The sequence below is a fragment of the Equus quagga genome, chromosome 6, assembly GCF_021613505.1.
Source record: "Equus quagga isolate Etosha38 chromosome 6, UCLA_HA_Equagga_1.0, whole genome shotgun sequence".
Classification (NCBI taxonomy): Eukaryota; Metazoa; Chordata; class Mammalia; order Perissodactyla; family Equidae; genus Equus; species Equus quagga.
Genome location: NC_060272.1, coordinates 122,014,276 through 122,086,364, shown reverse-complemented (window position 1 = coordinate 122,086,364; position 72,089 = coordinate 122,014,276). Strand labels below are relative to the sequence as shown.

The 72,089-nt window shown below is 38.8% G+C and overlaps 2 long non-coding RNA genes across 2 annotated transcripts; both read right to left on the bottom strand.

Annotated features, from left to right (window-relative positions):
- Positions 1-39,416: 39,416 nt before the first annotated feature.
- LOC124241162 (uncharacterized) lies at positions 39,417-40,654 on the bottom strand. Its single transcript, XR_006889131.1, has 3 exons — positions 40,559-40,654; positions 40,403-40,445; positions 39,417-39,511 (listed from the first exon to the last, which is right to left on the bottom strand). It is a non-coding gene; the product is annotated as an uncharacterized LOC124241162 (long non-coding RNA).
- Positions 40,655-41,029: 375 nt separating this feature from the next.
- LOC124241161 (uncharacterized) lies at positions 41,030-54,624 on the bottom strand. Its single transcript, XR_006889130.1, has 3 exons — positions 54,423-54,624; positions 53,092-53,132; positions 41,030-41,157 (listed from the first exon to the last, which is right to left on the bottom strand). It is a non-coding gene; the product is annotated as an uncharacterized LOC124241161 (long non-coding RNA).
- Between the last annotated feature and the right edge of the window lie 17,465 nt (positions 54,625-72,089).

The following is a 72,089-nucleotide window of genomic DNA, read 5'->3' as shown; positions in this document are numbered from 1 at the left end:
CTCCAGCCATTCTCCACCACAGAGCATGGATCCACTGACTCTGATCGAAATGAGCTCTATAGTTAGTAAAGAGAGCTCCCAGTGGTTGCAGTATAGAACCTAGAAGTTCTGACAAAAGTTGTTCACGTTTTTCCTGGGTTCTTACCAGCAGATCTTTCTTTCTATGGCTTACAGGGGATCGAGAGAAAATCATGTCTTCCAAATGGCCCCACAGAAGATTTTCAAAGAAAAACTAAAAGAGATCTTGAGACTCCTTCATTATTAATATTGAAAGTAAATTTTCAAAGTCCAAAGAGTTTATGACCCAAGAATTATGACACAGTTTAGAGAAAGCCCTTAGCCAACCTAAGTAATGGCATTCTTTCCTGAATGTTTGGCTGGGCACATGTTACTTACCCTGTTGTGCTAGGGTAATAGCTATTGGATGAGTTAGTGACTCCGTAGCCAAATAAGCGAGCCTGATAGCTAAAGATGAAAGGAGCTATTTCGGGAACATGGCTATTCTAGAAAGGTTAACCACACACATACTATATGAAGAAGCATTACACTCTATTTTCTAATCTTTTTGAAAGCTATTGTAGCTTTAGAGTTTTTTTTAAAAGGCTCTGCTTTGCAACCATTAAGCACCACCTTCCGTAAAATTGCTACAAACGTACAACGTTGGGAAACACAAGACAAACTTTATGCCTACCTCCTCATTTGTGTATCCTTGAATAAACATAGGGATCATCAAAATCAGTTTGGAAAAAAACTATATTGTTAACCCAACCTGCTTTGTGACACAGATTCGATGACATTTGCTCATTCTCATTTGTGAGATCAAATCAGATCCTACCTCTATTGCCTTTTCCATTTATTTCAGCTTTATCAATATGCTGCAGTCTTTCTGTTCCCCAGATTCTTCCAAGTTTCCTCATTTCTCAAAAAAATAATTTCCTTCTTGTTGATCTCATGTATTCTTCTAGCTTCAGCTAGCACTTAGAGCTTGATCACTACACATTTAGATATTTCACTTCTAACAGTTCTTTGTGTGTGTGTGTGTGTGTGTGTGTGTGTGTGTGAGGAAGACTGCTGCTGAGCTAACATCTGTGCCAATCTTGCTTTATTTTTTATGTGGGATGCCACTAAAGCATCACTTGACAAGCAATGGTAGGTCTGCGCCCTTGATCCAAACCTGCGAACCCCAGGTCCCCAAAACAGAGCACACAAACTTACCACTACACCACCTGGCCAGCTAACAGTTCTTTTGAGTTCTTTATTTATGCAACCACCTGCCTATTAAACTTCTTAGCCTAATAATGCAGATGTATCTCAAATGAAGCATGTCTTAAACTGATTATCTTCTCTCTTTTTTCCCAAAAGTGATTCTCTTTCTGTGTTTTATATTTTCTCCCACTTTTCAAGCTGGAAACTTTAAGGCAATCCTGATTTTTTCTTCTCTCTTACTTATACATCAATGGAGGAACCAGTTTCTTCTAACTTTATATCTGAAATTTCATTGGAATCCATCTTTTTTTCTAGTCCTCTACTCCCATTCATGCTCAAGTTCATCACTCTTCTCGTAAACTACTACATGAGCTCCTGCTCATTTACGCTATTTGCAATTCCACCTACCTCTAGTCAGTCCTTCAATATAGCTACCTGCTTGATCTTTCTAAACACAGAAAAGATCCGGCTAATTCTGGTGGTAAGATTGTAAAAGTCAGAATACAATATAAAAGGCTCTTCACAATCTGCCTAAATGTGCCCTCCCCACAATCATCTCTCTCCATACTCCTAACTGTCACCTTACATACTCCTCCCTTTGTCACAACTGGCTTCTCTACATTCTCTAACCAAGTTGTAAATTTAGTAGGTCATTGATATAGCATTTTATCTGCAGAAGGGGTGGATTAATGATGGCCACAAAATTTCTGGGAGTCTAGTTCCCCTCTTCTTGAATTTTGGCAGACAGCAAAAGTGATGCTGTGCCAGTTTGTAGGCCCATGACTTAAGAAGATTCCACTTCCTGTCTCTTGGAACACATGCTCCTGAAACCCAGCTGCCATGCTGTGAGAGTCCAAGCAGTTTTCTACAAAGGACTCCACCTATCAGCCCTGGTTAATCTGCCAACCAACAACCAGCCAACAAATTGATAAGCCAGCCAGTTGAAGTCACTGAGTAGACATAAGCGGTCCCTGTCAAGCCATGTTCAAATTGCAGATTTATGAGCAAACTAAATTGATTATTGTTGTTTTAAGCTAAGTTTGGGGGTGTTTTGTTATGCAGCCATGGATACCTGAAACAGCACTAAATACCTTTCCATCTTTCTCTGCCACAGAGGCAAAATCAATTGCTTTCTTCTGTGCTTCTCCAGCTCTTAGTACACAGCCTACTGTAGTGATTGATGTCTACTACACAAAAAGTATCACAAATTCCTTGTGAGTAGGGTTTGTGAGTATTAATCATTGTATCCTAGTGACTAAAACAATCGAGTTACTTGAACATCTAATGAGGGAATTCCTATACTGTGCTAACTTCTACTTTTAATTTTATCTTAGTTCAAAAAACATTTATGAAACACTGTGTGCAGGCAGTATACTATGTGATAAGGATGCTCTGCTATATGGCACAGATTTCTGGGATGCCAACCAAGTGCGTGCCTAAGAGCTCAAACAGATCCAGAGATCTTAGGGGAGGAAAACATTGATCCTTTCTGCTGGCCCCCACGATTTCTAGGAAGAGCAGATGGTGACTGGCCAAATGTCTTGGAAAAGAAATAAAAACTTCAATTGGACAAAAAAATTTCTCAAGAAAATTAAAAGTCTGCTTCCTAAATGGCTAGTACCTAAAGTCTTCAATCAACAAAACATAATATCCAAGACCCAAGGTTCTTATCTCAGAAATAAAGCATAAATAGCCTGTGACCCCAAATTGGCCAAAAGCTCATTTCACACATCTGATATTTGAGAAAGACAGTGTAATGGACATGTTAAGTGTTTATTACTCTCAATTCTCTATGCTCTGGGTTAAATGCATGGCTTGTTGAAAGTCATTCAAGGAAGAACATACATCAATTAAGATTTGATGTTACGTCCCCATGTTTATAAAAGAAAAAGAAAAATACAACCATTTGAATAAAGTTGCACCTTTATAAAATTTTTATGCACCATTTCATTTATGTAGACTATTAGCTCCTTCAGTACAGGGACTTTGTCTTATTTGTCTACATACCTCGACACCTAGCACAGTGCCTGATCATATAGCAGGTGCTCAATAAAAGAAGAAAATGAATTAATTAACTAATTTGGACCAATAAATAGACAAAGAGCAATAACTTCCCCTCCAGTTCAGCGCCAGTAAAAATGCTATCCTTGCTCAGAAAATTATGCATTTCTTCTTATCTGGCAAATAGCATTACATATTCCAAAAGTTTTCACTTTTTGTTTTAGCTGTAAGGAAACTCTAGGTTAAATTTTGTGCTCCACCATAACTTTTGCAGGAATGTCAAAAACGCAGAATTATGAGGAAATTACAGGGCATTTCTATTCATACATCAAAGCATACATAGGCAAGCGTTAGTCTGACTCTCATTGCCAAATGTACTTGAATGCAGTAAAATTGCATTTCACTTAAAATAATCTATACTTCCCAGTGGCATTCTTTCCCTCCTTTTCTATAAATTCAGGCCAATGAGATTTTATCATATGTATATCAACTTAATCTGGCCTTAGAAATACAGTCCAGAACAGAACTAACAATTCTAAAAGCCAATGTGTTAAATTTTTCTAGGCAGAAGGTATTAATTCAAAATGTACAAATCTCTTTTGAGGACCAGAGTTGTACATCTGCATAGCTTACCCGTGCTCCAAATGGTAGGGATGGGTTGTTAAGAGCGGGTTCCCTAACAAATTTAAAAACTTGACATCAGTAGTTTCTTGTATAGCACTAACATGCTCTTTTTCCAAGGAAAAAGAACTCCTCCAACAGAAGCAAGTCGGACCATGGTCTCCAAGAAGAAGACAGATGGTGGCGCTGGTCTTCACAACATTAGTCTCACAAAAGCATAAGGTTCAAAATAATTCTGATGTTAGCAGCTGTATATAATTCACTACTCGTGGTGGCTCACCAATAAGGAATGATAATCTCTTCTCCCTTATAAAAGGGATAAATCTGAATTTGTTTGCACAGACTAAGGTTACAGAGAAGGCCTGAAGTATAGAGGGCTCACAAGCTTATTTGGTTACAGATATGATCTTTAACTTTCCCTAGCCTGAGAAGCCAAAAATAAACATTTCATAACTTTTAATGTGTGGTTAGCAAATATAGCTGGCCCATGGTCATGTCCCCGTAGCCTGGAGTCCTGGACGGAGTCAGCTTAGCTGGATGCTTGTGGCCGCCTGCTTAGAGCCTTTCCCTGTAGTTTCAAAAGAACAGGGTCTTTTTTATCCACTTAGCTCAGTTGCTATAAACACTTGCTGTATGTTAAATGACTTCTCCGGTCCATCCAATCCGATTTGCACATCATTAGTCTGTGCCGGATGAAATGGATGCCTTTGGATATTTAATTTTGTTAAATACTGAGACCTTTGTAAGCGAAAAGCCCTTCTTATAAAATATTACATCAGGGTTGGCTATCTTTCCTGTTTCATGAATCACTGGTACCTCCAAGTTGTCCTTGAAATTTCAAATTCACTGGAGACGCTTCCAGACACGTACAGTACTTCTTTTTTTGTTTTATTTATTTATGTTTTGATTTGGATGCCAACTCTGCTATGAAAGAATGTGCAAAATTTAGCATCAGAGCAAATGCCCTTCATGTACATCAAAAAGGGAAAAGAAAAGCAACACTACAGACTCGAAAGGAAAACGTTAGTCCAAACGCCAGAAAAATTCATCATAGATCCGTGCTTTACCCTGACTTACCACACGATTATTCAGAGACCATCACTCACCTTTTCTATTTCCCATTGGCAAGGGCCATCTTAATACCTGCTCCAAGCCTCTACTTTTTACATGCTTTCAGGTTGGAGTTAAAAACGGATAAATAAGCAAAAAGCTACATGTACTTGTAAAATTTTCATATTGAATTTTGACAGAGCTCACGCAATAACTGCTTATGATTACAAATAGGACAGATGATGACTTTTAAAACCTGGATTTTAAATAGAGCAGCCATCAGTGCTTCAAAAGCTGCTCCTCTGATATTATCACATCGAGGTGACTGATGAGTCGTGGCCTTTTCTGAGATGATGTTTTAACTGCTGCTCTGGGACCTCCCTTCACCGAGATGTCATGGAGGTAATGAATTTGCTACTGCACCAGCTACACAACAGACAAGAAGCTTGACGGTACAAACAGCGTCACCATCATTTCTTGGGAATGCCCCGATATCGCTTTTCTCATGAAGTTTTCTTGCAGCTGTTAGATTATAGGCGTGGAGTCAAACACATCTGGAATACCTATCCAATTTCAGTGACCTATCATTCTGTCTGCAGTGTTTCTGGCAGCAGGTTTTACCTGAGAAATTTCAGGTTCTGCAGATCCTGTCAGAAGAGGACCTATTTTGCACCAGTAACACTTCCACAGCCCTTGGGTCAGAATTTTCTGTTTTATGAGGTTGAGTTTTTGTTAAAACTGAAGACAAGGGAGGTTCTTTGATATTTATTGAACGTATTTTGTGGTAAGAGTTTAAAATACATGTGTGACTTATTTAAACTACAAAATAGCCCTGTAAAAGAGAATATCACATCCTTGCCTTACAAATACAGAAACTGAATCTCACAGGGGCCTTGTTAATTGCTTTCTTCCAGGAAATATTTTCAATAACTTGCTGAAAATGTGACAAGGAGAGTAACCACCATTCTACTGAAAATTACCAAAATTGCGGCAGAAATTTTTTAATCCCAACATTATTGAGAAACAAGAAATGGGAGGAATTCTTGAATGATAGAAAGTGGATGGGATTATATCTCAGAAAATCAAAATTAGAGGAATGCACAGGCCAAAACACATGGTGGTGGAAACTGCTACAGAGCTAAGAGTGGTTGAAAGATCTTCAGAGCCAAGATCAATAGATGCAGGACATCATATTAGGCCCTGGAGAAAGCAGGTGCAGAGGGCAGTGGCATTTGCACTCAGGTTAGAGCCAAGATTATGGGCACTGAGACCAAAGAGGCAGGACATGGCTCCAGGTAGCCCCATGCCCCAAAAGTAGCTAGTGCAAAACCCGGCAGTAAGTTTCATGCCTTTCCATGGTCTGGAAGCAGCCAAAATAGAATATCACCTGCAGGCGAATGGAGAATTTCAAACATAAGGATGACTGCGTAACTAACAGTTACTAAACTCAACATTGAAGAGACAACAATACTCCATGAAATACTTATAAACTCAATATGATCCCAGCCAAATTTATAATAGGAATTTGATGCAACCAAACAAGTCAATTTGGGAGGGACAATTGGGATGATATCAAAACATACTGTAAAGCTACAAAAATGCAAGCAGTATATTAGCACAGGACTAGACAAGTAGACCAATGGAACAACCTAGAGAGGACAGAAGAAGAGGCAAATGTGCAAATGTGTGTGTGTGTGTTCTCGTGTGAGTGAGCATGTGTGTTTATGTGCATGTGCGTGTGTAGTAACACATGACAGAAAACGGAACTAATACACAAGAGAAAATGGGAATTTAAGGTAGCAGAGAAAGGTTGGATTATTTTAAAAGTGCAATTAGCCCTTTAAATGTAGATTAAATTAGAACTCTACTGAACACCATATGCAAAATAAATTACAGAATGATTAAAGTGGCAGTAACCAATAACAAAACTATTTTTTAAAATTTTAAATAAAATATTGACTCTTTAATCTTGAGGAATGAGAAAGGATCTCCCACAAACTATAAAAAGTGATTAGCAGATGAACTATATAAAAATCTTAAAACTTCTTTTTGGCCAAGGTTATCAACAACGAAAACAGTAACAGTAAAAGACAATACTGAGAGAAAATATTTGCAAGAAGTTTGAGAGACCAATAGTAATTACTGTTATATGTAAAGAACTCCCACGTTCTTACGAAGAGAGGCAATGATCTTGTAAGAAGTTGCATAAAAGATACAAGGAAAGAATTCACAGGGGGAAAACTGTATACCACGTATATATGAACTTATGCTAAACCTTAATAGTAATCCAGGAAATTGAAACTAAAACAATATCATTATATAATTTTTACCCTCAGATTACATAAACTTTTAAATTTGATAATATCCATTTGACATCATAAACCATTTTTAGAGAGCATTTTTGTCAATATCCATCAAAATTTAACATTTCCGTAAACCACATACATGAATTTTACGTCTACGTATTTAGCCTATAGAAATTCACATTTGCCCAAAGATTCATGTATGAGAAAGTTCATTGCTGTGTTTTCAAAAGCCAATAAGTCAATCTAATTTCTGTCAGAGGGTAACCAAATAAATCGTGGCCTGTCAGTTCTGTGGAATACATCACACTTAGTAAATAATGATGTATATCTACACAGACTGACACTATAGTCACCGAGATAAACTCTTAAAACAATAACCTATCTCATAACGTGTGGTAAGATCTCATTTCTATTATTCAAATGTGTGTATGTGACTGTATGTGTGTGTCTAAGAAAAAAGAGTGTGTGTGTAAATGCAAGAGATCATGGACTATTTTGAACTAAGGTTTTTGGTGGCAGAGCACTGGCTGAATTTGAGAAAGGGACTATCTTTTATAAGCTACACAGCCAGTTTTTAAGTATCATGTATGTAGTACAGCTACAAAGTGTGTACAGCTAAGGTATGTAAACTTTGTCCTACAAGCTTAAAATAAGCTTTTGAGTATCAACTAATAAAAATTCTCTAATTTTATAGGCTTCACCTAGCAAAGATATTTCTTCCTGCCTATATCTCATGGAAATTTCAAAATAAGAAATTACAACATTTTTACAAAACCTAGATGAAATCTAAGTTATCAGTAATTTTGTTTAAAACATAACATTTGCAGTTCAACTCATGATTCAATTATCTGGAATCATTTTCTTTTTTTTACATTCAAAACCAAGAGAACAAAATATCTACATAAAAAAGAAAACATTGGTTGGAGGAAAAAGAACCCTAAAGACTTCACCATGGAAATGTCTCTTCTTGAATTTACCACAGCTTTTTCCTAGACCTTAACACTCACTCTATGGATAAAAATTCTAACTTTGCTTCAGTGATTTGGATATTCGAGATCAAAGGAGTTTGAAGTATGAACAACAAAAATCAAGTTTCTATTTTGGCTGGGAAAGCCATCTTGTTCATACTTGGCAAGATTTCCCAACATAATCTAATATACAGGTAGCCGAAGCATTTGGCATTTTTCAGTATCTACAATTTATCCCCCAGTATTATAAAGTAACATTAAAAATGAGGTAGTCTTGGGGCTGGCCCCGTGGCCAAGTGGTTAAGTTCGCGCGCTCCGCTGCAGGCGGCCCAGTGTTTCGTTGGTTCGAATCCTGGGCGCGGACATGGCACTGCTCGTCAGACCACGCTGAGGCAGCGTCCCACATGCCACAACTAGAAGAACCCACAACGAAGAATACACAACTATGTACCAGGGGGCTTTGGGGAGAAAAAGGAAAAAATAAAAAAATCTTTAAAAAAAAAAAAAAGCACAAAAAAGGAAAAAGATGATCAATTAAAAAAAAAAATGAGGTAGTCTTACAGTTTTCTTTAAAAAACTAAAGATGAGTAATCTCTTTATTTTTTGTAAGTCTTTAAAACTAAAAATAGTTGAAAATAAGTTCTTGTATGATTTCAGTATGCATCCTCAATGTTAAATAATAACTGGAAACAAAACAAGAGAACATCATTCTCTTCCATTATAAAATCTCTTCAAAAAAGATTTTTCTCCTTTAATTCTAATCAGAAGCCATAAAATCCTCTTTTTGCTTGTGTGTATTAGCTTTAAGGATCTTCACAATGTTCATATAATGTCTGGAATTAGGAGAGATGTGAAAGCTTAAATGGAATTTACCAAATTATTTCTCTTCCTGCATTGAGGTTTTTGAGCTCCTTGTAAAGAATAAAATTCATTTCAACACTACTCACTGAATGTTACTCTTTGGAAGCTGCAGCGAATGGGCCAGAAGCAAGAACACATTTGTGTGTGGAAGGCAGAAGTGGGAGGACTTTGCATTTAAATTAAAGCTATAGCCTAGGAGTTTGGAATGAGGCTAACTGATGTTTGAAAAAATATGGACAAAGCTCATTGCATTCACACTACGTAATTCAGACTTACTAGTCTGAGGTTTTAATGGTTATTTTGTAAGGCTGTATTTTAAATGTGACTTTTATAATAGTCAAGTAATGGTACACAGTGATAATTTAGACTCTGGAAATGCACATATTAATTTCCTTTATAGGTCTCTCTCCCAACTAGACTGAGTTCCAAGAGGATGGGGACAAGATTTTGAAATTCTCTGAATCTTTAAGAGCTAAAACAGTGACTACTGGAGTAACTGCTAAATAAAGGGCTTGGTAAATTAATACATTAATGCATCAATGAATCAATGAATCAATCAATTAGAAGGTAATTCAATATACCTCTTCCAAATTATGAACAATTATTCTAGCTTTATACAAATTAGTAGATAAACCAATAGTTATTATGGTATTAAGGGCCTACCATTTATTTAGTCATATGCTTAACTATATATTGGAGAATATTTTTAAAGTGTTAAGCAATGGTCCATATTCTCAAGAAGTTCAGTCTAGTCAAGTGAAAAGAGAAGGATAACACTATGAAACAACAACAACAACAAATCAGCCAGCTCGTGATTAAGTGTGTAAAACTCCAGAATCAGAAATGTATGTGTCATGGCTGCCTAACAGCCCAGCATAGAAAGCCAGCCCACAGAGGTGTGAGCTAAATAAATGCTATTGCTGTATGCCATTGAGATTTTGGGATCCTTGTCATGCAGCAATGGTTAATCTAAGCACCTCCAATACCCAATCCACCATAAAATTCTGAACTTTACTTCCAAATTTCCCTTACCATTCTAGTCTAAGCCACCTTGTTCTCGCACCCAAACCATTGCCACCACCTTGCAGTTGGTCTCCCCATGTCCATTTTTCTCTCTCTTGTTTTTTGTCACACTGCATCCAAAATGATCTTTTACAATGCAAATCTGAATATGTTACCTGTTTAAAATCTGCCAATAGCTTCCCACTGAACTCAGGATAAAGCCCAAAATTTTGACATGTCCCGTGCCCTGTGTCCAGCCTCATTACAGCCTCACTTCCTCACTCACCACTCCCTAGTCACGCTGGCTTTTTATTTTTTTCAGTTTTAGGAATTACCATGAGTCTTCCTTTTTCTGGACTTTTGCACAGATTACTCCCTAGCTTGCAATGCCTCTTCTCTGAACCCCACTTTCCTATCCTGATTAACTCCTACTTATCTTTCAAATTCAGCTAAAATGTCACTTAACAAGCCTTCTCTGACCCTACAGTCTATGGTGAAAGAAAAAAAAAAAAGCCCTACTATATAATCCCATAACATCTTATATTTTTCCTTCAGGTCACTTATCATAATTACTCATGCATTTATTAGTACAATTTGGATTAATATCAGTCTTTTCCATCAGATCAGGATGGCAGGGATCATGTGTCTCTTATTGACTACTGTACATTCAGAGTCTCTAGTACATTCTGGACCATAGTAGATGCTCAATAAATATTGGTTTAATCAATTCTGAGATCTAATGGGCTTGTTTGGGTTCTTTTCCATACCATGAAGCACAATCAAAGCATCTGAAACATAAAAAAAAAAATTTGCCTCTAGTCCCTGTTGCTTCAAATTGGAACAAATATCTTTATAAAGGAAAATGTATACTTACGTATTGAGAATATTGCAGCACTTTTCTGTCTTCTTTCTACTTATAGTCCACAAGAGAGTGTTGGACAAATAATATCTCTTGTTTTCCTGTGGGGAATCTAGATTCATAAATATTTCAAGCTTTAACCCACAACAGAGTCTGAGAGTAATACAGATACAGAAAGAGATGGATGGATAGAGTGATAGGTCAATAGATCGATCAATTGATAGATAGATACAGATAGACTGCTAGGTCCACAATGTATTTAGCTTGGCTTGCTCATACATCTGTGGGCCCACTGGAAGTCAGTTGATCTGGGCTGGGCATGGATGGAGCAGCATGTAAGTTTCCTGACAGCCTAGGTTAGAGCTGGCTTACCATCACTTCTTATTCTATTAGCCAAAGCAAGTCACATGCAGGAACCTAAAGTTGGGGGCCAGAGAAATACGCACTGCTTCTTTAAGGGGAAGAACCACATCACATACAAAGGACATGTATACAGGGAAGGGCAAAGTTAAGCTTTGGGACAAATATGTAATGCCCCTCAAGAAAAAGGAAATATCAAAGCGGAGTATACATGTAATACCAATTAGGTACAGAAGCAGTCTGGTGAGGACGGAGGCTTTTCAGGGCATTTGTGAAGAATTTGCTCCCTATGTGCTTCTATTTTCTATTTATATGCAAATATCATGCATGACATTTTGTGTTGATTATCTTGTTTTACACTTACGTATAAGGAAATCTATACTGAGCCCTCTAATTCTAGTGTTCGACTACAAATGGGATAACTATTTTTGTCTATTTGGGTTTTAAATCATAGAAATAAAACCAGTTCCAAATACTCCTCCTCCTCAACTTCATGTCATTATAATTTACCCTAAATTGTATACATAATTAAAGACTAACTGCAAATATCAATCATCGTCTTGGGTTTTGTTTTCATAACGATGAGACTTAATATTCTTGACAATATGATTGGGGTGTAGACAATGGAAAAGGTGGAGAGCCGCTGAACTCAATGCTTTCATGGAGTCCTACGAAGCTCTTTGGTTTTCAATTTTTAATTAGGTTCCCAAATCACAATGATCTATATAGTTTATGATTTCCAAGTCAATATGATGTTGCCCAGCTACACTATACCTGTGTGATGGGCTGTGTAAAAATAGACTTTCTTAATGGTTTTTGGTTTGAATAACTGTTTTTGGAATTTATTTACAGTAATCCTCCCTATCCACGGTTTTGCTTTCCATGGTTTTAGTCACCCATAGTTAACCTTGGTCTGAAAATATCAAATGGAAAATTCAAGAGATAAACAATTGGTAAGTTTTGAATTGAGTGCCATTATGAGTAGCATGATGAAATCTCATGCCATCCAGCTCTGTCCCACCCAGGATGTGAATCATCCCTTTGTCCAGAGTATTCCGTATTGTATACACCACCTGCCCATTAGTCACTTAGTAGTGAAGTCAGTTATCAGATCCACTGTCACGGTAACACAGTACTTGTGTTCAAATAACCCTATTTACTTAATAATGGCTCCAAAGTCCAAAAGTAGTGATGCTGACAATTCAGATGTGCCCAAGAGAAGCCATAAAGGGCTTCTTTTCAGTGAAAAGGTGAAAGTTCTTGACTTAATAAGGAGAAAAGAAACATATGCTGAAGTTGCTAAGATCTATGGTAAGAACAAATCTTCTATCCATGAAATTGTGAAGAAGGAAAAAGAAGCATGCTAGTTTTGCTGTTGTACCTCAAATACAAATGTCTAGGAAAAAACATAGTATAGATAAAGTTTGGTACTATCCGAAGGGACAGGCATCCACTGGGGGCATTGGAACGTATACCCTGCAGATAAGGGGGGACTACTGCATTATGTTTCCAGCACAAATTATTATATGCTCAATAGAAAACAGAGAACTCTTAAGAGCAGCCTGCATGAAATCACTTGCATGGGAGACACCCTAGACTGAGCCACAAAAATTTATCAATTGGACAATATGTGGTAAATTTAAAAAACAAATGAATAGAAGAGAGGCTGAAGGAAGCAAATATACAGAAATATTTAAGGATTTTAACCTGTGGGAATGTCAATTAAAGTTCAGAGGAAAGTAAATGGCTATAATTAATACCTGTTAACTACTTTTGGCCTTCAGGCTCACCCTGCCCAATGATGCATAATAGTTAGAAAACATTTCATCGCTAACCGGCATCAGAGGATTAAACGTGTGTGAAAGAGCCTTGGGAACTATAAAGTTATAAAACAGGGTAGCTGTTTTTTCCATTGTTAGTATCAAAAGATGCACCAAGTAAGCAGGCAGTTTGAAACCTCACCAAGAAATATTTAGTGATTGATAAATTTTGAATATGTGTACACACCGTAACTAAGGGGATATGTAGATTATTTTTCCCACTAATCATAGAGGCAGAAATCAAATGTAAGATTTTACTGACAGTTATCTTTCTAATTTAGAATGATATTAACATGAATAGTAACGCCACCAATTTATTTTCAAATACAAACTTCTCACATAATTAATATAAAGAAAAACTATACACCCCTATATTTTTACATAGGTTTAAGGGGGAGGGAAACTTCAATCAATCCCATGTATCAGTCATGCTTATGCCCACTTACACATTCAAAACAAAATGAGACAATTAATGATCAGAGAGCTTCAAATACTGCCACACAACCAGAAAATACGGTGGGATTTGAATGAAAGGTCTATCAAGTTCCTTAGTCCAATATGCCTCTCCAAGATAAAATATTGATTTATAGATTTAATTGATATATATGCATATATATATATGCAAAATTACTACTCACTAAAACTAAAATTCCATACCAATTTGTTCTCTAAGAGTTCTGAGGCCTCTGAAAGATGTAGGAGAGGCATGAGGCTGGGAGCTGTCTGCTAAGTCTTTATGTCCCTAGCATTAGTCCATGAAAGACTAGATCAATAATTGCTTGCAATAGTTAGATTTATTTATTGAGATATATTCCCATATGATCTGATGACCAAAGTATACTATTCCATACTCAGCAGTTAAACATGGTCTATTGACTTGCTTGTTCAAAGTGCTTGTGATAGGCTTGCTCCATTCAATCATCCATCCATCAAACCATTCAAGTACCTTCTATGTACCAGGCATTTTGCTAGGAGCTAGAGATACAGGATTGGACAAGTCACATTACCTGTCTTCAAAAAGTTTATATCCTAGTGGGAAGACATATCTGTATATGGATAACAACTAAACAACAGGGCAATTGTTTTAATGGAGAATAGATATGCCCAAGAGAGGACAGAAAGTCTTGGATCTGAAAATTGATGGATGCATTTCCAGGAGTGTGCCAGACATTTAAAGCAGAGATATGATAGTGTGGTTATTTGGGGGGAACAGCAAGTGGTTCCATATGGCTGGAAAGTAAAGTACAAGGATTATAGTATATGGAAAGCTGACAGGTCAGAGAGTCAGAAGACAGATGACTGTTTAATTTGCTCAAATGTAAAAGGTAAAGAGTAATTGGTCTAGAGAATATCCTGGGTACTTCTGAGTAATATATTGGAATAACAAAGGCATCTTTCTAGACCTCCATAGATAAATATGGGGGCCACAGAACATAAAAAATAAGCAATAACTTTTATCAGCAGTGAAAATTAGAATTTTATTCATCTGTCAGAAATATAAGGAATTTCTGCTAGATCGAACAAGACAGAATAAGACATAAGGATCAATGACAAGGAAGCAGAGGAAACTCTAACTGAATCTTGCTCTATAACCTTGGACTACAACAAGTTAGAAAATGTCAAGTCAAGGCCAGTAGGGTGGAGCTTCCTTCAGAGTCAATGGCAAGAAGTTCAGAAGAAGGCTAGAACGGCAGACGTGTCCATCTATCAAGATGGAAAAACAAGAGGAGGGAAAGTCATAGAATGTGTGAAGAACTGTATTTCAAAGGAGGAGAATCAGAGAAAATCAATGTGCATTGGGAAACAGGAGGAAATGCAGGGAAAGTTTGGATTCACGTTCTTCTCAATAACATCCAAGAAAACATCCCAGCTTCTGATGTTCAAGTAAGCAGACACAAAAACGGATTGCTTCCTGAGATCAGAGAAGAAGCACAGAAAATAAAAACTCAATTGTAAAGTTACCAAATACAACAGAAATAGTAAGCCACATATACAAAAATGCAGACAATGCAATTAAAATGTATAAGACAAACTCTAGAAATTTTTCCAGAACTCAAAAATAACTAATAGGTAAATAAACAAAAGAAAAGAGGTTTGGAGACGTTTATGTGTACTGGAAACAAAAAAAGCCTGCAGATACTGAGCAATAGTTGAAGGATAATAGAAAAAATTCTGGAGTGAAACAAGTTATCACTCTTCAGATAAAAAGGATTTTACCAAGTAAGAGTGCTTCTTACCAAGTAAAAGGTCAATCCTAGATGTATGCTGGATGGCAACAAATTTTTAATCTTGCATTATTTTTAAAGTCTTGTATTTTAAGAAGTTTGCAATTACCACAGCAAAGAAAAGAAAGGAAAATATTATCTTAAAAAGGGCAAAAAAGGAATCAGTTTGGAGTCAGACTTCTCTTCTACAGCACAAAATACCAGGAATCAATGGTTTGGGGAGGAAATGATTCTGAAACAAGAATTCCATGTCCAGCCAATTGGTCTTGCAGGTTCAAAAGTAACTAAAAGTTATTTTAGACAAGTAAGAGAACCTATATCCTCTTCCTGAGAAATTGCTCAGAAACATACTCCAGCCAACTAAGAGGTGGACCCAAATAAAGAAATCAACTGTGGAAATTTCAGAATAAAAGAACTGATAGTGATAAAACAACCCAAACAAATACTCTTTATTTATAAAGATAGTTAATCTTGTAATTAGGATATAATTATTAATAAGTCCTTAAACTTCAAAGTAAATATCAAAATGGTATCTAAAAATTAGCCTTGAAAGAAATATCACTAACCTGGACGTAAATCCCAGTTAATATCAAAAATTGAGAGGGTAGAGAAGGAAGGAAGGAAATTATTATGTGCCAAACATTTCATTATATTCAAGACAAATCATTAAATAATATTTCATTCTTGCCATTTATAATTAGAGAAAACATATTTAATCATATATTCTATACTTTGAAAACTTTCTCACAATGAAGATATGCTGCTTATAACATTAGCAGCATAAAAAAAATAACTGCAAATTTAAAAAGAATTGAAAGAAAAACAAAAAAGCAAATAATATCTTTTACGCTTTTTACATTATCCAAGTGATGACAATCTGCTAGAACTTTTGCATGTCCTCGGACTTTCCTCTTTGCTTCCATATTATCGAGCACTACATAAATAAACCTTAAAGAATTCAGAACATCATGTGGCCTTTGTCTATTTTTCTTTCTCACAACCTATCCATAAGAGTAATTTCTGTATGAAAAAATAAATAAAACAATATTATGATGAAATTAAACATCCTTGGAATTTAATGGACTGCTTTGAAATTCTATTGTGTATTCTTATGGAAACAACGTTATATTCAAAAAAGGCTAAAAAAGAAAACTTTTAAGAGTACAAAAGCTTAAGAGAAGAGGTTACATGGCTTTAAACAGTGAAGGCAGTGAAACAGATTGAGAAAGCTTGGTGGCGGAGTACAACATTTATCCGTGGTGATATGTACCACTCTACAGAAAACATACACCTTGAGATGCCAGGTCTCGGTTTGAAAACCAATTATAGTTACTTAGGAAATGACACTTCTGGCTCTGGGAATTGGGAATCACTACCTACAGCAATATCATTGCATGACTTGTGACATCCAGGCCTTAATGCATTCTGTATCATAACTTTTCCCATGGGTTCTACTTTCATTTGTTTAGAATGTTAAATACGATGTAATAAGCAAATCACTTGTCTCCATTTATTCATCACAGATTCCTTTGTCTATCTAAAGCTATTTTCTTTTATAAAGGAAGAAAGTGCTGTTTAAAAAGTATAAGCCACAGCTCCGAGGCTTAGTTTTCACCTCTGTAAAGTTAAGATATTGGATTAAATGACCTCTGAGTATCTCTGAGCTCCAAATCCTGTAATTCTACCATCTGGTCACCTCAGGCAATAGAGTTCAGTGAGGTACTCACCATGTAGACTAATTGAAAAGTATTTACAAGGAGCAAAAATAAAAGCTCTTTAAGGTTTATATTTTTAACTAGTATAAGCCTAATTTTTCAAACCAGCAATACCAGGATTTCCCATTCTTCTTTTCTTCTCCCACAAAACAAGACATATCTCAAATTAAATAAACATACAGTTTGTTCAATAAACTTGTTTAAATTGTGGCTGGAAATTTGTCAAAATAACCAAACCTAAGCCATGAAGAAAGAACTTGAGTTTTTTGCAAAGACTATAGAAAAATAATTATAAATGTAAATACTGTATCTATATTTTCAGGTCGGGAACTTGATTAGATCGCAGTTACCTTTGTAATAAATATGCCAAAACATGGCAACTCTCCATCAAATTGCGTTGTGCTCTATTATATTGGTGTCAGGCATGTTTTAACTTGAATTTCAGAAGCATTGCACAGTAACTCATTTAAATTGCTATACCTAGAGACTCTATTACATTCACGATCATCAACTGTGCTCAGAAAACGTAACTAATATTTTCCTTAAAGTAACATGTCAAATGCCAGGAAAATTTGACTCTTTACGCTCTACCTCCACCTCCTTGCTGACACTCACATTAACTCAATCACCCAAGCACCATATGTTGTAACACAAGTGTTAATGAGATGTCAAGTTGTGCAGTTGAGACTTGTTACTTTGATGATCCCATGTTAGACTCTTAAAAATGAAACTAATTAGAGCATACCTGGAGTGTGAATTTCACTATGTATAAGGGGAAAAAGAAAAGTTTATATACAGAGACTGAGTTAGACTTTATGTCCAGAGCTCATGGATCCTATAGCCTGACTGAACAAATTTAGAACTCTTTGCCAAGAACGAGATAAAAAACAAGAAGATTAGAAACCTTACAGCTCAGACTTCCTTGTGTTCTGAGGACACAGGAATTAGTAGACATAAGGAAAGGAAGATTGTGGTGATGGCTTTACACCTGTATGCTTATCTCCAAACTCACAATTTATATGTGTAAAATATGTCCAGTTTTTTTTGTGTATCAAGTATATCTCAATAAAGCTGTTTATGAAAAAAAAAAAACTTTGGAAGGTGTATTTCTTTTATGGTACTTGTTTTGGAAAATCTGGAAATAATAGAAATAGACAAGAAAATTTTCATTGTTTCTGTTTGTCTAGAATCCATCACTGTGGCCTTCTCCCTTGGTTTTGCAGGAGGATCAAAGAATTGCAAAGAGCAAGAGAAAAAGGAATGTGCCTTTCAAGGTTCAATAAGATTATAATATTATAAATTAATATTTGTATAGAACTTTACATTTTATAAACTATTTTTGAAGGCTAGGCAATATTGGGAATGAAATGGTCAAAAACAAACATACTCTGAGCTTAGGAATGTTTAAGAACTTTTTGTAGAAAATATCATGACAAGCATTTTTTTCCCCTGATGGGAGATAAATTAATTATCAGGTTGGTCCCTAAACAAAAAGTTATTATTCTTGCTGAAAGGAGTAAGATATGTAGATTTTCCAGTTACTGAAGTGGAATAGCCAACATAAACAAGAAAATTGGGGGAAAGAATGCCATTCCTTCTTAAAAACCATAGTCAGTCACCATGCAGAACTTAATGGAAAAACCACACCTTCATCAAAACTAAAAGGTAAAGATTTGAATTTTGGGCAATAACATTAGCAGAGTCTGAGAATAATTTGCAAAGTGTATTATGATCCAATGAAGCAAGGAGGCATCAACTTCCACTGGTATTAGAAAATAGAAAAGAATTATTAGCACCTGGGGAAAGATGAACCCAAACAGAAAGAGAAGCGCTCCCTTAGTCTCTATCACTGAACGTTCTCACCAACTTTTCCAATTTCTTTGTGAAAAAGAACCAGGAAATGACAAAACTCCACTTCATAGAAGGATAATGTCTGGATATATAGGCTAGTTGTGTCATATATGTAGTTCCCATCAAGCAGCATGGCTTTCCTTTGTCTCAATTGACCCTTTGGTTATCTTCAGAGGGTTTTTTTTTTTTTTTTTTTTTGAGGAAGATTAGCCCTGAGCTAACTACGGCCAATCCTCCTCTTTTTGCCGAGGAAGACCAACCCTGAGCTAACATCCGTGCCCATCTTCCTCTACTTTATATGTGGGACGCCGACCACAGCATGACGTGCCAAGCGGTGCCATGTCTGCACCCAGGATCCGAACCGGCGAACTCTGGGCCGCCGAGAAGCGGAACATGCGACCTTAACCGCTGCACCACTGGGCCGGCCCCTTCAGAGGGTTTTGACTTAAACAATTCCCTCAATTATTTTTACAGAAGGATGTGAACTGGCGGGACCTTGGGAGATTCCTAACAGTTAAGATTTGATGTCCTGAGTGGATAAAGCATCGTTAACGACGTTTCATTCTCTCTGAATATTTTCAATTATCACAAATACAACCACCTTTGATAATCACAAAATTCCTGTGGAATTGCTGGGGCCGATATTATTAATTCTACTTTATAACAATGCTATTAAAGTGATTTATTCAGCTCATGTAGTTTGTAAGCATCATAATGTATTCTATACTAGTTGCTATGAATCTAGAACTAGTTCTAAATCTACAACTCTTTTCTGTAGTCAATTCCACACTGAAAGCCTAAAAATTTCTCAGGTAAAAACAATTTAAAAGCTCTTCAATCTTCCATTTAATTTTAAACTCCATTGTTCTCAATGACAAGCCAAATTCCACTCTTTTTCTTTTTGAATTCCAATACATAAATCTTCTGATTTTTACTTCATTTCAGATAATATTTTGCATAAAAATAAAACAAACTCATAGAATAATCAGTGCAATTTATATGCTCAAATGACACAATTTACCCACTAGCTTTCCGAGCTGACATATCAGAAAAAGCTCAGGTTAAGGAAATACCTTCACAGGGCCATAGTAGGCAGAATAATGACTCCCTCCCTCCCAGCTGTCCTCCAGTGATGTCCACATCCTAGAACTTGGAACCTGTAAATATGTTAGCCTAAACAGGAAAAGGGAATTTTCAGATGTGATTTGGGTAAAAGACCCAATTTAATCACACAAATTTTTTAAAGCGGAAAACCTTTCCCAGCTATAGTGACTAGTAAATGCCGTAATGAAGATGAAAACAACGTTACAGGTTAGATTGACTGGGGAAGAGAATAAGGCCTGATTCAGCGAGGATAGACAAGAAAGACCTATGTTGGAAATATAGTAGGAGCAAAATGTTGAGAAAAAGGCAGCCGAGCAAAGATCTTGGAGGAAATGTTCCAAGCACAAGAAATAGGCAGTGCAAAGACTCTGGGATGAAGACAATATCTGAGACTTCTCAAGTCTGAGAGATTAGTGTGGCTGTTGTGAATGGTGGGAAGTGAGGTCTGGGAGATAGCAGGACCCAGATCTGGGTGAGGTCCTTTAGGCCATGGTAAAGATTGAATTTTGTTCTAAATGGATTGGTATGACATTTTCCAGTTTACATTTAGTAGGATGTTTTCTGACTAATGTATGGAAGATAGATTAGGACAGGGGAGGAGGAGAGAGGGGAGATGAGAGGAAAAGACATCAATGGGATGCAAAGGTCAAGATGATAACTGATGGTGGCTTCGACTAGAGGTTTAGCAACAGAGATTATCAGTTTCAGGATTGGAGATAGATTTTGGTAGTACAGCCAATAGGATTTTCTAAGAGATTAGGTATAGATTATACGGGAAGGAGAAGAATCATGAATAACTCCTAGGATTTTGATCTGAGTAATTGAATGGATGATGATGACGCCCTTGGTGGAGAATATTTGCAAATAAATTGATGATTCAGTTTTGGTCATATGAGTTCTATACGGTCCTTTAAGAAAAGCTCCCATTGTAATCCAAATTTTCATCTTACATTACCAGTCACACCTTCCTTAATAAGCCTTAGTCTCCTGATTAATAGGTTCCCTTTGCGAGCCATTAACCAACTAGGAATGCCTATCGACACCAAGCTAAACAATGGAAAACACCATAGTGACCGTGCAGTAAGCTGATCACTACATCAACAAAAGCCAAAAGCTCAAGCCGAAATATGAACTACGTCCAATTTTCAGGAGGCCATGCTTCAACAAATGCCACCGAGGTGAACGACTGAACAATATTCAGAGAAAGATCCCATGGATTCCAAAAAAGCTGACCCTGCTCTGACTTGCTGAATAATTGCTCACATCCTAAATCACATGGAAAGTAAAAGTTGTTGCCAGCTGTGTTTGAGACACCCTTGAAGATAGTTATCTTTTAACTCTGTGCAATTCTCTGGATAAATTAAGAGTTTAGTTCACATAGTTTCCTTCTCAAGTATTCCTTGACCTTTCCCCTATCTTCTGGCAGGGTGAGATGCCCTTTTCTTATGTGATCCCACAGCACCCCCATCATAACGTTTAATTCACCACCTATTTACTATCTACTCCCCCACTAGACTGGAAATCCCGTGAGGGCAAGAGCTGTGTCTTATTCACCATCTGAACAGCATGCAGCAAAGAGGATGTGGGCCCCCAGGTATTTAATATTTCTATCCCATTGGAAGAAGCACCCCTACAGTAGGGAACAGGAGCTCAACAGCTTACCTGAGAGTCTTCCTCAAACTATTTAAGTCAGCCCTTTTATTATGATTTTCTGCAAACCAAATAATCTTCTGATTAACCTTCTCTTGAAGTTTTTCTTGTTAGAAAATAATTCTCTGGCCATATTGATTTGAAAATGCAAGTTACATTTCTCATTTTTAAAAATTCATATATTAGTTAATCCCTACAATATGGATTCACTTGGAAAGGGTTGTTCAATCCAGTTTCTGATTTTGCAGACAATGAATATCCCCCTATGTAGACTCATGGGGAGGGAGCCAGTTAGCTTCTCCTGCTGACAACTTGACCTTAGTGCATCTCATTCAATCTAAACTTCAACCCTATGAATTGGCAATTTGTGGTTTGTTTCATTACTGATTTACTAATGGATAGCAAAATATCTCCTTGCTAATGGTTGGTCAAAAGCCATCATTATTTTCCTTTAATTGTTTGGTTTTGAAAGATTTACTGCCTTAGTAATTTATTTATGTATTGGGCTAAAATGTGTACAATGAAATACATTTCCAGTTTTACTATAAGATTTAAGGATAAAATTCCATTTCATGTATACAAATTCAATTTACACAAAGCTCTTCTGGAAGATAAGCATTCCATAAAATGATTAGTCCTTATAATACAGTGACTGAATTTATAATTGTACCTACTTTTGCACTAGAATATAATATTTATCCTAAGATAGAGGGAGCCAAAAACTCATCTCTTCCATTGGCTGTGTTGCTTCACAAGCAGAGAGGTTAGTACTTTTTAGACATCTCTCCTTTGACCATGTTTTGTGCCCCTTAGAAGTGTGCCACATCATAAAATGAATAACAAACCCAGGGGACTTCTCCACTGCCATTGTTCCATGCTGCCTTCTACCCATCCCATCAGGGTGTTTTTAAATTTGTGAGTATACACTTCTTCCTCCGTGAATATTTAACTGAAACAGGCTGTGATTACAAATGCCAAGACTGTGATATTCTTGGTTGCCTCACAAAGCTGTCTGGGCTAAGTGGAGTTGAGTATCATTTCTACTGGATCATCATCTCTCAATGCTCTTTTCCAGAAGAGAATATGGGGAATGGATGTTAAGCCAGAACAATTAATCTAAAATGATAGCAGCGGTTCCTTTTCCTTTAAGAGAGCTGGTTAAAAGGGATTCTGGCCAGAATTTTCTCAAGAACTTTCAGACACACTAAAGAACTTAAGTTTGCCTCTCCCAATAATTTTTCTTGAATGAGTTCATTTTTCTTGAGCCATTTTCCCCATCACAGCTCCCCTCCCAAACTACTGCCTGTTTTGAATGAGATATTGAAAAGAGAACGAGCAGCAGCTGAGAAGTGCATGAGCTCCCTCTCGTGGGTCCTGGAAGTCACTTCTGAAACTTGAAGCCCCAGCCACTCAAAGCCCACGTTGGTGAATTTGTAATTAAGTCTCTGCCTCCAAGAGAAGGCGAGGTGCGTTGTCCCATCCCCATCAACTGAACAATCCCCATTTCAAGCTATCCTTAGCTGCTCAGGGACTTCTCCTGACTCTTTGAAGCAATCTTAGAACCATTATTGTGCATAAAAAAATAAGTTTTATAAACTTGGTTGTGACAATAAATGCCTACCATTTACTTTACTAAATATACATTTTACAAAGTACATTCACATAACATTATTCTATTTGAATCACACAATACCTCTGAAAATGTGGTATTATCATTCTCAGTTTCAAGTTGGACTCAGCATGGGGAAAACATAAACCTCAATCTTATGGCACCAAATCGAACATTCTTTCCATTCCCACTCAAACCTCACCCTTCCACACCTGCAGTCTTACAGTTCATCCTCCCAAGGTGAGTCTTTCTCAAGTTTCAAAGTCTCAGATCACTGTCCTAGTGTCTCTTCCTTCAAAACTTTCATGCCAGATATATGACTGCAAAATTAAAACACAAACTTTGGCTGGGAAGCCAGATTTTTTAACTCTTAAAATATCCATCAGTTAATGCTGATAAGTCTCTCCACTGTGACAATATTTTTGAACAAGAATTTAAGATAAGTTTGAGTAGGTTTGTGACTGCATTTGGGGACAAAGTGTTTGAAATAGAGTCTCTCAAAAATTCAAAACTTAAGTTTTCCACTCCTACACCGTTTTTTTTGTTTGATTATACAGAAACAATTACTGAGTTTGTGGGAAATTAGGTTGAAATCTCATTTATCCAAACAAAGTCATTGACTGAATCTTCAACAAATGATAAATGATACTTGTTACAGTAGGAAATGCATTATGAGGCTCATTACAGAGAGATAAGTGACATTTTACTCATCCCCTTTTGCCCCACTCCAGTACATACCTACTTACAACCAGAAAGCAGTATTGAGTCTGCAAACTAACTCTTCCATTTATTATGTCCTTGGGTAAGTGACTTCACCTCTCTGAGACTTAGTTTTATTGTTTATAAAATTAAGGTAATAACAGAAGTTACCTCATAGAGTTGCAGTAAGAATTGATGACACAGTGCATGAAAAGTACTTAACAGTATCTGACACAGTTTAAGTAATCAAATCTAACTCTTGATAGTACTATTAATACTTTGAATCCAAGAACTCTGTAAATGCCTCAATTCTTGCTGCTTTTGTCTCATTCCTGATATCCAAACATCTTGCCTAGTTCTGACCCCTCTCTGCACACACCCATTTGCCCTGGTCTCTGACTCTCTGTTCTTGATCTCTGCTGCCTTTTATCATACACTTTCACCCTCAGTGGTGCCTACCTGCCAAGCTGACTTCCATTGCCTTGATCCCTGGCCCTGCCACATCCTCTCTGGCATAGCCAAAAGCCGCATTCCTGACTGCACATGGATAACCTTCTTCTGCTTCTCCTAGATCCTATATAAAATCAGGACAAGGATATGGGCACCAATTCTTGAATCCTAAGTCTCTGCTTGATAAACAGCCCTTTTAGGTACTTCTCAAATATCAACCATCCAATTTACAAGTCAGTTCAACAGAAACTCAACAAGAGAAAGTGTCATTTAGTCATTCACTTATTCATTCATTCATCATTTATCTATTTAGGTACCACCGAAGGTTAAAGAGCCTACTGCAATCAGAGTGACAATCAACCCCGACCTTCTTCCTCCTTATTGCCACACTTGTGGCTCAAAACAGCACAAACAAGCAGAGGAGTGAATACCTAGGTCTTAGAATACACGTGAGAGCAGGGAAAATCTCAAGGATACAAGAGGATGCTATGGACTTATCTAATACAGAAGGAAAAATCAAACACCAGGAAAAGGGAAGACGTGAAGCACGAACTTCTGGAGAATCAAAATAATTAACCAAAGCTGAAATACAAAAAAAAAAAAAAAATGGAGTGGGAGCTGCGAGAAACAAAGAGGGTGCATTTCCATATAATAAACCTCCATTTAGGGTCACACAGAGATCCGGGCAGTGAAGCCCCACACTCTGTTTAATGAATAGGAAGGAATTCACTAGATTAAAGCAGGCAATGACTACTTTCTCATGCTATTACCTCCATTCCATTCTGATTCAGACTTAATCACCAGGAAACTTGAATAAATAGCTGCTTAAGCAGGATCACAAAGAGATATTTCTACACCCAAGTTCATCACAGCACTATTTACAATAGCCAAGAGGTGGAAGTAACCCAAATGTCCTTTTATGAACGAATAGATAAAGAAAATGTTGTACATACATAGAATGGAATATTATTCAGCCTTTAAAAAGACAGAAATCCTGTCACTTGCTACAACACAGATTACCCTTGAGGACTTTATGCTGAGTGAAATAAGCCAGTCATGGAAGGATAAATGCTGTATGATTCCACTTACGAGGCATCTTAAGTAGTCAAACTCATAGAAACAGAAAGTAGAACAATGCTTTCCAAAGCCTGGGGGGGAGAGGGAAATGAGGAGTTGTTCAATGGGTATAGAGTTTTGGTTTTAAAGGTAAACAAATTCTGGAGATCTCTTGCACAACAATGTGAATATACTTAACATAACAACTGTTATAAGGTTCTTAACCACTTGGAAATGGTTAACATGGTAAATTTTATGTTATGTGTTTTTTACCGCAATTTTTTTTTTTAAAAAGCTGCTTAACTCTTCTTCAGCACTGTGTGTGTGTTTGTGCGTGTTTTCTTTTGGCTGAGAGACGTGAGTAAATCACAGCGCTCAACCACCACAACTATCCCAAGAAATAGCAGCCTGTCATGACTTTAGTGTAGGTAATGAAGTGACCAGGGAGTCCACCCATGGAGATAACCTAGCTGGAAGAAATGAAGGACAATCCCCTTTTGTCCCACCACAGGAAAGAACTTACAGGTGCCCCACTATGGACCAAAGATAGAGTGACTTGTGCCAAGTTACAAGGATTAAAAGCATATCCTATACAAGGCTGCAGCCCTCACTACTTATAACATGTGAAACTGCTTTGTAACTGATAAAGTGTATTCCTATCTTGTACTATATTCTCCACCAGGGGCAAGCTCCATTTTTTTCAATATGCCCAATGGAAAGTTTTAGGCTTCTATCCCCTAAAACCTGTCTCTGTCTCTATCTCTCTCTCTCTTATCTCTCTCTCTCTCTCTCTCTCACACACACACACACACAATCTTATCCTAAACTTTAACATCATGAATCTTGACAAAAGTTTTATTTCACCATTGTGACTACATTGTTAATATCTTTATGACTTTGGACAGTTTATCTGAATAATGGCTCTGCCATTTTTGTGGATTTTCTTGCTATTCTTTCTAATGTCAGATATGCCTATTTTCATTTTATATAATGAGACACATCCAATTTCCCCAGCTTCTGTGTTTCATCTTGAGTCAAGACAGAAGGCATGAATGCAACTCATTATTGGTATATATTATAAGTCAGAATCTTTGGAAATGCAAGAATCATTTTGTAAATTTCTACTAGTTGAATTTTTCTGTCTTTATAAAGCCTCAACTTTAAATACTGATATTTTCAGACTCTCTTTTGAGACAAATGACATTTTTTAGATTAATAGCCTCATAGGACGTGGCAGCTTCACAAATTCTTCATAAATTACAGCTAAGCGTCAGGTACTCTGCAAAGCACTTTACAAACATTACCTTTTTCATTCTTCACAGTAAACCTATGAGAAAGGTGTTATCATTATTAACCCTAATTTATGAATGATAAAATTAAGATTTACAGAGATTAAATAGTTGCCCAAAGTTACGTGGTAAGTAGAAGAGTAAAGATTTTAACTCATCTGACCACATGGTCTATGCTTAGTCACTTTTACTACCCATAAACCCAATATTCAAAGCCTCAAAAACTCAGCTTAACTCATTATTCATTTCACCAGAACAACACTGCAACCTCCCCAGTATAGTTTTAAACTCCCCCAATGCATTCATTCATTTGTTCATTCGCTCATTTATTCCTTTATCCATTCAATAAGTATTGTTCCAGGTACTAGGTGTACAGTTATACACACACAAAGTCCCTACTCTCATGGAACTTAAGGTCTAGTCCATATTCAAGGGGCCTTAGTATCTGCACAGATGAAATGGCTTCTCACAGAGAGAGGAAGAGTGCCCTCTTTCACACGAGGGTCAGAGAGCCAGCGGAAGACAGAAAGTCCAAATGGCATGCTGTAGAAAAAAGCAACCACTCCTTGTGAAGAATAACATTTCCTCTATTCCTATTTGGATCAAAGTTGACAGACCCAACGTACCTAAGTTATATGAATTTTCACAAATATTTTCAAATATGTCTTCTGATACAGAGTTAGTGGTATATGTGTGTGTGATTGTGCTTAAACTTTCCCTTTAAAAAAACACATACTCTGACTCTTCAAGTATCTTCTGTAGCTGAGATTCAAACCTTAGAGACCACTGTCCCAGGAGTATGGTTGGGATTCTTTCCCCTCAAATGTTTTACTTTGCATTTGCCCATTCAGAGCTCAAAGATGCTCCATAGGCAGCAAATGGGCTTTCACAAAACACGTAGCAATGACGAGCAAAGCCAGTATCGTGACAGAGATTTATTTTAGCATCATAACAGATTTATTTTTCTAAGAAAGGTTACAGTCTCCAAGGGGCAAAACCTGAAGAGGCATTGCTTGCAAGTTCACAAGGCTTAAGACTTCAGAATCGCCAACTGGGCAATTTTCATGCCCCATTAAATATGTGGACCTGAAAATCCTGCCTTTACCCTTGTTTTATTTAATAAGGGTTGATTAGCTTTGCAATTAAGCCATATAGTTGTTGGGCTTTGCTCTGAAAGAGTCCCCATCTCCTTACTGCCACTTAAAAAGTCTTACTTTCAGTGTAATAGCCTTTTCGGTTAGTTTCAATTGGAAAGAACAGACAATATCTCACAGCACCATTTAACACAAACTCAGTCTCCGAGTACACGGAGGAACAAGCAACCCTCTCAGTTTGCAGTTAATGAATCAAAGTTTAAGACGACAAATTGGCTCGCTGAGGCAAAATAGTTAATTAACTTTTAGTCAGAAATATTCATCCTGCTTTCCTGGCATAAACAAGTCTCAGAAACTCTGTTTACTTACTCAAGTGTTTTTCTCCTCTTCTACATTCCCTAGGCATCATTCAGAGCTCTTAATATATCATGTCAGAGCAGCTTCATAATTTTAATCCAATTTTTTATGTTTTCAGCCTCCAAGACAAAAAAAAATACATCTTTTCATCATTAATTTAGGTTCTGTAAACACCAGAGTATACATTCAAGAGAAAAAAAGAAAAACCTCGAGTGTTAAAATCTGTACCTCCGTGACTTTGGATGCTAATTGAATCAGACTTCGTGTTTCTTAAAGTAAACACATTAATTCCAAATGTTCGGTTAGCTCAGGCTGTTTGGCCTGTCGGGTAAGGCTGCAGACTAATGTTGTAGCAGTAGCCGGCGTGTCTAATTAGCAAAGAGGTTTAATGGGAACCACTCCAGACCCTCTTGCCTCTGGTACTTTACAGATGCACCATTTCCTTAAAATAACATTTTAAATATTAGCTAATAAGAGAACTATGTCAACAGCTTTGATGAATATATACCTGAACAGCCATTAGATGTTATCCTCCCTAGCCACCCTTCCAAAGTCACCTTTTGCTAATTTTTTCCCCAATTATCATGTTTCTTCTGGAGAGAACACTCATTCTTACCCTGAGAACTGCATCTATTTGTTATCTTCCAACGTTGGCCCGTGTTGTCTAAAGGAAGGCTGCCTGTTACAATGAACGCTTACATTTAACAGCTGCTGACACTGAATGCTGCTTATATTTTGTTCTTTGCAATATTGCCACAAAGTTTACTTTTTTTCTAGCTCTGCATCAGATTTCTTAAACCTCAAGTCATCATTTTTTATGAGATGATTTTTCCACAAGCAAATTACAGGCTCGTGAATTAAGTAAGTGTTGGACGAGAAATGGTGCTTATTTTTGGAAGTGACTCATTTGTGTGTGTGTGAAAGGTCAGGTTAATGCCTTTCTCTGTACATTTAGGGATAGACATAGTGTGCCAGAGAAGGCAACCCTCAACTAAAAAATAAATTATTTTCCAAGTTCGTTTGTAGAGTGACATATTTTCCCATCAGTCAGTTAAACATATTTTAATTTATGTAAGAATTTAACTCATGTAAGTTAAACATATTTCCCATTACACCAATCGTAAAAAAGATTGATATTGTTTAGTTCAACAAATCCATATTGGATCCGTACATGGCATCAGGTGAGGTTCTAAGAGCCAGGTGTATTACGATGAATAAGACACAGTGCTATCCTCAAGGGTTTACAAGGTAACAAGACAGAATTTGTTTCTATGGGAAATCCATTCAAAGCTTTTCCTTGGAAGTCTAAACATGTCCTTCACTACTGGAGGACTCCTCATATCCCTCTACCTATCACCTGCAGCAAAGACTCTCTTATATGTAATTCCAACGCAGTGTGGTAAGTGCATAGGGTGTTGGTGATGCAAAAAGGGTACTCATCCAAGATGGTGATTGGGGCATGAATAAACAGGAAGTTTTCCTGAAAGAGATGATAACTTAGTTGAGTTATGAAGGATGGGGAGAATTTATTAAACCACGGATTCTCAGAAAGTGTGCAATTCAGACAAGCAGCAGCAACACGACCTGGGAATTTGTTAGAAATATAAATTATTGGGTTCTACCCCAGAGTGACTGAATCAGAATCTCCAAGGGCTAGAGTCAGCAATCTGAGTTTTAACAAGCCCTCAAGGTGATGCTGATGCATGCTAAGGTTTCAAAAACACTGTATTAAGGCAAGTTTTCAGGTAGTAGAGCGGGAGGCGGGGCCGATGACTTTCCGTGGAGTGAATTATGTAAGCAAACACTTAGCGTAGTCGTAGTCGATCTCCTAGCTGCTCTGAGTACTGGGTGTTAACAGCTCACAGCTGCACTCTTCTCCTGAGAATTGTTCTCAGCCTAAGGCAGGTGGCTCACCTGGGAATGCCTGGGATGGTATGGCCTTTCCAAAAGTGGCCTGCAGCCAAAGACGGACTGATGTGGAGATATGAGAGGCCAGTCTCCTTACCTCCAGATAGAAAAACTCTGGTATAACACATGCACCATAGCATCAGCTGAGCCCACGTCTTTTCCTGGCTTCTTCCCCTGTCCTATCCCGCTTCCCTCACTCCCTTGCAGGTTTGTCCTGAGAGCACTCCCTCAGTAAATCACTGGCACAAGAATCCCCCATCTCAAGCTATTTCTAGGGAACCCAACCCAAGACAGTGGTACACAGCATAAGAATGCATGGAGAATTGCAGGAGGTTTGCATTCATGGAGCATAAAGTGTAAGTCAGAGAACGGTAAGATAGGAAGCTAGAAGAGTGGGAGGAGCCACTAGGCTCCTTGTAGGGAGGAAGTGTGGGAGTACACAGAGTGAACTTCAATATATATATATTGTTGACATGGGTGGGGTGAAGGGAAAATCCCTCAGACTACCACCTTGGATTGCAAGGAAAAGATCTTCCCAATTTACAACAAATGGTAATTCACATCCCACCTCTCACCAGGAACCAGAAATAAGGAGACTCCTAGATCCATGCCACAGAGGTCAGGGGCTGTGTGATCATTTGTAGAGACAGAGATTCTTGGGGATCTCGAAGGGAAAGAAAGACTGGTAAAGCGAAGAACTAGGGTAATCCTCTAAGTGATGGACAATTGTAAGGAAATCGACTCTGGGATGAGGAGAAATGTTGGAGACCAAAGGAACAAAACTCAATAAGGGCAATCACAGCCTTCCCTTTTTCCTGCTCTGTCATCTTCAGCTTCTTCTTTCTTTGGCTCCAGGGCTCCTGCTAGTGCAAACTACTAGAGCTGCATTTCCAGTCTAAGGATTTAATACATTCTTTTCTTCTCAGAGCTTCTGCTTTCCTTTCCACTCCACCAATGATTGCTTCTAACAAGGGACTCTTTCCAACTTGTTCCAGTGCAGTATGGGAGTCCAATTAATGCTCCAAGCTTCTCCTCTTCTCCTGTCACTCAAGTAAGCTCACATACCTTTAGAACATGTGTAAGATTTTGTTGGGTTTTTTTCCCCTGTTAGCACAATAGAAAAATAGACCAGGGAGATGCACTAGATTATCGTTCTGACATTTTGATTGTGTGCCTTCTCCAGCATCCATTCCTTCTTCTTATAGCAACAATCCTCAGTTTCTTTTGTGTGTGTGTGAGGAAGATTGGCCCTGAGCTAACATCTGTTGCCAATCCTCTTCTTTTTGCTTGAGGAAGATTGTCACAGAGCTAACATTTGTGCCAATCTTCCTCTATTTTATGTGGGATGCCACCACAGCATGGCTCGACGAGCAGTGCTAGGTCCACACCTGGGATTCAAACGCGCGAACCTAGGCTGCTGAAGCAGAGCGCATGATCTCAACCACTGTGCCACAGGGCCAGTCCCCTCTGCCCCAGTTTCTTTTTTAAGGCTTACATTTCCTCCATTCTCAATTCATTTGACCTGAAATGGTCTCCATGACTAGTTCCACCAAAAAGGGATCTCTTTCCCATTGCACTCTATCCTGAAAATGTGGTCGGCTGGAGATCAGCTATCTCTATATCAATGGCTATCTCCATGACATGGTGGCTATCCATCATACTGCCACAAGTAGAGGGGATGGACTTCCAGAGACAATACATATGAGAACACTGGTAGCACTGGAGGTGGAGTAAAATATTGCTTTATCCGTGAATTAAGCAGTGTCTGAAGCCAAGTCTACCCTGGATTTTTCAGTATTGTGAAATATTAAACTCCCTTGTTTGCTTTAAACCATCTTGAAACACTTCTTTATCCCTTTCCACAAAGAGTTCTAACTGATATAAGATGCCTTATATTTTTCAGAAAGTAAATATGACTGAATCTAATCTTTCTCCAGGCTTCACTTTTGCTGAAGGACCTTTAAATGTCTTCATCTTCTTCTTTAATTTAAACACAGTATCCCAAAAAAATATATTCCAAGGAAAGTTAGTTTGGGGTGTTGTGTCATACAAAACACAAAAGGAAACAGATGCTCCATGGTCACATAAATGTGGAAAATTACTTCCTTCCACAAAGGTAAATTGGTTTCTTTACTGCAGGACTTCTCAGAGTCTTTAATGTATGATTTATGTGCTAAATCTCCAAAGGAGAGTCATGGTAGACCTAACTCCCCACTGTGTTTGGCTGTGGAAATCTTATTTTCATTGAGTAATTATGGGACAAGATTACATGAAATACATTTCAGAAAATGGGGATCCAACTGGAATTCCAGACTTTTATGTGTTTCAAACATCTTAGCATTTAGGGGTCTATTGTCTCTCCCACTTGGGCCTTTTGATGATTCCATCTGATGAGCCCCAGAAGGACTCTCCATGAGAACAAGTTTGGAAAACAGGATAAAGGAGAATGCTAACCAAAGGAGAGATATAAATAAATGTGCTTCCCACCACCCAACATGGAACAACTTTCCATCACCTTTGGACAAATTGTAGGTTTCCAATGTAATATGGCCATTTTCATCTTCATTGCTTCATGTGGTACACATTTGTTGAACTAAGGTGAATATATCCATGAAAACTTCTAAAACACATTAACTTAAAACAAAACCTCTACCAGAATATGAAAACTACTACAGTTAATTATCTTGAATCCATCTGAGCAGAACAGATTTTAGAAAGTCACTTATAAGGTTTTGGCTGTACTCCTTGAAATGTTTTTGATGGGCTTTTAATGTTTTAAAAGTCTGACAGCTGCTCCTGAAAATGAAATACTGTTTGTCAGCAAGCTACAGTTAACTCATTTCAATAAATAGGTAATTTGTTTCTTTAGAAAACAGTTGAAAGCATTCACTGACATTTGAGTAAAAAGAAAAACTGAGTAATTGGTGGTGAGGGAAGGCTCGAATCTTACACACCGTCTCATCTCAGGCTCTCTGAAGGTAACAGAGGGATTGGACACATGAGGGCAGACTCCCTTGGTGTCTCTAGTGAAAGGGATCAAACTGCCAATGATTCTCTTTACCACCTGACTTAGTGACAAGAGGCCACAAGGTGAGATTCTGATTCCTCTGTATGGCCTTTTGCATTCACTTTAAAGAGACATATCATCTAGAGCCTCTTTCTGAACCTCACACTTCCATGTGTTAAGGAATGTTCTTATTGTGGATAATATGGAATTCAGACGTTTTCTTCCAAGAGCTTCTCGATCAAGACTGTGCCTCCTCTAACAATTCCCTGATGTGGCAAGCAACTTGCAGGACTAGATCAGAGATTGTCCTAATTTTCTCCAGCCTTTGGTATTCCCAATTGTATGACTATCCCCTCCACAGCTTAGACACATAAACACACACAATCAAATCAGGTCTGGAAAACAGAAACCACTGTAAACATTTCAAAATACAAAGAATTTAATACAGGGAATTGGTTACAACAGGCACAGGATGATTCAAAGAGAAAAAAGGGAACTCTGAGGTAGCCCAGGGAGGAAGCAGTTACTACCCTAAGGCAAGAAGAAGAAAAGGAAGAGATGGGGTTACAAGAACCTATGTGCTGGGACCAGGAGTCTGTGGAGTTGGTGCTCAGGCCTCTGAGGAGGTGGCATACCATTGGCCATGGCTGGTACATCTGAGTGGGGTATGAAAATGCTGGTTCTTAGAGTGCTGAAAGTAACTAGAGATTGTAACCGATTTTCACTTCTTGGGCCCGCCACTGCTTCACACTGTGGGAACAGGTAAAAAGGGAAGAGAAATCTCTTCTATCCTCCTCCCTCTTTCCAGTCTTCCTAGTGCCCCTATTGGCTGATCCTAAAAGAGAACCCCTTTGGCAAAGGAGTCTGCAGAGCCCCACAGCAGTATCACAGAGCGCACACAGGAGAGCTGACTTGGAGCTGAGGGTAAATAGGTAATAGCCAGCCCTAACCAAACTTCCTCTCTCCTCCATAGCTAGCTCCAGGCTCTACTCTCCACCTTCCTGGTCCAAATATAACCAAAGGATAGAAGTAAATGTTATTACAGGCCGCCCTAAGCACAAAACATTAAGTGACTTGTCCTGAGTGACCATGCTGGTGTCACAGTCAAGACAAATTCCCCTAAGAAAGAGGTGACTAAGTTTGGGCAAGTTGCAGAAACTCAGTGATGTTAGTTTCCTCTTCAGGGATAACTACGTCTACCTTGGAAGGTAGGGTCAAGACTACAGACAGACCGTCTGAATAAAGGGCTTAGTGCAGTGCCTGTCCCACGATAGACACACAGTAAATCCTAATTGACGTCTTTCTTTTCCTCCCTTATTCCTCATCCTTCCTTGTGGAATGAAAGGCTTTGTACCTTGTTACTGGAATTTCAGGCATCAGTAAACACCTGTGAGATCACTGGCAGGGAAAATTTCCTTTTAGGTAGAGAGGTTTTACTAGTCTAGCAGGTCAGATTCTCGAGAGTTCTAAGGAGGAGATAACACAAATTGCTTACAAGGACGAATTTATTGTAAGGATACATGGGAAGTAGAAAGGGAGATCTCAGAAGAACAATTTCCTGCTCGGCGTATGTGGTAAATTTCATAAGACACGGGGGAAAATCTGCCTAACTTTACTAGGGGCCAGAACCTTTGCTTGAGTGACCTGCCTTTTCTCTGCCTGACTAGCAATTGCATTTCCCCTAAATTGTGAATTCAAATAGATCCTTTTCCCTACTAGGTATGAAGCATTGCTACCGAGCAGAGTTCACACCAAGTCATCTCAAAGACCACTGGCCTCCCAAACCCAGGCTACGTGTGGTTGATTGCAGCTCACGTACCTTCTGCTATATAATCACTGTGCTAAGGGAGCAAGGTTCAGGCTGGTCTCTGAAAGGCCCTCTCCTATTCCATTCACCTCAAAGCAGAAAGCTGTCTAGACCCACAAATGAGACCTCACTGGCTCTTTCCTTCCATCTTGATATAGAGAAACAGTTTCTATCCTCTCTTATAATTACACTGAACCAGAACTAGTTGTCTTGAACAAGGGCTTCATAAAGCACTGTGAGCAAAGTAAGTGACATTGTAGGAGAGACGATACTTTGTCTTTCAACCATGTCATTACGTGGATCTCAGAAGTGAGAACAAAGGAAAGGAGGAGAAACTAACACTTAGATTTCTAAACTGAGCGATTAAATGAATGTGACATCATTAACAGAAGTAGGAAAAACAGGGATGAGCAAGCTTGTGATGAATTAGTTGTAGAAAGGTTGAAGAAGTTGCTTGTGGAGTGTCCAAATACATGTTTAAGGTGATAGAGAGAGAATAGCTTAAATTCAGAGAATGAACTAAGAGATTTTTGTTTTATTTTGTTTTATTTTTAGTGTAATGATCTCTAAACTTTTTGATATCATATATCACTTTGAACGTCTAATGACAGCTACATACATTCAGAAAAAAATGTACAGACATATATACATCTAAAATCACACATACGTTTTTAGAAAATTTTCAGAACTCCCAGGTCATGTTCCAAAGCCCCACCCAATCTAGTGAAAAAATATAAAAAAGAGAAAAGTTCAAGCACTAAATCTGTTCCAGCATTAGAAGTTAACATTTCCTCCTCTTCTCATTCACTTCCTCACCCCAAACAAGCTAAAATTCTGTGTGCCAAATAGCTTCTTGCCTAGCAATGCTTTTGAGAGGTAATAAGAAACAAATCAGGACAATTCAATGATGAGACTTTCTAAACATTGCCAGCAAGAAAATGAACCAAGGTGTCCATGTTCTCAATTACTGTAATGTTCATTTTCTTGTTCGATGGGCAAGTGCTCCTGAGCAAACCTTGGGGCTAACTGTATATATTCTGTCACATACAGTGCACCCCAAGCCCAGAAGCGGCAGCTAGCAATTATATTCCACCAATTAATGTGCAATCGTAAATTTGCAGGCTTGATGGTCCAAAGAGGTTCCCTGCTAAGTGAGATAATGAATAGGAAACTGTCAAAATAATTAGGCAAGTCTGTGAGCTGAAAGTAAAGAAACAAATAAACAAACAAATGCCTGTCCTTTAGCAGAATTAGAGATTGAAAGATGGGGTGTAGAGAAGGAAGGGCAGAGTCAAAATCTTCATTTTTGTTTTATTTAGGGGCCACAGTGTCTGTATTGAATACAGTGCTGCCCCTCTCAGGTCCCTCTTCAGGATACTAGGACTTACTCCTATTACACAAGCCACTGGAAGTTCTGCTGTCTCTGTAGTCAACCATTTCCAGAATTTGCCCTCAGTTAGAGATAGCTGCCCTGCCCAAGGTCAGGCTATCTTCCTAGGGAGGGAGGGGGCAGCTCACATTCAATGACTGATCTAGGCCAGATTGCCAAGTCCTGGCCCCTCTCACCAGAACCAGACACAAATCAGACGGGCCAACACAGCTTCAAAACTCCTTAAGGAGTTGACTGAACCCTCTTTGGTTGAGACTGCACTGCAGACCAACTCCTCCCTCTGCCCATTTCTAGTTCTTTCCCTGAGAACACTCCTTAGTAAACTTCCTACACACTAACTGCCATCTGCATCTGCTTCCCAGAGAATCCAACATGCAGCAGTGTCCAATCATACGTCAGTGTCAGGATTACTACAAGGAAATGTCCTGGAAACAAAGAATGGACTATTCAATTCAGTTTAACAAATGTTTCTTGTATGCCTACTGTGTGCACAGCAAGTCTGAAAGCACACCAAAGTAAGTTTTTCCTTGAGAATGTTTTTATTGTTTGTTTATTTGTTTGGTTTGATTTGATTTGGTCTTCTGAATCAAATATACATAGACTAACTTCTAAGGTGATTTTTCTGAGTAAATTCACCTCCTTTTGGATTTTCTCACAGTCTAAACTAAAAAGATAATACAAGCTTAAAAAAATACACCAAAAGAGAAACTGTTGATGATAAAAGTCAATAATATTTCTATGTTACATTTAAAGTACATAATTACGTGTACTGCTTGACTATAAATTCAAATAGATCAGAAGAAGGGAATAAAAGGACTTTACAGGTCACCTATAAAGGTGATATTCAATGTAAATATCATTATATATTGTGAATACAATAACATACACCACAATCTCTATGAACTATAAAGACCAAGAGTGGTGAACCATGTGGATTATATACAGTACAGGGTGGCCCACTTTTCAAGTGTTACGTGGATATAGTTTCAAATGAGGCAGGTGGACCCCACCTTAAACAAACCTGATAAATGAAAACACAAATTACTATAAAGGATAGAGAGTGATTTGAAAAAGAATTCACACAGAGTTTTTAAAACATTTCATTAAAAATATGTCCCAAATTTTAAATATATCTGTATTCAACTTTTTATCAGCATATCTTATAGATCTCTATTTTACTATTTGAAATCTCCTTTTTTGTCCCTATCTTCTGTAAATTTTGTAAATTGTATCACTGTTTCCATTTTTTAACTGTGATATTGTGATTTATAATAAGAAATATACATTTGGTCTTCATCCCTGTCTCTGGCACAGAGCTCCTAAAACCCTCATAATTTCCTAACCCATGAGAGCAATAAAAGTGTCTTTTGTTATGTTAATGAGGTGACTTTTGGACCTACTCCCCACCCCAAAGGAAGGGGGCTGACTGCCAGGAGAATCAACCGTGTGATTGGAGGGTTGGAACTTCCAGTCCCACTGCCCCCGCCAATCTCTGGGGAGGGGAGAGGGGCTACATGTTGTAGCAATTACCAATTGCCAATGATTTAACCAACCATGCCTGTGTAAGGAAGCTTCCATAAAAACCCAAAAACCCAAAAAGGATTCAGAGAGCTTCCAGGTTGGTGAACACATGGAGATGTGACGAGTATGGCCCACTCTGAGAGGGCTTGGAAGCTCCAAGCCCCTTCCCACATACCTCGCTCTTTCCATCTCTTCCATCTGGCTGCTCCTGAGTTACATCTTTTTCTAATAAATCAGTACTCTAGTAAGTAAAATGTTTCTCTGAGTTCTGTGAGCTGCTCTAGTAAATTAATTGAACTCAAGGAAGAGGTCATGGCAACTTCTGACTTATAGCCAGCTGATCAGAAGTACAGGTAACAACCTGGGCTTGTGATTGCTATTTGAAGTGGGGAGATGGGGGCCAGTCTTGTAGGACTGAACCCTTAACATATGGAATCTGATGCTAGCTCCAGGTAGATAGTGTCAGAGTTGGGCTGGATTCTTGAACACCCTGCTGGTGTCCAAGAATTGCTTGATAGTGTGGGGCGAAGTGCCTCCTGCCTGCACACACACATATTACAATTGAGTCCAAGAACTCAAAAGATGAGCCTATACGTAACACTCACTTTCCTGTCCCTTACAAGTAGTATGACTTTACAAGGGTCATTTACCCATCCAAAGCTTCAATTTCCTCCTCTGTAAAATGGAGTTAGAAACAACTAGCTGAGAGCTGTTGAGAAGACTAATGAGAAATAGGAGAAAACGCTTCACAGTCCTCAATGGTTATTGTTTGTTGTCAATAATGTAAAATGTTTGATAAAATCTTCCACACAGAGATTTAAAGAAGAATCTGTTCAAATAATGCATGATTTAGGATACATTCAAATCCCTTGTAGCTTACATTGCTATATCTATTTAAACACAAAGAAAGTATTTTTAAAATAAACTTTTTAACTCTGTATTTATAAATAATGCCCTGATAGAGAACAACTCATTACCCCTCTCCAAATGACCTAAAATAAAGGAAAGTGCTTTCAGATTCAGAATGTCTGCATGAGTCTGCTCTACCCAAACACAGAATATTCCTTTTACATTTTGGTGCTGGAAAAAAAAAGGCCTCAGGAGAAAAAGCAATGGCCTCACTAAGTACCCAAGTATTTTGTAGTATAAGGCTCTAGCAAGTGTAATAGGCCTTAAATAATCTTTCTAGAAGAAACTCTGTAGTGTGTTTAGTAAATAATTTTGACGACTGGGATCATTTGCTTTAAAGCTGACTGTGCTGAAAAGCCTTGGGCACAATATTAACAGTGTCCCAAAGCACTGTAATTGGGCAATTAGTGCTTAATGATATAGAAGAAGGGTGACGCTCTATCCTACATAAAATTGAAAGAAAGGTATTGCCTGAGCTGTTAAGACCAAGGAGGCATGCATTTTCCACTGTCAGCATTACAGCTTTTTTGTTGTGGCTGTTTTTTAACATATAGCAACAAAAACATATTTAATCTAAAGGCAATCTGTCAACATTTAGAAGCAAAGATGTACAAATAGGAAAAAAGAGGCCTTGGTTGTCATGTCCATTGAGAAGTCTAACTGAGTGCACTGCATATTTATGGGTTTGGTGAGCTTTCTCTTACCTTTTCTTAGTCCTGTTTCGTGCATCACACCAGGATTAAGTATGTTTTGGAGTTCTGTAGTTTTAACACTTTTCCAGTTTAGGACTTTTCTTCTTTGTGGAGGCCAAGATTTCTGTAAAATTTAGGAACTTTGGGAAATGGTTTCTTGATTCAAATTTTACTTCCACAAGACCTACGTTGTGACATTTTGAAGGATTCAATTAAACAGACGTTCACCCAGTGCCACACACTCTGTGAGGCACTAGGAACACAGGAATGACATCGTGTATGAGCAAGAGGCATTCTCTCTGATGTTCTTGGCAATGGGTTTTTATTATAACTACAACCCTTTATACAACTGGTTCATATGAAATGAAGGTTATTCTTTTGTAACGATGATGTGAAATGACCTTTCATGGACGAGCTGTTCTTCTGAAAAGTGACGTCAAACAGAAGCACTAATTCATATAGAGATCATAAAAAACAAAAGAACTCCTTTCCTCATGAGACAAACTGCAGAATTCAGACTAGTTATGGCTTAAAATCCATCTAAGGGATAGGTGGGTAACTATTAACAGAACTGAAATATGGCCAGGGACAGAACCAAGGGGATATTAAATCATAGTGATAAATATGGTTAAATAGTTGTATGCTTAAAAATAAATCATTCTGTCTACCAACATAAGCATGAAGGAACAAACTGGATTTTTGAAATACATTTGAGAACCTATGCATCCAAATTAAGGCCAGGAGGCCCCAGGTGGAATCTCAGATCTCTTTGCTAAGTATACATCTCAAAAATTTGTAAGCCTCCACTTCCTCACCCATGAGTTTGACATAGTAATGCCTGCCCTTTATTCAAAACATAGATCATTAATATGAAACCTTTATGAATGATCAGTGCCATACGAATGTGGGGAAGAAAACTGACTGCCCTTAAGAGTATCTTCTTATAATACCATATATTTACCTTAAAATAGTATAAGGTTCCCAGACACATGAGTCACCTTAGGAATGTACTTACCCTCAATTCTGCTGAACCAAACTTCAGATGGTGCTGACTGTGCCTGATGAAGAAAAGGAAAGTGTTGAATTTTAAAAATAAAATCAAGAAATTAAACAGTGGAACCTATTTTGAGGAAAAAATAGAAACCTAATTCCTGAATTAGAGAATACTCACTTAGACCCTGAAAATATGTGCAGGGAACAAACAGCGCTCCTTCCTCTAATCCAAACTTTCCATGTTGCTCTTCAGGTGGAGGGCTCAGGTGTTCACTGTCCAGCCGGGAACTAGAAGGACATCTGTAAAAATGTATTCCATGGCTACATTCCTCTTGAACATCATTCTAATGCCAACACCCAACATCCTGGGGAGTCTGTTTTTTCTCATTAATTAGGTTTTTTCAAACTAATTTTGAATTAAAAGACTGTTTGGTTTACTATGAATGTCCAGGAAGAGTAAGTATGAGTGGATATATTCCAGTGTCAAAGCCAATAGACTGATCACACCATCTCTTGAGATTCAGACCCCTTTCAAACAAAAGCGCAAAATAGCTATGTGCTATCAAGGCTCAAACTCAAGATTAAAAGCTGAATTGTCCTTCAGATGACCATCTCTGGGAGCTGAACGCCTAAACCAGCAGTTCATTACCTGAAATCTATGGACTTCAGCGGAGGAAGCATGTCAAGAATGTTCCAAAATAGTGTGTAAAATATTTGTAAATATGAGCATTTGTCTTGGAAGAGGATCCGTTTCTGTCATCAGGCCCTGAAGACGACCTAAGACACAAAACAGGTAAGAACTCCTGCCTTAGGCTAAACAAGAGTGAGGATGTCAGGACTGTCAAAGCTCCTGTAAAAATTGCATATTTTTACATGCCTTTTACCCTGTAAAGCACAAATTGGCAAAGAATCAGCCAAAGCTGCCTTCCTTTACATAAGTATTTTTTTTAACTTTGGCTTGACTCTTTAATTTCAAATGATGATGAAAAATTATGCCTTAAACTGAATCAACCAGCACTTCTTCAGCCAGTGTATACAACCTGGGCTCTAAGTGACATTGCTCAACTGAGCTCTGACTTGTTGGCACAAAGAAATGAGTGTGAAGGTTCTTTTCACCCTATTTTTAAGATTAAAAGATTTTTGAAATGTTTTCTCTGATTGATGCATACTGACATTTTAATGAATTTTTTAAATATAAGCTCCTTGCTTTCCTAGCAAAGAAAGTGGGAGTGTAAGGAAAGATTCCAATTAATAAAGCTGTCTCCACTGCTTCAGCTTAACACTGTTAAAGCATTTGGGAACTAAAGTTAAAATAAAATTCTCTGGAACTGCAGCAAATGAAGTCATTTTGGATTGGGAAAAGTACTTTTTCCCCTTTGGAGGGCATTTCCTTCTTTGCCCATACATGAACTTTCATAGAACCTGAAAATTATTATCATAACTCAAACCTCTGAGTCTTAAAAGGAAAATATTTTTAAATTAAATGTAAGGAAAATTAGCTCTACAATTTAACGTTTATCTTCAGAATGGCAGACTGTTGTAGCAACGGTAGCAATGACTGAAATTGATAAAGGGCTTCTCTGTGAGAAAATCTTTTTCCAAAATTTTCTCTCTACTCAATTTTCACAGTGACAACACGATATTAGTGTTATCCTTTATTTTACAAAGGAGGAAACAGATTCCACTGTGCTCTGAATCCTTCATGGTCAGAAAACTTTCTCATTCAAATGCTTCTGTCACCAATAGCTTATTCCTCTCAGGATGAATACAGTAATGTAGGCAATTAGGAGAGAGGGAGGAAAGGAGAGAGAGAGAAAGAAGAAGACGACAACGATGATGGCGACGGCAACGACAACGAGGAAGTGGAGGAGGAGGAGGAAGCGGAGGAGGAGGAGAAGGCGGAGAAGGAGGAGGCAGTGCAGGTGGAGGCAAGAGGAAGAAAAAAGAAAGAAGGGGAGGAGGAAGAGAAGGGGAAGGGGAAAAAGAAAAAGAGAAAAGAGAAAGAGGAGAAAAAAGGGAGGGCGAGAGGGGATAGAGGGCGGAAGGGAGGGAGAATAGAAAGAAAACCCTTCCCCCATGTCAGCGCTGCTTTCGAGTCTCTCCTGTCTTCAGCCCAAGGTTTTTTGTGAGTAGTCAGTATCATGGTTTCTCAATTCTCACATCTTATTCACCCTTCAACTCACTGCATCCTGGCTTCCATCCTCATCACACCGTCAGAACTATTCTTACTAATGTAATCACTCATCTCTACTTAACAAATTCATTGGGAAACTCTCAGTCCTTTATATGCCTAATCTCTCTGCAACATCTCACAAAAACCTTGCTAACATTTCCAACATTTGACTGCTGCATTACCATTTTCATTAACTTCTCATCCTTGGAGTCTTCTTTGACATCTCTCCTTACTCTTCTTTTCCTTTAAATGTTTCTGGAGCTCAGGAAGATACCCTCAGCCCTCTTCTTTTCTCATTGATCTCTTCTCTATACATTTTATTGAGTGATCTTGTCTAGTCTAATGGTTTCAACCACTAACTGTCTTTTGGTGACTCTCAAATCTGTAACTTCACCCCTGATCTTCCTCCTGAATTTCTATACAAATGAAAACTATCAATTAGACACTTTTGCCTGTTTTCCATAGTCACCTCAATATGTCCAAAGCCAAACTCAGTAATTTTCCTCATCAGACTTTCTACTCTTGCCAAACTCCCAATCTTTATGAAGGACACCAATTATCCAATCATTTGTCCCAGTGGGAAAGGATCCTGAACTCCTCTCCCTCGCCCCACATTTAATCAGTCATTCAGTCCTGTTGAGTCTATTGTTTTAAGCATATAATCTATCTTTTCCTTCTCCACTATCTTTGGCCATGGCAACATCTTCCTAACTACTCCCGCCAATTTCCAATCTATGTTTCACAATATTAACAAAGTGATCCTTCCAAAAATTATGTTCATGATGATGGACACATTTAAAATCCCTCAGTGTCCCCCTATTAATTTTAGGACAAAATCTTAAGCCTTTAACATTATAAAAAATCTTGTCTACCTTTCCAAATCTGTCTCCCACTGTTCCCCAACACACCTTGCAAACTAAGCATACTTTATTTCCATAATTTATAGGGAAATAATAATTATATATAATTACTATATACTATATTATATAGTATAATTATGTAGTTATAATTATATTTGGCCTCACCTTTCTGTCTCTGTGCATGCTGATCCCGCTGCCTACAACTTTCTCCTTCAAATAGTAAAATTAAGAAAACCATTGTTTTACAACTCCTAATGAAATAACTGATCCAGGCAATGGTCATCAATGGATATTAAAACCACGAGGCATAAGGTTGACAGGGAGTAACACACTTTCACCGTCTCAATTTCCTGATATACAAAAGTGAGACAACCAGACATTTGATTACTGATGTGATGTAATTTGAGAGACTCAGGACTATCTATGAAAAATTTTAGACCTATTCCCCAAGAAACACTGAATCTAAAAAAACCTTTAGTTCTAACTTCCAGTCTATAGAAACAGACTAATAAATTAAATGACATCATGAGAACTATTTAACCAAATTTAGATAGTAGATGCCTTAGGTGGGGTTCCCCTAAAAGAATACTTTGAGACAAGGTTTATGGTTTATTTGAGGGATACCATTGGCTGAGAAATAAAGAAACAAAATAAGCAAGGGGAAGGAAGGAAGCTGCTAACAGGAGTATTACTGAGCAGGTTGCTGCAGCAAGGAACTGGGATTCAATCCCACTAAGAAACTCTGAAAGGCAGAGTAGAACATATCTCAGATTTATCCCAAAGGTTAGCAAGCTGAGTCATTTATCCGCTCTCACCAGTCATTTATCCGCTCTCATGAGTCATTTATTCACTCTCACCAGTCATTTGTTTGAAGGCTGTGGTGGGTGGTGGAGAGGCATGGGGGTGTTATGAACTCATGCATGGCTGGTGGTGGGGAGAAGCAAGAAAGCCCAAAGGCAGAGTCACCGTTGCTTTCTTTGGGAAGCCATCGGGTCAGTGTGCATGAGAGCAGTGAGTGCCAATGGAACAGGAGCAGGGCACTAACAGCATCTTTTACAGTGAAACCCCTACAGGACAACTGACACTTCAACCAAACCGCGGAAAAGGGGGTGAGCAAAAGGCACTATTCCAGATCAAAGAAGACTTTAAAAAGCCTTCAGTGAAATAACCAAATCAGCAAGTTGGCTTGTTTGGATCCTGATTTGAAAAATCCAAGATATTTGAAGACAATCAGGGAATTCACAGATGTTTTGCAGGACATATTCAGGAAATGTAAGTTCCACTTTGTGATGTGACAGTCGAGACTCACTACTTGAAGGGAATACAGCGCTATGGCAGAATTTTCTGCAAGGAGTTAAGTTTGATGATACAAGCAAGAACATTTCAGAATAAAATATCAACACAATGAGAGAAAGGAGGATGAACAATTCAGTTGTGGGAAGAGAGAGGAAAATTGTTACTTTCATCGTGACTATATTCCCCATGGCATGACCATACACCACGGTCAGGAGAAGCTTGGGTTTCATTAAGAATTGATGTTTCATAACAGTTATAATACTAGGAAGTGGAGTGAGCACATCTACTACAAGCGACTAAAGTTAGGGTCAGTGTGTTTGTTTTTAAAAATGGGCTAAGACAGACTCTGAAGCAATGTTCAACTCCTGTCTCAGGTTAATAACAAAGGAAATCATCTCTTTAGCAAAAATGCCAATGGGGACCATGTATAATTTTTGATACTCTATAGCCTCTCTGGCTACTACAGCACCTATGAGATCAAAGCTCTCAGACCAGTTCCCTTAGTAGGAGCACAGTCTAAGAAGTTTTGCCATTTCCTGACTGTAGGCATGGAGCTAAGCTGGGGACAGCTGCTGCCTTTCAACTAAACATCACAAATGACCTCACCCTGTGGCCAGCTTTTCTGAACACAAATGATAGAGTCTCAAGGTTATTGGTTTATGTACACTGGCGACCAAGCCAGGCCCCAAATGACAAATTAGCATTACACATGGTAGGCAGCAGCATGGTTATTAAACACTATATCAAAACTTGTTACCTAGAAAAAGGTGCATCCTGCCATCTAGAAGGTTTCCTAATGAGAATCACTTGCTTGGCTACAAATAGATGAGAGCTGGTCAGATTATCACTCTACCTCACACTTCACAAAAGCCCCAATTAATGTGGAAAAACTACACATCTAGCCTCATCTCTCACCACACACACCTCCTTCCCAACCTTACATTCTATCCATAGGTCATGCAGAATTTCCATCAGTTCTTTGCACATGGCTAACTCCCTGTCACATCACTTAAGTTGTTCCCCAGTCACCTCACCAAATGGGAAACGCTGATTAACCTTTAAGATCTCAACGTTAACGTCAGTTCCCCCATGAAAACTCCCATAAGCTCCCTACCCCAAGTTGGATGACTCCGGTCTTCTCTCGTCACTTCTCCTCTCATAGCACCCAGCATGCTTCTTGCTTATCTCTATAATTCAGAGGTCCACAAGGAGAGGAACCATATAACCCTTGTTCAACCCTGTATCTACAACAATTAGCACAGTGCCTAGAAAACAGTAGCCACTCAACTAACATTAATACTGGATGAGTAAGTAATTAATCTTGAATGTACGGAACAGAAGGCAAAATAGAATTTTGACCAAATAACAAAATATTATCTGGAAATACTTGCCTTGATCATAGAAAGCCTAAGATTTCCCTATTTCTTGGAAATGTTACATCTTGGTGACAAGGGTGTTGCGAAGACGTTGATGCCTCACCTCTCCAACACCACCTAAGCAGAGCATCGCGAGCATTAATTCCAGGCAATGCTCCAAGTGCTTTGTGCTTTGTGCACTCACTTACCTCATCCTCATAACAGCCTCGTAACATAGATACTATATCCTTTTACAGATGAGGAAAATGAGGCAAAGAGAGGTCAGTCAGCTTGCAAAAAGGCACACAGCAGTGAGTCAGCATTTCAACTCAAGACAGAGAGATTAGATGACAGTAGGAGTCATTTCAGTTACATATAATTAAAAAGGTTTTCACATCAGGGAAATGAGAAACATGGGTAAATTTTATCACGGATTGGGTTCAGAATTGTGTGCCTTCCTCCGTCATGTTTAGAGTAGAAAATGGATCTACCTGGTCCACTGACGGTTGTCAAGAATTTGGGACAAGGAAATCTCCCTCAAAAGAGAAGAAGGTACAATTTCAAAGTACAATTTTCAACTATAATTTTATCTTTATTTACTACTAATTAAATAAAGTCAAAGAGTAGTTAAGTTCTGAGTATTTTTTCTTGGTCCTCAGGTTAACTATTGACACTGGCTATTACAGGAAGTTAATATAAACACCTGCGAGAATAAGTGTAAGATATGTTCCATGATCCCAAGCTCCACACAATATTATAGAAAGAAAAAGTCACAGAAATTTGACTCTCACAGAATGTGAGAGTCAAACAAGAGTGGGATCTTGTTTCCTGGGCTTCTCAGAGCCTTTAATATTATTCATTGTGAAACTCTACACATAACATGCAGTGTTCCCTAAGCTATTTAATAATCAAACTATTTTTGTAAGAAGTTTTCTCAGGATTTGTGTGTCAGGGAACATATTGAGGGAATTACTGTTCTATCAGATAGCATTATTCTTATTTACAAACACCTGCAAGGTTAGCCACTGGAGAATCATTATCTGGTTTTTACCAAGTAAGTATAGTACCATATAGAAATGGTATAAAAAACCATCTATTAACTGCTATGAACACTGACATTTAGGAAATCTATTGGAACCTATTTGGCCCAACATCTCACCCAGAATGAATGATACAATGAACAGTCGAGGTGTGGTTCAACTTTCCATGTAATAATCATACCAAGAAGGATTAAAAGTTTCAGAGTAAAATGCCTTTCTGCAAGGAGATCATCACATATTCCACAGAAATAATTAGAGGGCACATCAGCTGCCTCACTAAACTAATTATAAAGGGAAAAACCTAGGTTAACACTATAGTGAAACATGAATTTCTATTATTGTATTTCTTTAATTGGACTAAATAAGCTTAACAGTAACCGTATCTTGTAAAGAACTTACTCCAGGAAAGTAAAAGTAAGCCCGACAGAATGGAGAGGGTGCATTTCAGGTCTCTAGGAGTCCAAAAGTAACGGACATCTAATAAAAGCCCCTAATTGATCAACATCTAATAAAAGCCAAGAACACATGCTAGACAAAGACTGGAGAACCAGTCAATGACACCAAAAAGGAGAATTTGGAGCCAAAGTTATGAAAAATCAAAATAGAAATGGTCTTTCAATTTGACACCCATTTCTGCCATTTTACAGACAAAAATAGTAAGGCCCAAGAATAGGCGACTTACAAGGTCAGAAGGCAAGTCAAAGACAGAGTCAGAACTATTAGGTTGAACCAATTGCAATTGCTGGTATTCACTGTTTTTGACCTCCAAAAATGTTAAAAGAAGGAGGGGGAGGAGAAGGAGAAAAGGGAAGGAGGGAGGGAGCGAAGGGGAGGGAGAGGAAGAAGAAGAGGAGGAGGAAGAAAAAGAAGAACTCCTCATTGCTAGTCTAGGCCTTTCTTTTCACAACAGACCAGACCTTTGGGGTCTGCAACCACAATGCACTAAAAAAAAAAGAACTGGGAGGTTGAGGAGAAAGATCTGGGATGTTGAATCTCAATTATCAAATAGAGCCTTCGCCTAAATATTGAAAATTGACTCAATATTGGGAAACTGGAAGACACAAAGTATAAGACCTTTTCCATTTAAAAAATAATAAGATAACAAGTGTAGTAAAAAATTCATTGGAGAGTGAATGTAATTAAATAACTGACACAAATAATGCACCAGTTTTCAAATCTTAAAAGATAATAATCTTTAAAATTATTTAGAGCACAATCTGAGGGCTGGCAACAGTAGTGCATGCTTCTTTTGAGCTTCTCTGCAAGGCTCCTTGGCTCCACCTAGCGCCAACCAATCAAAAATTACACCCTAGACATGACTTGGAAGTCATCGCATCACGCTGCTGGTTTCTTCTTTTCCTGAGAAAAGCAAGCCACCACCTGGGGAGTTATCACCTCTTCTCCATCAATCGAAGCTATGAAGTGTTTTAGCTCATTGCAAACCTGAAGGTTTGACAACCATATATGGCTGGATATGTCTACACGCTCATATACTGAGAGAAATTCAACCCAAGACACAATTCATTATTTTATTCCATAGACCTTATTGAGTGCTGCCTGTGTACCAGGCCCTGTATAATTGGCTAGGGATAGGAAACAAGACATAACAGTCTGGTGAGGAGAGAAATAAGTAATCAAACATAAAAGAGTGAAAAAGGTGTTTATTGCCTGAGTTGGCTTTTAAGAGTAACAGGAGGTATCCAAGTGAAGAATCGAGGGGGAAAGCATGCCTTACAGAACTACCAGCTAGTGGTTGTGCTAGCGTGTAAGCACAGATGGGAGGGCCTTCAAAGAGGTGAGTATATGGGCTCTGAGAGGAACAATGGTTAAGACATAGGCTCTGAAGCCAGAATGGCCTGGTTTAATCTTGATTCTGCTCCTTCGTGCCTTTTTCATGTGTGTCAAACTTGAGTAATAACAGTATCATTCACATAAGATAATTGTGAGGATGAAAGGATTTAATACGCAGAATGCACTAGAAGAGCACCTGGCACAGAGTGAGTGCTCAGCATGTACGGACTGTTAACCACTTTGCCTGGAGTGTAAGTGCTTATGGGCTGGCAAGGGAGGCAGTCACCAAATGATGCACAAATGGTTGCCTTGCGAATGACAGGAGCTGAGACTCCTCTCTCCCTCTGCACACGTGTTCTGCAGTGGAGCCAGCCCAAGGATGCTCCCAACCAGGTTGATTCCCTTTATCTAAGGAGACAGTGGGAGCAGTCTAGAGAACCAGGTGCCTCAGAGGTGAGCACTTTCAACCATCGTATGAGGAGAAATACTGCCAGAACCTCTCTTCAGCCCTTACAGTTACCAGGCACTCCAAGGTTACATGAGGCTGAGGGTCTCAGAGTGGACAACTCTGTGGTCCCTGCAGCCTCTTCCATGTCAGGACAGAGGACAGGTGACAGGGTGGATGGAGAAGTATGAGAGAAAGACCGTGGCTCTTAGGAATTACCTCTTATATCTGTCTGCCTTGTTTTTCTGATGTGTTTGCATCTCCTGGTACGTTCTTGTCTTCTACCCACCAGAGGACTAAGGAGGCAAAGAAGGAAGAGGAGAAAAAGAAGGAGGAGAAAGAAGAGGAGGAGGAGGACAGAGACTAATAGTTATTGAGTGCTTATGTCTTAAGCATTTTATATGTATGAATCTCACTTTTTTAGCACAACAGTCCTATGAGTTGGTTCTTTTATTATGCATAGCTTACAAATGAGAAAACAAACTAAGGCCCAGGGAGATGAAACAATTCACCCAAAGTCACACAGCTGGTAAGGGGTGGAACTGGGATTCTATCACATCTTAACCCCCATGCTTCCTTTCCATGGACTCTTAAGCTTTCCAAAGGCCCTCAGCGTGATGGGCCAGCCAGGTGTGCCTTCTTCATGAGGTGTTTCATGCTCAAAGTTCTCTCTCCTCCTCCCTAGCCAGGACTCTGTCTAAATAGCCAGTCTTTCAAAATGGCTAGTGATAAAATATATATATGCACGCATGTAGATTTATTTGTGTTTGTGTTGGAGTAAACTGGTATTAAGATAAAGAAGAGTTATAATTCTCCCCCAGCAGTGTGCGCCACAACATGCTCGTACACGTTTGTGCACACACACCTCCGAACACCTAATCCTTCCAGGAATATTTGACTTTTGAAAGGATTGTTAATTTGACTCACTCCTGGACAAAACATAAAGAAATCTAATTTTTTCTTGAGAACCCCTCACCTTATTCATTTTTTATTTAGTGGCTGTAACTATTTTGGCCGGAGTACACGTGTTTATCTTCACTATCCTCAAACAACTAATATCCTTAAGATCAGAGCCATTGCCACCATCAGATATACATATCAGTCATTTACAACCTCATGTGCAGTGATGTTCATGTGTTACTTCTGGGGATTGCTGCATAAGCCTCAACTTTACCACAGAATATAAAGTTGTGTGACCCCTGCCCATTAAAAGAATTCGAGACATCTCTAAGACATGCACAACTGTTGTCTCTATGAGGACCAAAAGTTCAGACTTACGTGAGACTAAAGACTCAAATTTGAAAGGAAAGAGAATGAGAATAGGCCAAAATTCAAGAGAGTGATCATTTTTACCCAAAGAATTTTGTGTTTGACCCTAAGAATCTCTGTATACGACTTCACATATACAACCTCTTGCACTCTGCTTTGACAGCCTGGGGTTCACAGATTCCAGTTCCAGGCACGGACCTAGCATCACCTGTCAAGCCACGCTGTGGCAGCGTCCCACATATAACAGAGGAAGATCGGCACAGATGTTACCTCAGGAACAACCTTCCTCAAGCAAAAAGAGGAAGATTGGGAACAGATGTTAGCTCAGGGCCAATCTTCCTCACACACACACAAAAAAGGATTATGTGAAAACAATAAGCCTTACAAAAGTCATGGTAATGTAATCAGTTCAAAGCCTCCGATTTGGAATATGCGAGATCACTCTTTTAGGTCGATCAAACACACCTCAAGATATCTTTGTTTTGTAGGCACCACTACACACCGTGAGAGAAATCGCAGGCAGGAATGACTAGGCGGGCTTTCAAAATCAATTTCTCCTTCTAAATTTAATTTGACTCATCAAGTACATTATCTACATGTTTTCTCCTTTCTGGCTTCTGTTGAAACAGCCTGAGTCACTATTTTGATTTAAAATTTACAAAAGAAATGCTGTCTGCAGACATCTAGCAACTTGAGTCACGGGTGTTTTCATAGCTAGAGTGTCTTAAATAGACTTGCAATCTGTAGATGCACAACTTGAGTCAGAGATGTTTTTATAGCCTCATTTTCTTACGGAGACAAAAGGAGATTTTAGGGGTTTTCCCTTAGCCTTACACAAGTATTTTTAAAGCATGTACTATGAAAGACACTATGCTAGACTGTGAAATACAGGGTTGAATAAGATAATCTCTAACCTCGAGGAGTCTGATGTCTAGTTGAGGAAATAAACCTTTAATTTTGTTGAACATGTGTTGTGTTAAGGCAATAAATGCTAATGAAAAACAGGTTATGTTCCCTTGAGAAGCTCGGTGGGCAGGAGTGTGTGGAGGATAAATAACCTAATGTTACAGTACAGGGTAGTAAATGTTAAAATAGAGTCATACACAAGGTCACCCGGAAGTGGAATGAAGAAGGGAGTGTGGAGCAAGAGAGCTCATCTGGAGGGCTGCCTAAGCTAAATCTTAAACAAGGAGTGGGAGTTAGAAGTTCAGCGGGTAAAGTAATTAGGAATTAACCAGGTTAAAAAAAAAATGGATAGAGGCAATTCAGAAAGTGGAAACAGCACAGAAACGAGAGTTGAACAAAATTGCCAGATATCCAAAAGATAGATTCTGATAAATGCCGTTGAAAAGGTATCGCCAACAACTACTAGAGTTCAAAAGAGCAAAAAACTACTTCTGACTAGTAGGATCTGGGAAAGGTTTCCTTGAAATGTGATATTTGAGGATGGATAAGACCATGTAAGCATAAAGCAAGGGTGTGAGGGCCACACTAGGAAGAGAATTCCAGGAAGAGAGACTCCAGTTCATTTCAGTGTTAAGTTCTGCAAACTGCGACTCCATCTTAGGCAAAACTCCCAGGCTCATATGCTCACCTATTCCCACTTTCTAGTAACAACAATAATAATCAATAAAAATAACAACAATAAAATATTATTCTACATGCTAATTTGTGGGGTTGGTTATATATTTACTGTATCAACAGAGGGGCGAATAGTTAGCAGCTGCCTTTGGTGCCCTGCAGCACAAGCCCTCAGACCACCTCTGATTTCAGCCAAGTAGCAGTGGACAGCTCCATACAAACTCAGATCCAACTCAGCAAAGCCCTGTGCATCTTCTTACTTTCTGCCCCAGAACCTTCACTGACTCTGTGCTGGCCAGCCCAGAAGTGCCCTGAAGACCCAGGGGTCAACCCTCTAAAAAGACAGGGTCATATACAGGGTGCTCTAGGAATGCCAGGAGAGTAGGAAGGAATCCCTTGGAGGGTTGCCTAAGCTGAACCTTTAAGGTTTTCAAGAGGTTTTGGGGAAATCTAGGCCCCCACTGTCACAGCAGCACCGTCAATAACACGCCCTCATATTGGAATTCCCTCCTTCACTATTTCCTACTTCCCGTTCCCTCACTCTAACAGCACCTGCCAAATAAACTACTTGAACAGGAGTCTTTGCTACAGGCTCTGCTTTCTGGGAAGCTAAACCAGGACAAAATGATTCATGTTGTAATTATAATGCGTGCAAATTTTAAGGTCTAGTTCATTTTTGAAAAATTATAAGGTGAAAATGCTGGTGATCTAAATATATCTCTCTTCGTACTGTAGGGTTAAACAATTTGCAAGTCAAATTGAAAATGATTAAGCTAAATGAACAGCAACTTCTAATTTTAAAAAAGTAATATTCATAGGAAATGAAATGCAAAACCAATTTCAAATTTCAAAACCATACTATCATAACTAGCAACACATTCTTTTGGGAAATTTCAGTTACCTGGGAGCTTTGCAACTGCCAAGACAATGTGTCATCCAGATCTGTTGAAAGAAGGAGAAATTCAAATCCTTGATGAACTTCATTAATGCTCTGGTGCTTATGAATACCAAAGTCAAGAAATATCTTAATATCTCCCATAATAGTTCACTGGTGGGTAAGGCTTAGTCACAGGTGAAAAGTAAGGTCTATGGACTTGTGCCTTGTTCACTGACTAAGAAGAGGCTTGGATTTTTGGATTAATTCTCAAACCACAAACTGAGGGCATGAAAAATCTTTTCATTACACAAATCCATCTACTTTGATGGGAATTTGTTCCAATGAAATTTGAGCTATTTTAAGTTTCACAAAAGATGTATAAGAAGTATTAATTGAATTGCCTGTTTTAAGGTGGCAAGATAAAGATTCTTCTTAAGAAATTTTCTTTAGAGCTAATTTCTGTTCATTTGAAACTAACAGCAACCAAAAATGATCTCTGAGGCAGAGGGGATTCCCCAGAAGGCTGCTGAAACGGCACAAAAGCTTCGTCAACGGAAACGCAGGACATGTTCGTGTGGAAACGATCCATGGACTCTTCTCGTTAATAGGGTCAGTTTCATTCCTTCAATAATAAGCACCCTGCCTGAACCAGACATCTTGCTCCGGACAGGAAATACATAAACAAAGCAGGCGTGTCCTTGTTCCCACTGAGTATACATGTCAGTGGGGACACAGACCATAAACAAACAGATACAAACACAAACACATAGCTAGAAATTATGATAGGTGTTAGGAAGGAGAAGTACAAGGAGAGAGAATAAGGGAAGAGCCCAAATTTAGATTAGGGTCAGGAAAGAACTCTCTGGGGAAGAACATTTATGCTGAATTTTGAAGAATGAGCAGGAAGGAGTTAGCCAGATGAAGAGTGGGAGAAGGAGGGGTCCAAAAAGAAGAACACTCGTGTGCTAATCTCACAGGGCAAAAAAACAGCTCAGTTGGTTCATGGAAGATTTTTAAAACTTAATGAGCAGGAACATAATAAGCAAGGCCAAGAGTAGCTCAAGATGAAGCTGGAGAGGTGGGTAGAGACTAGACGTGTGGCTCCTTGAAGGCCATCTTAAAATGTTTGGACTTTATAGTGAATGCTTTGAGAATCATAGAAACCATCTTGTCTGAACTTAAGCCAAATGCCAAAAAACAGACATCAATAGCCTCTCTGGCAAAGAGCTGATCATGTCATCTCTTCGTGAACCACATCTGCCAGGGAATTTACCATTAAAAAAGCCAGCTTTGATGCTAAATGTCATAACTAACAGGAAACTCTGCCTATACAGATTTAACTTTGTGTAGTTTACCTTGATTCAATAGAACAGGGTTGTAAGATGGATCCAGGGCAAGCCAGTAGATCCAAATTGCAAGGGAGAACCACAGCTGTGGGTGTGTTTAGCTCCCAGGACTCAGATGTGGATGCCTCAGAGTGGCCTTGGCAGAGTTCTGTGCAGCGGTGAGCACTTCTGTCCAGACGACAGCTACAGCAAAGAACACACTCTAGGTATGGGGTAGGGGAAGGCAGTAGAGAGAGAAGTATCTTAACGGTTATTCGGTATCTACCAGATACCAGGCACCAAGCAGGTTGTCCTGGTTTTCATGTAATCTTCACAGTCACCTCCATTTTACAGAAGAAGAGAAGGAGAGTCAAAGAGATTAGGTCATTGGCTCTGAGGACACAGCTGTGAAGGAGACTTCATCACCAGAGGTAAAGGGAAAAAAATTCCCTTTCACTTAGAATCCATCTCATCTTTGTAAATCCCCTCAAAATGTCGGCCCACGGCACACTATCAATGTTTGTTTATTAATTGATGAATTGACCCGATTGTGGCCATTCTGTGGTCTTTAAAAGGTCGTCATTGGTGTCAAATAAACAATGAGCTCATTAAAAACCACTTGTGAAACAATTAGGCCACGGGAATTTTGTTTGATGACGGTGACAGGCGGGAGTGGGAATTTGGCTCCAGAATCTGGCGCTGGCCCATCCACAGCAGTAGAGAAACAAAAGGAAGGAAAATCTACTCACTTCTTTTGTCTTCGGGCTAACGGCAAGTCCGGTTGCACGCGTTTCTCCACAGTTACTACATCCTGAAGTTTCTTTCGGTTTGCCTTGAAGAACGCTGCCTATAAACTGCCACTAGGTGTCCTCAAAGTAAAAGTAACAGAGCAGAAAGGACTCTGGCAGCACGTTTAAGAAATTAACTTGACTTATTTGTCCAGGTTCTTTCACTCCTGGACGCTGAGGGATAGAGTGGTATTTAGTAGATAAATGGGAGCATCTGACCTCTGCAGAGAAAAGGCATTTAAGCTGCTCGTTTTCATTGTTAATTATGCAATGTAGTACTCTGCTTCCGGAAAGCAGGCCAAGGAGAGTTTTGAACGGGCAGTGGAAACACTGTTGTCGCCCAAGCTTACCGGTCATCTAAGAGCATTGTGGAGTAGAGAACACATAGGGCCAGCTTCTCACGGGCTCTGAGCTACTGAGCCATTTCTAATGTACAGAAACTGTGCTCTGGCAGATTTTTAACATCTAAACATCTTAAAATTTAAATTAGGTGAATGGCAGCGATTGCCTTTTCCTGAAGCAGCAGCTGCAATAGCCTTTGTTTTCCTTAGTCATGGCATGGCCAAATAGAAAAGCAAAATTTAGCCATGCCCCCAGTTAGTCTTTTAAATAAACACAGACTTTTTCCCCATCCATCTCTGCAGGCTCAGAGTCCCCCCTCGTGCTCCCCTCCCTCCAGGCCCCTTCTTCTCAGTTCTTTTTCCCATCTCCACCCCTTCTGTCTCTCTTCCATCTTCTCCCTCTTTTAATCATTTTTACACAAAACGTCAATTTTCTCATTATGATCTTTTAGACACTCAACTTAAATAAGCACCTGCCCTGGCTTTGGAGAGCCAGGAAAGGAAAAAAATTGGAGGAAAGGAGAAAAAGATTAGAAAACAGGTGTCTCTCTCTGCATGGGTCCCAAACTTAAGAAGGAAAATGAGGCCACCAGGGGTGTGGAGGGGTGATAAAAGCCATGGAGGGCTGCTCCCCTTCATTTTCCCTGCCTCAAATGCTGGATTCCTATATCATGTTTTAGGAATTTCTAATCTTACCACAGCCAGATGACTCATACACACTGACTGACTCTATAGGCTTCTAGAAAACACCTGCAAAGATAAACTTAACCAGAAAAACAATCTCTCCCTCCATGGCAGCCTTTCAAGGTAGGCAGGGGAATTTTCAGCATTTATTTCCACTTTGTTCACCGAAGACTCACAGGTCTTAAACTTGATTTCAGTCATAATTGTGTGGGACAGTCCAAAACGGTTTCCAAATCAAGTGGTAACTGGGCCTGGGGCTTGCTTCTGCCTGGGGAGGGAAACAGAAATGAGACAAAGATGACCTTATTTGGGGCCAGAAAGAACTGAGATTCCCGTGGGAAGCCCCGCTGTCTGCTTGCGGAAGCTGGCTCTCTGGCTCCTCAAACTGTCCCTTCCCTCATGCACCTCACTGGCCCTGGGTTGCCCTTTGGGGACACGTGTTCTTCTTCATCTCCCTCAAGGCTGACTAAGATCTTTGTAACCAAAGACTCTCTGAATTCAAGTCATATAAGAGAAAGAAAGTGGGGCCCACAGAGTCTAATTTAAAACAAATGTTAACCAAGCCCACAGCAACAATCGCATACCAGCACAGCTCTTCTTCTTGTGTGAGAATCAGAAGGGCAAAGGAATCAAGAAAATACTGGAAAGTGCATACAGAAGTTCTGAATTCAGAAACCCTGGACATTGGAGTAAACCATACATACAAACGAATAACCACCTGTTTAATTCTTGTTTCTAAGATGACAGCTACTTAGTCAAGCACTTAAAATATTCCTGGCTCTGTGCGAGTGGATCTACAAACATTAATTAATTAAATACTCCAACAACCCTAAAAGGTGGATATCATTTTTTAATTGAGATATAATTGACATATAACATTGTGTAAGCTTAAGGTGTACAATGTGTTGATTTGATACGTTTATATATTGTAATATGATTACTACCATATATCATTATTATGTCCATTAACAGGTAGGAAGATTGTTGCTCAGAAAGGTTTGAAACTTTCCTTGGAGAGAACAGCAAATTCCTCTGACATAATTTGAGTGAAGGATGCCTGAGAGCCTAAGGGATCTGGGAATTAGGAAAAACTGAATTAGAATTTAAGATGGGAAATTAGACCATTTGTTAATTTTTGGATCTTCAAAAATGAAAACACCCAATATTTCTCAGTATACAAGGAGGGAAGCATACTCTCTGACCATCCCCTGTTTTTGTCTTTCTCTCTTTTGAAAGATGATCCATATTCTCTCCCGGTAGACTCCATTCCTCATTCAAAGCATCCGTGGGCACAATGGCCCAGGATTTGAACCTAGGACATTCCACCCTGGATTCCTGTCTGTTTGGCTGGGCTGACTTGCCACTGTTGGCACCCTTCACACCACTGCCATGGAGACCCAGTTTGCAGGGGAGAGGGACCGAAACTCTTAGAAATCTGAGTGTTCTTGTGTGAATGAAGGGGGACAACTGTGAAATGCCAATGAAATGGAGGAAAATTGACTGCCACAGCCAACTTCCTTTAGAAGCTAGCTTGTCTGAAATACTATATCCCATTCACAAGACAGTCCCTGAGGTGGTTTACGTCAGTGCTACTCAGTGTGGTCTAGGACCTCTGAACGAGATAAGAACAGAAATTGAGTGTACAGAAACCTTTGGTGGTACCACATCATCCAAGCAAAAGATTCCATATGTCCAAAAATATCTGTCTGCCACGGGTTGGAAATAAAGACAATTGGTCCTTCAAGACAAACAGTTTAAGGAGCACATTTATTTCATGAGGATCTTGATAGGTGTCTCCAGAGCTGTCTTATAAGGCTTAGGAATCATTCAGCAAAACTCAAGTTTATTGTCTGCCTCTCCAACTAGAACCTAAATTCCCCAAGAGGGGATATCCTTAATTCCTACTATCATGCCTGATGTTCAATTAATATTTGTTGAATGACTGAAATACACTCATTTCCCAGTGAGAAATGCCCAAAGTCTTGTCCATGAGTTGCTCTGGACCACTTTTGAAAGTGGGTCACAAGACCCAGGCATGGCTGGTCTTCTGCTCCCAGCCTGCCTCCTCACCAGCCTGCCATCTGTGCTCCCTCACCCAGCCCAGACTCCCACCTCCCTAGGAGGAGACATATGAGAAATTATTTCCATTTATTTTCCTAGATGAGCTTCAGAATCATTTGGGCACATTTTCCAAAAAGTTCCATTGAGACTTTGACTGACCTTAAATATATAAACTAATTTGAAAAGATACACATCTTTACAACACTGAGTCTTCTTCTCACTCACCAGTAGGATTTGTCTATTTTCCTGCCTTCTTTTCTAACTCGTAGTAAAATTTTGTAGTTTTCATGTTTCTACATATTTATTGGTAAACTAATTTTAGGAGGCTTTATTTTTATAGTTGCTGTCGTGTATAAGGGTCTTCCTATACCCTTTTCTTTTCTAATTGTTGGTATAGAAGAAGAAAGGAATCATGTTGTGAATGTTTATTTTGTATCCCTTCACTTTAAGGATTGGCGCCTGGGCTAACAACTGTTGCCAATCTTTTTTTTTTCACCCTGCTTTATCTCCCCAAACCCCCCCGTACACAGTTGTATATCTTAGTTGCAGGTCCTTCTAGTTGTGGCATGTGGGACGCCGCCTCAACGTGGCCTGATGAGCGGCACCATGTCTACTCCCAGGATCCCAACCCTGGGCCGCTGCAGCGGAGCGCGCGAACTTAACCACTCGGCCACAGAGCCAGGCCCTGTATCCCTTCACTTTAGCTAAACTTTGACTAATTCTAAGAATTTTTCATTTGAGTAGCTTGGGCATAACAGAATATTATCGACAACTGATCGTTTTATCTTCTTCCATTTCCTTCCTCCAGTTCCCCCCGTATTTCTTCTCTTTTTCTTATTGCATTCAGCAGAGTGAATTTGTCTTAAAGAAACATTTGGTTGGGAAGAAATTTAAGATGCAACAGAATATTTGAGGAACAAAATCATGAGAGTCCACATCTCAATCTGGGATGCTGCCAATGCAGTACTTAGAGGAGGTTTATTGCTCTCCCTGCTTGTATTAGGGAGGAAAAAAAGAGAAACAATAAATTAAGTCAATACCTGATGAACTTTGTTCCCTTTAAGTTACAAACCAAAAGAAAGAGGAAAAAACAGTAATAAATTTAAACCAGAAGGAAGAATAAGAAAGAGAATTGTTAAAAAAACAATTTATCTTTCCTCACAAACAGTTTAAGAAACACTAGTGTCTTATCCTAGTCTCTCAGTAGGTGTCTGTGGGGCTACCCTGTAAAGCCTAAGAGGCATTAAGCAAAAGTCACTCTGCAAAGAGACATTTTCCTTCAGTCCACAAACTACTTTCTAAAGTTCTTGAAGCCTGTAGGCCTTGAAAATAAAACTAATGGATACAGTTAAAAGTAGTTTTTGAATTAGATTCCAAGGCTAAATTTGAAATAAAAGTGTGACTAGCCACTGTCTGCATTTTTATTTTAAAGAATGGTGGATTTCTTCTGCTCAGGCAGCTCAGCCATAGAGTGCTTGGTCATTCTTGATAAGAGGTACACCTATATCCTGCCTGCCCTGTCAAAAGAAAGAGCCCAGTGGGCATTTCTTCAATAGGACCTGCAGAGACCAACTCTGGGAGTTGCCCGGATGAAGAAGGATCAACAGTCTTCTTGGGGGTACAGAGGCTGTGGGAACAACTCTACTCACTTCTCTCCATCAGCATACACCTAACGCTGATTAAAGGGTGAGCAAATGTAATTTATAAGTTGTTTATCTCAGGCATTTGCTCAGTGAAGAAATCATCTCCCATAAGAATTTTGAAATTCTAAGCTTTACAAGAGGAAGGTGTCGGGTGGGAGGTTTAATTTATACCTCTGGGAAGTCCTGGAACACACAAGCAAATACATTAAATTAAATATGCCTCTAAGTTGATAAAACCCCAGGATCTGGTCAAAAAGAAGCATAAATCCTTTCTGGAACATCAGGCATTGTCATTCAAGTCCCCTCAAAGATGAAAAAAAGTATTAGTTATAAAATAAAGGAAAAAAAGGAAGCAATCTGTTTTCACCTGAATAAAACCGCACACACAAAAATGCTATTGTCTCAGAAAGTAAACCATGTGTCATAGCAAGTTAAACAGCATGAAATGTTATATTCAGTCAATCCTTACTCTACACCTAAGATAAATGAGGACCAGAGAGAAGAACTGTCTTTCTTTGGGTCTAATGACTATTTAAAGGAAAGGACACATCTCCTGATCCCACTAATTTCTAACTGTATCATGCCTACATAATGTGTCCTCCACATGATTCCTGCCTTCACACATCATACACTTTCCCCCATGTGACCCCTGTAGGACTTGACCTCAGAATGTAAATAATAATTACAGTCACTTACAGGAACTTCTTGTTATGTATGCCTAATTAAATTACAACAAGGTCATGTATGTTCCTAGGAAATTCCCAGCTAAAAACCACTATAACTTATATTTTATCAGAAAATGATACTGCCCCCGTGTACTTATTCTTCCTAATTTCTACCAATTTTATCTACTCCCAAGCAAACACTGGCACAAATATTTCTGAACTTCATACCTATGTGGTCAGAAGAGGAAATAGGATGCAAGGATGGGTAATGAGCATTCATTCTAACCGAAGACTTCTGAAGTCCTGGGCACTGGGTTGCCTAGAGTTTTTTCAGATTTTCTTTCCATAGATTTGTAGTTACACTGTGAGCTATTACATGCAACGTAGATTCATGCAGTGCTTCTCCCAAGCTCAGGTTCCAAACTGTCTGCCCTGGTCCCTGTTCACTTTAGGAGCAGTCCTAGATTCTGTCCTGCTCTGCGAACATGCAGTTGAAGTTCAGAAGGACTATTTAGGAGTCCATTTGTTTACGGAGAGGACATTTTCTGAGGAGCAGGAGAGGAGTTGCGGGGCATCTCGGCTCTCCATGTTAGATAAGTTCCTTGAGGACCGGGAAAATGATTTCATTTTCAAATTTTCACATTATTTTTGAAATATATCTTTTTGTCATGAGTTTTTAGAGTCTATTTACAGGCAAAAAAATCTAAATTTTAGAACTTTAGGAACTTTTAGCTGTCACCGATTAGCTACGTCTAAAATTCTTCATTTTTTGTTCTTTAAGAGATTCACATTTTCTCATTACAAACTGACAAGAAGTAACAGTTGGTACCAAAATTGACTTCATTACATAAGATCTTTATGTGCCCCAAATAAAATCCTTTTTTTATCCACGTTAGTCCAAATATGGATACAACATAGTGAGAACAAAAGAACTTTTAAGTACTTATCTTCATAAGAGAAGAAGCTTATATTATATGATTATTATAGCAAGATAGATCACAAGAAGTTGTTTCAACCTGTGAGTTTACTACAACCAATTAAATTTAGACCAAAAAATCATGTTCCTAGGAGCCATAGCAATTTTCCAGTCTTAAGGGCCAACTGATTCATTTGTTCATTTATCCATTCCTTCATTCTTAAAAGTACTTATTAAGTGCTCACTGAGTGTGATGTAGGCATTCCTCTAGGTACTAGAGAAACAGTACGAAGTCCTTCCCACACCACCACCCCATCCCACGGCATTTACATCCAACAGAGAAGAAAGACAATAAGTAGGTAAACAAATGAATGTGTGAATATTGCTCAGTTTTATGAAGAAAATAACAGCAGGGCTAGAGTAGGGGAAGTGGTATTGTACACAAGGTGGCAGGGTAAGTTGTCTCTACAGAGCTGACATATGAACAGAGATCTCAAAGAAGTGAAGCAACAAGCCACAGCAAAGAGAAAGGGGTTCCACATGGAGGGAGTGACATGTGCAAAGATCCTGAAGCAGGAATATGGAGAATGTGTTAGATTTTTTTATAAAGGACTTAATTTTTATGTGTTGTCATGTTTTGTCTATATAATCTTACATTTTTAACACAGGATTGATGTACGCAACCAAAAGACAGTCACAGAGCACCTGCCATGCCAACAGCAGGCTGATAACTCTAGAGATGCAGACCCCGTTTGAAGGAACTTAGTGTCTCTGTGAATTGGAAGAGATCTCAGGATTTGAGTTCAGCCACTCAGCCAGAATCTCTGACACTGGGTGGAAATGTGCTCTTCTTTGCATTGTGTAATCCAAGTTTAATATTTTTGAGGGAATATCACTTGCAAAATAGAAATGGAGGTTTATCTTTCGCAGTCTAAAGTATTCCAGTAAGTCATAAATCAACTGGTCAGTTCTCCATTTAATGATTTACCACCTTATCAAAGGCATCTCCTTGTTAGCTTTTTATGAGGCTTATCATCTAGAGCCAGCCTCCAAAATTAGAGGCTAATAAATGATTAGCTACATGTCTAGATGTGCAACAGCTGACTGAGGAGTCATACAAGATCCCGCTCCACTCACCATTCAGCTGGGTGATTAGTCCGTGTCCGCCGGCACAATCTTGTAAAGATCTGGAAATCATTCTGTTAATGTGTGCAGTACAGGCAGCTGGGGGAAAAACCTCCTCTAAGTGGCTGTGGAGAAGCTCAGTAATCTGAGTTGACTGCTTATACTGATCCCATTTCAAACTCTCAAATCTCTATCTCCCTCTGTCATCTGTTCTGTAGACAGAGGCAGATATTGATGTTTTGATTTTGACTTATAATTTTGAAAATCATGGGCTTTTCAAGTATGTTGTCAGATTTCACCTATCTTGATTCAGATTCCACTAATTTCTAGAAGTGTGAGTAATGCTAACAATAGCAGCAAAAAGGTCACCCTTTTAAAGCAAATCCTTTCTTCCCTAGTAAATTTGCAGGCAAATTATGTAAAAATACTTATAAAGTGTGAAGATGTTTTATGTTCCATTAGGGAGTAAAAGTTTTTATGCACTTCAGAAGTATCCTTTCTAGCCTAATCCAGATATATAGATATGTCCTGCCTTAGAATATAGATAGATGGAGTGAAGGAGGGAGGGAGGGATGGTGGGGGGGAGGAAGGAAGGAAGGTAGGTTTAGAAACTTGATATGCTTGATTTTCTCAGGATTGAGCAGCTTCTCGAAAGCTCAGGATAACAATCTCACACAGGAATATTTACAAAAATTTTATATTCACGGTCATTTTAAAATTTCACTAAAAGATGTCTCCCTGACCAAGATCTAAGGCCAATTGTCTGCCTTCTTACGGAAAGGTGTATTCAGCAGTAAAGTTTGGTTGATGGAGAGAGACTTTGAATCAAAATAGTTGGTATTCTCTGGCAGAGGTCACAAACGATATTAAAGAAGAACAGAAAACAGAGCTGGTAAAGTAAGTGAGCTGATGGCTGTGGCAGGGGATCCAAACCACCCTATATTCCTGGAGTTACCATGTTCAAGATTCAGTACAGAGATCTAGAAGTACAGAAACTCAGTGCTGATGGTGCAACCACAAACGATCAACCAAAGAAGGAATAAGTCTTGTTAATGTAATTCACAATAGGTGAGTGTATATGCTGATTACTAGCACTCTCCACAAAATATTCCCAGCTCTCACTTTCCTGGTTCATGGTAGGACTGCATTTCCCCATCCCATTGATATGAGACATGATCATTGCTTTAGCCAAACAAATATGAATAGAAGAGAAATGGGTCACTTCTAGGCTGAAGCTCTAAGAGACAGGGTGTGATTTGCCACATTCCCTGATATTGTTATTATGGACGCCCACGTTGAGGTGACTACAATGAGCTGAGCCCCATGTCAACATTTGTTGGACATGTGTGTGAAAAAGAAATAAATGATTATTGGGTTAAGAAACTGAGATATTGTGTTGTTTATTACTGAAACATAACCCAACCTATCCTCCCTGTTGTGATACACTGCCCATAATTAAAAATTGTTTTAACTTAAGGCACCACCTTCTTGGAATCAAGGTACATTGACAACCTAATTAATATTTAGAAATTGACTTGGTGTTTATATAATCAGAACAAACAGGACTGGAGAATGTTGTGAGATTCCTGGAAAAGGATAATGAACCATTACTGCACTCTAATAGAACATACTCTCTGGTGATTCATTCAACACCAGAGCTCATTCACTCATTCATTCATTCACTCAACAAACAGGTATAGAGTGTGTACTATATGTCAGACACTGTGCTGGATGCTGAGGATACAACCGTGAAAAGATTGGGACAGTCCAGCCCTTACAAATGTACTTACTCCCATTCTTCTAGATTCCCTGAAGATCATGTACTTTTCACCAACACATTCCTTTATCTTAACTGCTTGGGCTGCCATTTTCCTTAGTTATGTTCTTGTTCTAAACATATGCTCTACATCAGTGCTTCTCAAACTCTCAGGTTTTTTTCTACTCCATTCCAGACTAATAGTCTTGTAACATTAAATAAAAATAAGTTACTAGAAAAATGTTTCACGTGATTAAAAGTCAACGCAATACCAATAAACTATAAATGTTTCCAAATGATACTTGCAATTTCTGTACCTCTCTCCTTCCGGATGGGCAAAGCTTGCAGACCACCGCTACTCTGTGGATGGCTCTCTGAGGAGGAGGACTGCTCTGGACAGCAGGTAGGACTCAAGCAAACCGTGTTTTCTATTTTCATTTAGGAAACCATTTGCCTCTTAATCACCAAAGTTATAAAGTCTTATGTGCTGGGTAACCTCTTCAGGTCGATCCTCCATTGCCCATTCAGCTCACCATTTGTGTTATTATTTAGTTAATATTTTTTAAATCAGCTCACTTTTTTATATGGATACTTTTTTTTTTTTTAAACATTTTATTTTTTCCTTTTACTCCCCAAAGCCCCCCCGGTACATAGTTGTGTATTCTTCGTTGTGGGTTCCTCTAGTTGTGGCATGTGGGACGCTGCCTCAGCGTGGTCTGATGAGCAGTGCCATGTCCGCGCCCGGGATTCGAACTAACGAAACACTGGGCCGCCTGCAGCGGAGCGTGCGAACTTAACCACTCGGCCACGGGGCCAGCCCCTATGGATACATTTTTTAATGTCTATTCCATGTATACAGAAAACCAATTTCACTTGCCATAAAGAAAATGTAGCCGTACAAAGAAGCGCTATGAATACGTAGTTATTCAACTCTAGGGAGATGCGATTGCCTGCTCTGAGAAGAGTTTAAAATCTCACTAATGCCAGACTGAAACTTCCTACGTGACGTAACCAGAAAATTGAGAGGGAATTTAAATAGAGAGCATTTACTCATTATGTATTTCAATGCTATGTAATACCGTATTCATGTTCCATCTAGAACCATTTTAAGGACCAAACAGTAGTCTCTCTACACTTCCAAAAACAGAGCATTATTTTAACTCTCCCAATATGAGGACCATCTCCTAGTTGTCTTCTATGGTTATCTCTGTCTTCAGTCACTAATCGGGTGTTCATAACCAAATGGATAACCGATTGAACTTGGGTATCAAATGTCACCAGTTCCTATCCTTGTACCCTTGTCTTATGGGCCACTGATGCTATAGATTATAGGCTCACTTCAACTTCTCAAAGTAATACTCTCCCCAGATCTAAACAGTCTTATGAGACTTTTTAGAGTACTATTGCAGCATCCGGCACACCATAAGTAACCAAATAACTTGTATTTCTTCCTTCTTCTGTTATTAATAGGTTTCTTTTCCTGATGAGACAGGAAAAAATATATATATTTAATCACCGGAATTCCCCCTTAGGCTCCCTTGGAGCTACAAGGAGAAAAGCGAATTCTTACCCACTTGTTTTTTACTGTTGTGATGATTTAATCATAATCCACAATTATAATATTGGTGATATTATCCAACAGACCTGGGAGGTTTGGCTTGGTCTCTCTGTTTTCATATACCTACAACCCTACCCAACTTAGAGCATTACTTTGACTTAAGGGGAAGACACTCCAAAGACAGAAGAAGAGTCATTCACCTAGTTGTTTATTCTCTGCGAATTACCCCAACTGAACTCCAGAGCAGGACTTCCGTGTGCCCTAGGAAGCTGTTAACATGCACAGGCTAAAGAATTAAATTTGTGCGATATTCCCACAGATATGAATGAGAGGCGAATCATTATAACAATGGAAAGATCCTTCCGCAGGCATTTCTTACCTAATGTTGAACTTTTATCAAAGATTTTTTTTTTCCAGCTAGCTGTTTCAAATAAATGCTAACCATACAGTGTCTCTTCTCTCCCTTCAGGATATACAAACCACAGAATTCCGATGACTCACCCCAAAATAGCTTATGAATATGCCAGGGGCGGAAGGGCATGCTGTTTGGTTCTTTAAAACTTCCTGCCAAACTGAAGCAACTGAGAAACTGAACATACACAGATATTTGGGGACTAACTGTGAGTAATAATGAGAACTTAATCCCTTTTAGTCTTCTGGGTTAGCAACAGCTTGCCTGACATGTCCGGTTACATCCTGTTTGCTACGCATGTGACTCCTCAAAAAAATAATAATATAATATTAATAGCACAATGTTCCATTGTTAAGACTGCTATTATCTATGTCAGTGGTTCCCAAACATTTGTAGACTACGGTCAGATGCAGCCATTTGTAGATGAAGGTCATTTCTTGAAAGAATTATAAATTAACGGCTTATGAAACAGACGTATTATTATTATGACTTTGAAATAAAAAGCCAGGATTCAACATATGGAATTTTAAGGCTGCATAAGCCCTTAAAAATGAAAGGCAGTAAAGTATATTGATTACAATCTCGGGTTTGAATCCTAGACCGTACACCATCTATGTTCCCTTGACCTCTCTAAGTATTAATTCCCCCATATGGAAAATGAGGACAGTAATAATACTATCCATGACTAGGGTTGGGACCCTGTGTCTATAGGGTGAGGATGAAATAAAGGCATGTATCTAAATAAGAGGTATTACTAAGTAAATAGCTTATCTACTGCAATCTCTTTTCAGCAATAATGAATCTGAAGACCAAAGCCATTAAGTGACCTAAGAATGGTCCCCCACTGGTCAGTGCAGTGCCAAGACAGAGCATTACAAGGCTTTGGTTAAAAACAGGCTCTGCAGTCAGTCCGCTCAAGTCCACATCCCACGTTCCTATTTGCCAGCTGTGTGACCTCAGGCAAGTCACTTAACTTTTCTGTTCCTCAATCTTCTTGTTCATAATATTAAGATAATAATAGTATTTTTCTCACAAGGTTTCTGTGACAGCTGAAAAAGAATGCATGTAACAGTGCCTGGCATATGATAACTAATCAATACGCACTACTACACCCAAATTGAGAAGTCCTGGTTCTCCCAAATACAAATTTTATAGTAAAATAAATGTCAACAATGCTGGACTCTTTAAAACTATATCCATAAAAGCAACCTAATGGTTAAAAAACCCCAAAAATTTATTTGATGTCGTTTACAAGGTGATCAGAATATTTGCAGATGTCTTTTCAGATCAAGGTACATGTTTTCTTCAACCGTGTTTGTGTGTCATATTTCCCTTTCCTTATAGAGGAAGGATACAAAACAACAACTTAAAAATATTTCAAAGCACCTCAATTGCTGAAGAGTCACTTTGACTGGAGTTTGACAGGAATGCCAATATCCAGCTGCCCTTGACATTGTGGAAAAAGTGAAATGCAATGGAAACAGCCCCAGAGTCTCCTTTCCAGTCCAGGCTCTGCCACTTGACAAGCCATAGTCAAGCTACTCAAGCTCTGGGTCACCATCTGTAAAATGGGGGTAATTAACAGTGCCTGCCTTATTGTAAATACTATCTGGAAACAAGTATGTGACATGCTTCATAAAATGTTATACGTTCTATTCATATTTATGTTTTAAACACTGTTATGGCACTTTAGTTTATTCAAAACCGTTCTGAAACAGTTAAGAATCAGAAATATACTTTTCTTTGCTTATTACATACTCAAAGGACATAAAGTCTCTCATTTTAAGAAGCAGTAGGGAAAAGAAACAGGAGAAACCCTTCAAATCCCAGAGAAGAATTTAAAACTTGTCAATCTTGACATGATAAAAAGGTGTGTAAGACTATGTATTTTTATATCTCTTAACAAGAATTAGCACAGACCCCCACAAATATTGGGTGCTTAAGACATATTTTTAAAAGAATAGATAAGACACAAAATTAAAGATTTTAGAGCTTATTGTGTCCAGCCCCTAATTGACACCACTGTGTCCCTACTCACATCCAATTAGTACCTAATTTGAAAATCACTGATCTAGGCCCAGTCATTGATGGCTTCCAAGAGTGACATGCCTACAACTGCTAGCACCTTAATAAAAAAAGTTAAAAAGGTGACAGTGGCATAAAGAACTTCTCCCGCAGCCTGTTGCTTGTTTTCAAGCAATAGACTACACTTTACCTTTGCATTGGAATTCTGCAAGTGATTTCAATCCCACATTGAAACCAAATAGTCAAAGGACCTTAGAAACCATACTTCCTATCCTCAATAGACATCATTTCCAAAAATAAGAGAAAAATCTTCAGACGGCTTTTGTGACTCCATGTGTCTCTTGAAGCACCCTAAGAAATGAATGGGAATGTGTTGCGATTTGGGAATGAAATGAGGCCCTCGCGATCATATCAGAGCCAAAGATCAGATGGGGCCTATTCTTCAGGGTTGCACGTGTTTGCTGGCACAGTCCTCTAGATGTGTCAGAGCCTCACGTGACACAGACTCATTACTGGATGAAAAGCCAAGGCCTAATGGTGTGGGCCATATGTGACTTGCCACTTCCAGCCAAGCTTTCCAAGCCCTTTCAGAAATAGTCCAGCAACTTGCTTCCCCACTATACTCTGAAATATTTCTGAGAACATAGCCACCACAGACTCCTAAATTTTCTTGCCACTATGAGTTTTCTCCTGGCTCTTCTGATGACTCTCCTCCCCGTTTACAAGCCCAAAGCGGAAGCTGGGATGCTCTTCTCTGTGGGCGCTCAATAAATATTTATTCAACTCCGTTCAGTCATACCCAGAGATAACAAGCAGCAAGGATTACCAGATTTCCTAAATGCATCTGAAAACCCATTCCTGGGGTCAGGGTGATAGGGGGTTGTTCCCTTACAGAAAAATCCATTTTCTCAAATGCACTGCATTAAGCTTCAATACAGATGCTGTGTCTTACTCGAGCTTTATAAAAAATTCAACATACCTGTCACAGCAGCTTAAGGCTCCAAGGCAGATAATCTGAATCAGTAACAAAATTCTCCCAAAGTAATGGGTGGTTCACAGACATCAAAAGAAGAGTCAAACCCATCATGAAATATGTATTGGAGAAAAATAGCATAGAACCAGCTCTTGTTTCTTGACATTTCAAACAGTATGTCCTCCCGTCTTCCGTGACAGATTCTGTGTCATCTTAGTTTGTGTACACCCTGTGCCTGGGAAGTGCTAGGAACATAAATACATATTTTGGGGGATTTTTTATTACAGAAATAAATAATGAATGAATATGGGATTGCAAGAGAGAAATAAAGGAAATGTAAAAGGAAAGGAAAGAAAAAAGACCAAACCTCTGGTTAATCAACATTTATTCTATGAATATAAGCACTTTATTATTATTTTTGTGTGTATTTACATCTTAAATCTAAAAACAAGCCTATGAAGTACAATTCTGTATACAATGGCAAAAAGACATAAATAACATCTAATCCTTGAGCTCAAAAGGATAAATTGGGGAAAGAAAGTTTCACACATTGTGAAAAAAAATGACCAAAGTTGTTCAAGATAGAACACCGGATATATAGTAGGAGAAACATGGCGAATTTACAAAAGACTGGCATTTTCAATACTTCTATAATTTGAGAGGCAAAGGAGACTATGGTGGACAAGAGTAGAAAAGAATACCTACATAAATAAACAAGCAAATAAACAAAAGTAGGTGGGCCTCAAAGAATTTGGGGAATTTGAATAAATGAAATAGAAGAGGGAATTTCAGGGACAAAACTGGGAAAGGGGTTTCCCAGGCACATGTGTGTTGAATGACTGAATGTAAGTCGTCACCAGGGACTGAGGAGGAGATAGCACCAGAGCTGTCCCTCTCTCTTTGTGGAGAAATAAATGACTCTTAATTGTAAATGATAGTTATTAATATTAAATTATAAATATTAATAATACCTATTAATAATTAATAGCTACAAATCCAAACTGGGTGGAAAAGGGTGGAGAAAGAGAAAAATGCTGAAAAAGATTGAGTCTGGCAAGGCCATTTGGGGATAATCGGGGAAGGTCAGGTCAGCATCAGCTGAAAGGCAAGCACCTGGAGCCATCCTTGCCCACACCCAAGGGAGCAGCTCTCTGCCGGGTGCTCACATAGCTCTTTGCACATATATCAGCCATAGCAAGTATGCTTATATATTGCTGATTTCCTCCTGCCAGTTTTATCACCTCCGGTCAGGGTGTTAGCTCATAAACAGCTGTTGATTGAAAAAAATCAACCAATGGTATGGACTCTGACAATGACAGAATTCTCGAGCAGTTTAGGTGGGAGTAAGTTCAGCGCTGGTACATGCTTTTTAAAAAACCCTAACCCTGACTCTAAAGTTGAGCCCAGCCTGGAATAGCGCAAACAAGGAAACTCAGTAAGAACGGTCTCCCAACCTGGACAAAGCTAAACTCTTATCTATTCTCTGCACCTGTAACCGCCTGACTTATAAATAGTTTGCCCTTTTACTTTGCTTCACGGTCAGCTGCACAGCAGAGGCAATGCCTGAGATCACGTTGCTGTTGTGACTAATCTCTACAAAGAATAGTGCAGGAGATGAAAGGGACACCACCTCCAAGGCCCCCAACAGCAAGAGCAGGGAGCCCACCAGCCCAGTGTGGAGAGTCGCAATGCAGGGATCACGTAATGTGACTAGCTGGAAAAGAAAGACAGAAAGAAAACAAAAAATAAAAACACCAAAAAGGATTTGGGCAAGATGGGACAGAGACAGTACAAGAGAAGGAAATTATTGACCAGTGCCTGAGAATTTGTGCACTTAGAAGGCAGATGTTACAATATCTTAGTGCATAAGTTAAAAATACACTGCCCCAGTTAATCAGCTCAGTGGTATGTTCCACAGCCTCAAAAGTGATCATTATGAAGATTATATGGTAGCACAAAAACTCATTTATCTATTGATCTGATGAATATTTATTGAGCTTCTCCTATGTGCCGGCTCTGCTTTAGATGCTGGGTGTACATGAGAGGGTAAAACAGACAAAAATGCCCCCACGATGAACTTAACATTCTAGCACAGTGCACATGATACAATGCTATGGCAAGGCACAGAACAAATTCAAGGCAGCAGAAAGGAAAGAGCCTGAGCTTTGAAGGCCTGGTAGATACAGTTTAGCTCTCAATTCTGCCAGTGACTTGCTGTATAACGTTGAGCTGATTGGCTGCTCTTGCTGATTCTCTTGTCTACGTTTATAATAAAAGAGGACATAAAAACATCTCACAGTATTATTGCAAAGACTAAACAAGATAAAAAGTCAGTCAGAACCAAATCTGACAATACAATGTCCTAGCTGTCCAAAGAAATCCTTCCAATAGAGAATACCACACACACACAAAAGGTTTATAAAGTTTTTTTTTTTAGGGGAAGATTCTCCTTAAACTGACACTTCTTGCCAGTCTTCCTCCTTTTTTCTTCCTTTTGGCCACCGCCCCCACCAAAGTCCCAGTACATAGTTGTGTGTAGTTGCAAGGCCTTCTGGTTCTTCTAAGTTAGCCGCTGCCACAAGATGGCTACTGACAGACAGACAGACATGGCTACTGACAGAGTGTTGTATGTCCATGCCCGGGACTGAACTTGAGCAGCTGAAGCAGAGCGTGAGGAACTTTAACCACTACACCATCAGGGCTGGCTCTATAAAGTAATTTTTAAAAACTAATGCACGGCTGAGTATGCA